This window comes from Chenopodium quinoa, unplaced genomic scaffold (assembly GCF_001683475.1).
Source record: "Chenopodium quinoa cultivar QQ74 unplaced genomic scaffold, ASM168347v1, whole genome shotgun sequence".
Classification (NCBI taxonomy): Eukaryota; Viridiplantae; Streptophyta; class Magnoliopsida; order Caryophyllales; family Amaranthaceae; genus Chenopodium; species Chenopodium quinoa.
The window spans coordinates 177,463-249,551 of record NW_018742292.1 but is presented as its reverse complement, the minus strand read 5'-3'; the positions used below and the strand labels follow the sequence as shown (position 1 = coordinate 249,551).

The window sequence follows — 72,089 nt, the reverse complement described above, 5'->3', positions numbered from 1 at the left end:
AGGGATAGAAAGTGAGGAAGCCTATATGAGTATTATTTGTTTGTATATATTAATTTAAATTAATTATAAGATAACAAATATTTGTAAAAATTATTTTTATAAATTAAATACATGATTACCATGTGTTATATGACAACTTGTATTTATTATTTTGGGTTCCATGAGTGGGTAAAATACAAATTTGTTATTTTGGGTGGGAAAATTGATGGATATTAAGGGAAAATATGGGTATTAGGTGTGGTATAAAAAGAATAATTTTAGATTTTTTTTTCTCCCCACGGGTGATAGAAAATGAGTAAGCCTATAAATTCGAGTATTATTTATTCATATTAATTTAAATTATAAGGTAACAAATACTTGTAAAAACTATTTTTATATATTAAAAAAACATGATTACTAACCACGATTAGCTTTTTATATTTCAAAATTGAAACTTTTGTTTCAGAACCTATACCTATCATTAAGGAAAACAATTTACTAGAATGGTTATAATATATTATTAACTAAATAATAAAAGGGGATAAAACAAAGAAATGTGAATGACATATAGTAACTTTTTGGTGCAGCAAGCCACATCGTGTGGCAGAGGCTACCTAACTTATTTTGTTAAGGGTTACCCGAGTTATTTTGTTAAGGGCTACCCGAGTTATTAAGTCAGGAGTTACTCAAGGGGTTACTTGAGGAGTTTGGATAGGGGTTACTCGAGGGGTTCACTCAATTAAGGGTTACTTGAGGGGTTACTCGGTTAGGGGTCCCTCGAGTTACTCGGTCAAGAATTACCCAAGTTACTCGGTTAGGGGTTACTCGATCATGAGTTACTCAATCAGGGGTTATTTAAGGAGTTCGTTCAGGGGTTACTCGAGTAATTCAGTAAGGGGTTATTTAATGAGTTCGGCCAGGGGTTACTCGGTCAAGGTGAGGGTTCAGTCAAGGGTTACTCAATCAGGGGTTACTCCATAGGAGCTCGGTCATGGATTACTTGAGGGGTTACTCGGTCAGTGGTTACTTGAGGGGTTACTCGGTCATGAGTAACATAAGTAACCCCTGCCCGAGTAACTAGAGTAACCCCGACAACTTGAGTAACCCCTGACCAAGTAACTCGAGTAATCTCGGCCTTGACTTGAGAAACTCGAGTAACCCCTGACCGAGAAACTCAAGTAACCCAGACAACTCGAGTAAATCTTAACCAAGTAACTCCTGTCACATGATACAATAGGCCGCATACCAAAAATTGTGAATGACATAAATTACTATACTACACGATCACATTCCTTAATTTTTTGTATTTGGCCATTATTGTGAGTACAACAATTTATGATTTATTTGTTACGGAGTAATATATAAATGAGTTTATTTTATTCATTGAACAAATTTATATTTTTCAATGGAATTAATATTATACTTATAAACCGTGTATTGCACGGGCAGTATACTAGTATAGATTTATTTTCTTATTTTTGAACTCTTTTTACTTTTTATACAATGTTATTTTAGGTTTACATTAATTTTGTTGTATTCATATTATATTATATCTTGTTCATTGTATTCCCTTTTACTATATACTATGGGGTATATTGTTTGTATCATCTTTATTAATTTTGTTAAACTAGATATCTTAATTTTAATTATGTCTAATAAGATAATTTAGACAACTAATTCAGATTTAATCATATTATTGTATAATTGTAGACACCTAAAAATGTCTCCCCAAAACTAAACCCGATGATGAACAACCTTTCACCGTCACTATTGGTCGGGTTCAGTATTTAATCCCGAGAGTGCTTAAAAAATCGTATTTAGTTAAATTCAATTTTTGAATAGTCCATGGATCAGTCTTGATGTTTAGTCAAAGCATAGTTCTTTTTTATAGTTTCAGCTGAAACCTTTTTATTTTATTATTTTATTATTTATTTTGGCCCAAACCTTTTATTTATTTATTTATTTTAGCCCAATTAATAATAATATATCATAAATGGCCCGAAATTATCAATCGGCACTAAAAAATGCTGAACGAAATTAGGGTTAAAAATGAATTTAGACGGAAAAATGGACTATAGGATCCCGCGTCACGGTATAGTCCACCGTGTCACGGGAATGTTCCCCGTCCAACGGTGGGATTCCCCGTGACACGGTGCCCCTGCTGTGACACGGGGCAATTCCTTGTCCTTTCCGCGTAAACCCTTCACGCGTTTTATTCCTCGTACCCTAAAAATTTCCCGCGTCACACAACTGTTCACCGTGTCACGGGGACTTGCCCCGTCTGACGGTGCCAGTCACAGTGTCACGGTGCCCTCTACCGTGTCGTGGTGCATTTTTTTTAGGGTTTTTATCTTTTTAGGGTTCCGTGTGCTCCCTCAATACATTTTTTCTATAAATACCCCCTCATTTCTGATGTACGGGGCATGAATTAATTCTCTATTTTTCTCTCCTCTATGCTCTAGCCTAAACACTAGCCTTACCCTTCTTCTTTCAAAATTCCTTCTTCAAGCACTCCAAAGAGTCCATACTTTACTCTTGGTTCTGTCCTTAAGCCAAGGCGTTAAAGGTAGAATTGTTTGAGGGTTTGGCCCCAAATCAACTCTATTTTATTTAAATTATTTGATTATCGTTTTATTATTATTTCCTTGAAGTTACTAACTCGTTTAATATTTTATAGTTGCAAGCAAACAGAATCAAAGTAAGAATTATGTTCCTTTTATTTCTATTATTTTTCTAACGATTTTATATTGTTGGATTTATTGTTAAATTGCTTCCAATATTAATGTTTATTCTATTGTTATTATGATCACTATATTACATGTTTAAAGGGAATATGTAATTGAAAAATCACGCCTAATAAGATAATTTGGAGAACCGGTTTAGGTTCCTTTTTAATCTTATTGTTTAATCAAGTGATCACAAATATTTTAGAATTATATGGTGCATTAATATTTAACCAATTTAGCCTAATAATAGTTAAGAGCAAATTGAATATTTTGTTTGTATGCCTTTGAGATCGCAGGAATCACTTTTTACTATAAGAATCGAGTAGAGGCCAATACAGGTGAATGTTACTCCATGACTCACTTCGTACCATCATCCCCGATCCTCCTTTCGTGGTTCCGAACCATATGGAGTTAGTAATCTCATGGATTATGAATTGGGTGTAACCTTCACGGGTCAATCATTGTTGCCTATCGTTGTCCCTTAATCGTGGTTGCCTTTTATGATCCATGAACGGGTTACAAGTTCCTTAAAAACTTGTTGGTGGCTCCCTACTTTCCTTGTCCCTAATCGTATTATGTCAATTCCCACTTCCTAAGAGTGCCAAGCATATTCACACATGCTTTAACGTAGGCGCACATCGAACGACGCCTACAATATTCAAGTGATCAATGATTTGTATATTTGCCTATGTGTCCTAATTTTGTAGCTCTTATGTTTTTTTTAAGTTTATTGAAACAGTATATGTTATATATGTACTGTTGTTGGAATGTAATTTTTTGTGACTTGCACGATCCCATAAGTCCAATTATGCTTGAAGCGGCCTGATTTATCCTAACTTCATAGTCAAAGACGAGCAAGGGCTAAGCCATGTAGGCCCACATGTCGTACCAAGGTCTCTTGTGCTCAAGCAGACCGAGTCTTGAATGTGCCAAAAAAACCCGTGTTGTGCTAGGCTCGCTCATGCATAGCCCAACTCATGCACCATGTCGTGCCATAATGCTATGCATATAGGCCTTTAAAGGGTTTTTATATATTTGGTAAATTGGTTTAAACAATAGGTCATCGCAAAGTGCTCGTGCTAGCCTTGTGCCAATCATTTGGAAATGATGTTCATGCACAACCCATGAATTGCCGACATGCTTCTTATCCCATATTCGATATGATAATTTTGAAGTTGTACTAATTGACCCTCATGCTAGGCCTAGTCCAATTTTATGGGGTTTGGGCAAGCATTTTCAACCCGATCCTTAGCTCGACCTGATATAATATGCATACTAGTATTTTTTTTATATAAAGCCTAACCAAACCCGACCCGACCAGCCACATGATCATCTTTACCTCATGCTAGCTCGGCCCGGCCCGGTCCATGCCCACCTGAATCACCCATGACCCCTGAGCTAACAATTGACATTTCCCAAGCAACAACCAGGAAAAGAGGAACGGAAAATTTCAGCGACTCTTCCCAACCATAACCACCCCCTGAATCCCCTTCAACCACCTTACCAAAAACCCCATTTCAAAATCAGAAATCAGAACTTTGAATCACTTTCATCTTCTTTCTCAGCTTTAGACCACAACAATGGAGACGGAGAAAACCTCATCAAATGGTAAACAAAAAATAGATGAGACCGAAGAAGAAGACGACCCAATTGAACTTGTCCTCTTTCATGTCCCCGAATGCTATGTCTACATCGTAATTTCCCTCTTTCTTCTATCTGATTTCAATTTTATTTGATTTGGGAGTTGGGTTTTATTATATTGTATTGAAAATATTGAATTTTTTGGAACTATGTTTGATAAACTGGTATGCAAATGTAGATGACGTGGAAGAAAATGGAACAGTTGATTAATGCATATTACTGCTTTTCTGATCACGGATTAGTGGGGTTTTTGATTAATTTTTTATTTTTGGGTTATGATCTTTGAGCTTTAGTTGTGTAATTTGATTTTGTAGGGTTAATTTCTTGATTATTGGGTTGTTTAATGTTTTCGAATTCTTTGATTAACTTGGTTTAAAGTGTTAGATGTGTATCTCACTGTGGATTGAGGTGGATTTTGTCGATCTTGGGTTTATGAAATTACAGATATATAATCCATCTGCATTAATTCATGTGCTATTTATCATGGTGATTCAGAGCTACATTTCGGTGGGAACTACACTATTGTTTGTAATCGTAATCGAGTTTAACCACCAAGTTCGGCATAGGTTGATGTGGTTTCTTACTTGGTGTATCTTGATCTGAAATTTAGTATTTTTATTTCCGAGAAAAGACTTTATTTTGTAATTTCAAAGATTCTGTTTTCGGTGAACTGCTTTGTGGTTTTGTGAACCTTATATTTCCCAATGAAAGTTTCGGGTTACTTGCCGATTGTCATGTAACATGTAGTTATGATCTTAGTCATGATTGATTTTTATGGCCAATTTTATCCTAAATTGCAATGAACACAATTTCCTTGAGGATCTTGTCTGTTATGTATATAGTTTAAGGCCTTATTGTGGTTTTGTGTTCTTCAGATACCCCCAAGGAAAACTGCTGCCTCATACAGGTATTTTATTCGTGCATTCAATTTTTGGATTCAATGTTAAATTATTGAGCTTTCTACCTGTATATATTTTCTTCTAGAACCATTTCATACTGACATAATGTCATGCACATTTTTTCTTAAAATTTCATTGTTATCCAGAATTTAATTTGCAGTTACCGTTACAATGCATAAGTGACAAAAGAAATACTATGAAAATATGAAATACAATTACTGCCTTTGTTGAACCTCAGCTGTTTAATAATGAATCATGAAAGCAATTAATTTGGATGGTCATGACTCATGTTCTTTAGTAGATTCTCATTGTAGAGTGGTTTTTGGGTTTGAATGAATGCCCATGAAGGTTTAAGGATAGCTGTATGGTGCTGAACCACAAGGAATAATGTCTATGACCATAAGTTTATGTACTTCCACTTTGCATTTTCCATATGTCAACCATTCCTGAGATTCACATCACTACTACTTACATTAATCTAGGATGTTTGTATGGAAGCATTAATTCCTTCTTCAATGCATGCCAATGAAACCTTTTGTTCCTTTTGGTTTATGTCAGTGTATAAAAAGTGTGCCTAGGCACAAGGAAAAATTGGCCATGTGCCTTTTTTGGTTTTGGTTTGGTGATTGTGATAAGGCACACTAGAGGTGAGCCTATTGTACCCACTAAGGCACACTGCGTCGCTGCTTGAGTCACACAATTTTTTTTTTCTTGTTTACTTTACTCAAGTGCAGGAAAACCTTATCGCCTTGGAGCATTTTGAGCCTATGTAATATTTGTTGATGTTCAAAGCCTCTGAAACTGTTTCTTTTGCCAGTCATACTTTATTTCTTTAGGTAAAGAACTAGGCAGTGGACAGTAGACAATAGACACACAGCTGAAGAATGCTAGTCTCTTGATCCACCTTTTGGCCCCATACCTTGAGGAACAGATTTTGTGGTAATAAGCTAGGCTGGTACAGGATCCCCCTTGATAATATGGAGGTTGCTTACATAGATTCTCATGGAACATAAGCATGTGGTAGACCAGAGTATCAGTGAAGAGTTAGATCTCTTTATTTAAGCATTTATGTTTTGAAGTCATACTCGGTAATTGCAATTGAGAGCCGGAAATTTTGCTAGTTTAGAACAGGGAGCATCATAGCTGTTTCTTGAATTTCTTAAATTTTGCTTTGCCATTCTTTTGCGATCTTGTCAAGTTATACCAAACTCACTCAGTAATCATTAGTCTGATATGTCCTATGGCCCCTATCCTCTGCTAAGGAACTTTTTGAGTTAGAGCATATCCACTAGGCAGTGTAAATTTTGTGTAGTTGTGTTAGTGAGTACACCTGCATGTCAATTCTACCTGTAAAAATTGGCAGTGAGCTCGGTTTTCCCAATTGAGCAACTATACGGTTATAATTATACCCATAGTGACATGGCACATGGATGGATACCTTGGATCTATTTGGAAGTTTAGAACCACTATATTTTTTTTCATTCCATATTTCCGTGTCATACTTCCTCTATTCTTTTTTAATTGACATGTTAGAGTTTTCACGCTTGGCATTGTTGCCAATGCACATGTTATACCGTTAATATCTTTATTAAATATACAGTAAATTAATATTAACTGTGTATCGAGATTAATGTAACTAGATGCGCCATGATTTTATTTTTTTCCTAACGTATAAAATCTTAAAAGATGGTCAAAGAAGTGTGTGAATAGTGTAAATCTTCCAACATTGCAATATAAAACGAACGGAGAAAGTACTATGACACTGACGTTGCAAATTTCTTGTTCTTCACTTTACTCTCTCTTATTGTATACAACAACTTAGTTGACTCTACTTTAGATGAACACTATCTTGTTCTTCATTGCTAATGCACCCTTTAACTTTGTTGCTGTGATAAAGACCAAGCTTCCTTTTTGATGTTCTGTAATAAACTTGAGAGGTTTCTTTTTCCTTCATCTAAAGACTGCCAAGCTGCAATCCTGTTATTGTTGGTTTCAAATAGGCTAGTCTTTCTTTCTGCCTGCTATCTTTCCTTCTAGCAATCTAGCATTCTGGCGAGTGGCGACTTACCATTTCACCTTGCTAGAGATCCACGGCTATCATTTGACAATGTCGATGATAAAGATTTAGATCTATGTTATAAAACTTTGGAAGAAATTATTACTTTTCCCAGTTTCACTTCAAGACTGTCAGGCTGTTATGCTATTATAGTCCAGATAGTCAACTTGTATCTCCCTTCCATCTCTCCTCTAAGCAATCTAGAATGAAAGCAACTTGCATTTACACCTTACTAGAGATCCATTTATCCAAAGCTACCTTTTTGTGATTGTTATACTCAAGCTTCTATATTGAACAAAATGTAAATCATTGTTGCACGTTGTATCAAATACTTATACTATGTATTTGTTTCTTCCAATCAATCATTGTAGTCTGTAATGTCCTACCACTTGGCCATATAGTTCCACAGAATCAAAGTAGATTTCATTATCATTTTCTTGGAAAATGTTTTCTGATTAGCTCATTAATGCACCAAGTATACCTTGTAAACTTATTGGTAGTATAAACCCGTGATTGTAAAATTTATATATCATCGAATAACTTGTGATTGTAAAAAAAAAAAAAAATTGAAAAAAAAAGAAAAAAAAAAACTGGTTAACAATGTTAAATAGATTGCACCAATACGTTGTTGTGGCTTTTTTTTTAATAATATTTTTATAACTTCATATACTTTTTGTATTTTTTAATCATTGCACCACTTGCCTTTTTAGTAAGTTTCACAAATATTGCAGCATATCCATTATAGGAAACAAAATACTATCTCCATTTCATATTATTTGCACTTTGTGAGATATAAAATATTCCAAAGTTGCAAATAATATAAAACCGAGGTAGTATATGTGTTCACACTGCAAGTACCCAATATACCCTTACTTTTAACACTTGATTCTTTAGTTTATGTTTACATCACATCGGTAATTTTGTACTTTTACCCCTCTCTCTCTTCCTTTTTCCCACTACCAAAAAGTTTGTCCAACCTATATGGAGCAATAATAAAAGAACGTAGGAAGTATTAATCTATTTTATGAATTATCTCTCTCTTTTTTTTTTTTTTTTTGGGGGGGGGGGTTGGGGGGGCAGCTTGGTCTGGGAAAACCAAACCACACATTTGTGATTTGGTTTGGTTTGGGTGCCAAACTGTACCACAATGGACCTTTAACACACCAAGATAACTTTGTTTGAGAAACAAGAGAATAACATATAGAATTTATTCTCTAGCCATAAATAGTAGGTCAAAGCCTCCGTGCAAGTTTTTAACTTTCTCTCGTGTTTAAAGTGACACTCAAATCTTATTGCTATTAGCCTCTTTGCAAAACTTGACTAATTAAGGTTAGATTTGTGTACGAATGTACACTTGAATTTCATAGGACCTTTTTTGCGGCAGGATCTATGCTAAGTGTTCCTGCTGTTAGTCTTGTTGCTAGCATTAGTAATAGCTACTTGCTGAGCTTGAAGGCCTTCAACTATTGATCCTACACAGATTTGAAAATTTCCAGCTCAAATAGTGGAGTTCTAAACAATATGGGAAGCATGAAAATCATTTGCTTTATACTCAACATATGGGCTGGTGGTAATTAGCAAAATCATGGGGGGGGGGGGGGGGGGTTGGGGGGGCAGCTTGGTCTGGGAAAACCAAACCACACATTTGTGATTTGGTTTGGTTTGGGTGCCAAACTGTACCACAATGGACCTTTAACACACCAAGATAACTTTGTTTGAGAAACAAGAGAATAACATATAGAATTTATTCTCTAGCCATAAATAGTAGGTCAAAGCCTCCGTGCAAGTTTTTAACTTTCTCTCGTGTTTAAAGTGACACTCAAATCTTATTGCTATTAGCCTCTTTGCAAAACTTGACTAATTAAGGTTAGATTTGTGTACGAATGTACACTTGAATTTCATAGGACCTTTTTTGCGGCAGGATCTATGCTAAGTGTTCCTGCTGTTAGTCTTGTTGCTAGCATTAGTAATAGCTACTTGCTGAGCTTGAAGGCCTTCAACTATTGATCCTACACAGATTTGAAAATTTCCAGCTCAAATAGTGGAGTTCTAAACAATATGGGAAGCATGAAAATCATTTGCTTTATACTCAACATATGGGCTGGTGGTAATTAGCAAAATCATGATTTCATGTGCTGTAGAATATGAAGTGCACAGTGAGTTATTATTGCTGCCTAATGCCATGGGCCGGGTCATGACATACCAGTTGTGTGCCCTATTGATGCGGGAGCAATAGACCAATATGGGTATTCTTGAAAATTCATGGAATTTTAAGAAAGCCTACACTATCTTTTAGTTATTATTTATTATTAGGATTTTGGCCTATGGGTTTTTACCTTTCACTTGAAAGTTTTTCCTATTTTTAGGCTTCAAGGGTTTTAGCCATTAGGGTATTTATTTATTTAATTTATTTATGTTAGGATAGATTTAGTAGTTGGTTAAAATATGATTAGTAGATATATTAGGATTAGAATTCTTAATATTTTATCTTATTTTAGGATATAACTATTAGTTTCCTATCTTATTTTTGTACGATTTGTCACCCTATCAATATGGGTGTATATCAATAATAGTTTAAGAATGAGAGAGTATTATTTTGGGAATTAATCCTTTGAGCGTTGCTCGTTTTATTATTAATCAAAGAATCACTTGTTGCGACTTGTGATCATCTTCTAGTTGCGACTAGAAAGAGACCCTCTATTTCTGCGAGAATTAGAGTGCTATCCTTTTAATTTTCGTGTAATTTCTTTAGTTCTTATTAAAATCCGAAGATCCAATTGCGAGCCTTGTGAGATTCTTGAGAGACCCAAATTTTGCTCAAGTTATCACTTTTACCAACCCTTCCTTCCGTTACCTCGCCATTTTTTTTATTATATTGTTTGTTTGAGGTTCTATTATAGTTCTTGAATAGATAGGGCCATCTGTTGGCAATTAAAGGCGAAATGACGAATATAAAGAGAATCTGAATCCAAATGAGAATTAGCTTTTCTATCTCTCTAGCCACTGCTACAATATGCTACCAAGTGAATGCCTTTAGTTTTTCTTTTGCCTTCTCTGCTTCCTGTTTTGCCAATCCATCTATACTAGCTTTTTTACTCTTCTTCTTTGACTAATTGTAGTATTTCACAAAGTGGAAGCTCTTGACAAGCACCTATACCTGGTTTCTGCAAATATAACATTCTTGGCCATTTTTTAAGATCCTTTTTAGTATTTACAGTATCTTGCATATTAACTCAGTAGGTGCTGTCAAGAGTCAAGACATTGCAAGTAGCTGCTCCAAACTATTCAAGCCTATATAAATCGTTGCAGCTGGAATTTATTACTGGATAACTCTAAATCAGTCAGAGAACATCCATTGGCTGAGTATCTGCATGTAAAAAGTTAAAGAAGTTGCTGTTCAAGCTTTATGGTCTTTTATTCCCTGATCACCTGGTGGTCATGGATCATGTGACTATCTTTATCCTTCTAATTTTATAATGCCCTCGTTGCTCTCTGGTCTAATACTTTGATAAGAGCCATCATCAGAGCATTTACTTTGAAGGATGCTAATGTGTAAATAGGAGCTTATTTTTCCAGTATTGCCTAATGTTCAAATATTCATGTAAGATGGCAGATAGTCTGGTTAGAATTTGAGGTTTGTGTGGCCACTGAGTCAACTCTGTGTTTCTCTCATACAAATTATATGAAGTTCAAGATTGTGCCATTAGTGATGATCAAATCCTTGCTGATGACGATTCCATTTGTTGCTTGTCAGTTCTGCCGAGAATATAGTTGATCAGTGATGATTTTAGCATTAATTTGTGTTTATTTGTAGAGCTGATGAATGGGATGTAAATAAATGGGCATGGGAAGGAGTCTTGAAAGTTATAAGCAAAGGAGAGGAGTGCATAATCAGACTTGAGGATAAGTCTACAGGTAAAAAATTTACTATTCTACAGTATATGTGGTGGATAAGTGTCTTCTATTGTAAATTGGATCTGTGTTGGTTGGGATATGTATTTGTTACCTTTTGTTCAGCATTTTCATTCTTCTTGAATCGGTTCAGGTGAACTATATGCTCGGGCTTTTTTGAGGAAAGGAGAGCAACATCCTGTGGAGCCTGTAATTGATAGTAGCAGGTTTGCTATATTTTGTTTTGCACATAGCATAACCTTATTTGCATATTCAGTTAAAAAAACTTGTCTGACTTAGTTTCTGTTTCCTTATGCAGGTACTTTGTGCTCCGAATAGAAGAGAACATAGGTGAGCGGCTAAATTCTCTTGTTTAGGATTAAATTATTTGAAAAAGCTATATTACACCCTACTGGACGCAGCTCGCTTTCAAAGAAATTATATGCAAAAAGCACAAAGAACCATTGATTTTTTCATCCTTTACTTTAAAATTGCAATTAAATTCTTAATTAGATTTGTTTATCCAGGTGGTCGCCTTCGACATGCTTTTGTTGGGATAGGGTTTCGAGAGAGAACTGAAGCTTATGACTTCCAAGCTGCTCTGCATGATCATATGAAGTAATTCCTTGCACTTTTCTGCATATTTACTTTCTTTAATCGACACAACTAAACATACGCACATTAATCCCCTGGTTGAATAACAACACTGAGATGCACGTTGTCTCAGCAAAAGATTTACCTGATTGAACTGAAGCTTATAAACCTATGAATTTAGGTATCTCGATAAGAAGAAAACTGCTGAAGAAATGGAGTATCAGTTCCAGAATTCTTCAACGGTTGATTACAGTTTGAAAGATGGAGAGACCCTTGTTCTTCAGTTGAAAAATGTAAGTTCGTCAGTTATTCTTTGTTTCTTCATTAAATTGTTTGGTACTCATGTCATTAATAAACTTATTATTGTCAGAAACCTGGTGGCAATACTAAGCTGAAATCCATCGATCAGAGTGTGAACAACCTTTCAATTACGGAAAAAAGTAAACCTATAGAGCCTGCCCTTGCTATTAAACCTCCTCCTCCTCCACCAGCGACTCTGTCACCAACTGCTTCTCCTAAAACACCTAGATCCAAGTCAAACCCTGATAAAAATTTCGAAGTAGAGAATGAAGATCATGGCAAAGAGCAGCCTCAACCTGATTTAAAATCGAAAGATTCTCAAAATTCAGAAGATGTAGCAGATGAGGACTTCGGGGATTTTCAGGCTGCTGACTGATTTTGTTATTATGTAAAAACTTCTGTTTATAATCAGTATAATTGTTTCGACCTAGTTTGGTGTATATGATGTGTTCCATAGACAAATCTTACAAACTCCTTATGAAGTTTTACATACATACTTCTCTGCCTGGCAGGGAAACCAAAGAGATGTGTCGGAGAGTCGCATATAGAGAGTTGTTGATAAGGCTTTTCTGCTTGGTGTTACATTGTGAATTTTTTGTTCATGCAGCTGTTTGTATAAATTAAATCCGTTCTTTGTCTTCGCTACCTATTTCTTAGATACTGATCTAGAAGATTGATGAACTGTCAAGAACTTAGGTTGATAAGGTTAGTGATTGTTAAATATGAAAGAGCCTCCCTATTCGGGATTGATGCATATAACATGGGATTTAGTTTTACAAGAATCAATATCTTTCGGGATTGATGCATATAAGCAATTGAGAAATGTTCCTTGTGCATTTGCAAAAGGATTCATCATGTTTGCCATGAACTGTACTCGTTTAGATGTTTCATATGCAAGTATGATTCAAGCATGTGTGTAGATTTCAATCAAAATCCAAATGAGTGATACTGCTGAATATAGTTAGAATATCCTGAAGGTAATATCTTAGTGCATGGAGAAAAAAAAAAAACAAGAGAAGCGATTTGGATTAAGAAATTCCTTAAGAGTTAGGACTTTTAGGAGTAGCATCTAACATATGAATGAAATTGACTTGTACTGTGATAACAATGGTGCCATTGAACCAAGATCACATCACAAATCCAAATATGTTGTTGAAGAAGTTTTATCTCATCCGCAAGATAGTTGACAAGAAAGATCTCAAGGTCTGCAAAGTTCATACAAATGAGAATATTGTCGATTTGTTTACTAAGCTCTTTTTTTTTTTTTTTTCTAGTCCAAACATGATAGGCACGCACCAATAAATCTTAGCTGCATGTGCATCTAAGATAGTTGTATCAGTGTATCACGCTTATAAAATGAACATTTAGTAAAAAAATCTAAACATGTAAAAAAAATGAACATTCAGTAAAAAAAATCTAAACATGTAAAAAATGATGAACATTTTTAACTAAATAGTAAATATGTTTAAAAAAGATCATTTAGTATATTAAAAATGAATAAAATTATCATATTTAATCATAAAATTGTTGGACCACGAACTCAATAGACTGATCTTAGTCCTTTGATTCACGGAATCACCACTATAAGGGAAGTGAGCCGAGGAAAGGCAGTGAAGGCTCGACTCCGCTCCACTGGGTGAAAGCCCCGGGATGCGTAGATAGCAGCCGTCGTTCGAAACAAGTTTCTCACTCACAAGTCGTAGCTTCGCTCCTTCGCTGTGTCTGTGCTCCCCCCGTGGGTTGGGGGTCGCGTCCTTCGAAAATCCGAAATCGAGGTTTGGGCGAATTCGATTTTCTCAGTTGCCTTGTTGCCCTGAAATGCTTTCGGAGTGCTCCCCCCCCCCCACATTGAGGAGGGGGGGAGGGGATAAAGAGCAACCCGGGGGCGCCGCCTCCTCCCTTTAATAGAAGATCGCGAGAGGGAAGCTGAACTCCGTGATCTTTTATATAGGAATTACACAATGGGGCCCTATTTTTTGGAGGATTCGAACCAGATTCTCAAGGCCCAAATTGGGGTTGAAAAAAGGCTGAAAGCTACTCTTGTAGAGGATGGTTCGAATCCTAATTCTTGGGTGGAGAACCGCTTGCGTATCCAAAAAGCGGTTTTCTATCCTAACAAGGCCCGCCTCTTAGAGAATACCTACCGAAAGCATTTGACTTCATTGGATAACGGTGACATACGCAACAGTTTTCCATATAAGAGGCTGCGGGCGGCGCTATCCAAGGTAGGGGAGAGGTGAGGGGGAGTCCTTTGATCAGAGAGGACACAGGCCATTTATGATTCCAGCCTAGAAGGCTAGTTAAGGGAAGGATCAAGAATGTCATATATTTCAGGAGCTAGATTAGTTGACGATAAACAAGTAAAAATTGCCTCAAAAAAAATTGATGGAATTGGGCCTAAAAAAGCCATTCAGGTTTGTTATTGAAGGTATCAGTGATAACATTAAAATAAAAGAGTTAACTAAATATCAGATCGACCAAATTGAACAAATGATAGGTCAAGATCATGTTGTTCATTGGGAATTGAAAAGGGGGGAATGAGCAGACATCGAACGATTAATTTCTATTTCTTGTTATCGTGGAATTCGTCATCAAGATGGATTGCCCTTATGCGGTCAACAAACTGATACTAATACTAGCACTTGTCGTAAGAAAATTCAGAAATGAAAGAAGTCTATCGGAAGCCCTTAGTACTTGTCTGATCAATCACACTGATAGCTTCAATAGTTCACTGAATTCTATTTTTCGGGTTTGGTCAGGAGGGACAAAGAGAGATGCTTTCCATCAGTAAAAAGAAAACCGTCCACCATGCTCTTAAAGTTCGCTTACCGAGGAATAGAAAGGACTTGGGGCCTCCGCAAGTTTTGTTGGGGTATAGACCGTAAGCGCGGTGGGGGGTGACAGAGGACGTGCTCGTACGGTTCATAGAAGGATATGATCAACTCGTTGATTTTTGGGAACTTTCACTCCTCTATATTCGAAGTATGCCTTTCTAGGAGCATTACGATCTGCAGCTCAAATGATCCCTTATGAAGTCTCTATTGGTCTTATTCTTATTGTGCGCCTTGTGAGTGCGTTTTGATCCGCGAAGGCAATTGCTCGGATGTTCCCCTAACCCAACCCAGGATCGGACCTGAGGGAACCGTAGCATGGAGAATGTCCGCGTCTCGTCGCAAGGCTCATTTTTTGTTTTGGATCATAGGACGGGCTTCGAGTGGCAGCTTTTTCTGATCAAAGGCCGAGGCACAAGGGTCCCGGTACTATCCAGGCGCGAAGAACCCCAGAGGTGACTACAATGAGCAGAAATCTCACTCACCAGCCTAAACGACGAGCAAACACTCGAACGTGAGAGCAAGGGATCACCCAACGAATGGACGAGCTCCAAGGAGGGAGGCAAGAACCATGCTTTCAGAAAAGTGGCGATTCTTATTAGAATTGCGAGAATAACTGATTAAGCCGTGCGTTCCATAAGAGGTCATTCTCCAAACGGGACAGGGCCAAGCCTTTAGGTTGTTCAAGTAAGTTAAGTGACAGATCGACCATAGGAGTACTCCGGGAAAACCAGGGCAACAAATGTCGAGCATACGACGATGCCGCCTGTTTTCATTTCGTGGAAGTCCCCGGCAGAGGAAAGGGTTGTAGGTGATAGCGCATTCTGCTTCTTATCCGAGAGAGGGGCGCTAAAATCATTCCTATTGGATCGTGCGTAGCAGCTGATATAGATGAAGAAAGGCGGGCCGCTTGAAGGGAACACCTATTCTCTTAATAGGCGGCAAAGCGGAATAGGAAAGGGGCCGAGCTGACTGATGAGTGATTAGCCTTTAGAAAAAGGCTAAAATCTCATGTGGAGCTAATATGGCTGGCTACATACAAGTATAGCCAAATCAAGATGAAACAGGACGGACGGTCAGAGGCCGAAGCGGGACTACCATAGGAAAGCCCGCCCCCGCGAGCTAACATATAAATTTATTCCCGGATAGCAGTAGTCTCTACGCGAATCTCTTTTTGACCAACCGAATCGGGCTGGGAATGGCTTCGCCCACATGCATCATTTGATGAAAGCACTCCTGTCGCCTCCGATGATTGCTTTGTCAACCCCGCCTTCCTTCCCCCAAAATAAGACCCTTCACGCGACGAGACGCGCCTTGGGTTGGGACAACACAACAATGAGTAGTTCGCTCTAGGACTCCAACCCTTCGAGAGCAGGATTATAGAAAAAAAATTATGAACACATTAAAAAAGAACATATATATATATATATATATATATATATATATATATATATATATTACAACTCAATGGGAAGACATGAGTTTGCCACGTGTCATCATGACTAGGCAGATAATGTGACGCCATGTCATTTCTTGAGTAATTCTTATAACCCACAATTCAAGAGGATGTTTAAGGTGATTAATCTCCATCATTATTCTCTTGATAAGTAACTCTCATAACCCTTCATTTAAGAGGATGTTTAAGGTGATTATTCACCTCCGCCCCCTTGATGCTTGGGATTCTTCTTCTATGTTCTTTTATATTTCTTTATTTTTATTTTTTTTTGGTGAAAGAGATGGGCAAGCCCCAAATGTTTCTCTATAAATAAATAGAAAAGGCTTTTTTTTTTTCTTCTTCTGATTTTTACACTTGAAAAATACATCAAGCACAATAGTCTAAACACATTCTCTATCGGGCATAAGTTACTTGACTCGAACCTTCCACCCAACAATGTCTTTGTGTAGAAATGGTGTGTTAATAACCTTAGGGTTCGTGCCAGCGATTACAATTAAACACCTTGGTTGCGCTGGAAATTCGTTTTTACGTCAGTGATTTGCATTTCGACGCACCATCACGACACACCAATATTGTTCCATTATTAGTGAGATTATCTTTTTAATCTTAAATTAACAATTCTGTATTATGCAATTTTTATTCTGTTTGTACTAGACTACTACTTTTTTTTACAAGACTACTCCTTTATTTACAACAAATGTAACTAATTTAATCTGCATTTGTATTTTATCACATAATTTGTACTACAAAACCTCATTTATAATATACATATAATGACCCGGGCGAAAACTAATTATATATTAAAAAGCATTCATAAAAATATCTATGTGCCACTTATATCCATTCTCACCATTATCATTTCACACTCCACATCATCATTTAGCATCTTCATTTCATATGTTAACTAAAAAATGGATATAATGAGGTTTGAACGCTAAATCTCAATGAATGAATACCACACTTATCACCATCTTAGATACAACCAAATCATGTTCTATACATCTATAAAAATATAAAAATACATATTAGAATCTTATTACTATAATTTATTGATAATTAATAAATCAATGAGTCTTTATTTTAAGTTTTTTAATAAAAAAAAATACTCAAAGTAATACCCGATCGGACCAACGCCTGGGCCACGCACTAGTTTAGTAATAACAATTGAACAGTTAAAAAAATAAACATTTAATAATTTATAATAAGTGAACATGTCAAAAATATAAATAAATATATATTAAAAGGCGTTCCTAAAGAAGTTTAGGTGCCACATGACGCTCTCCTCATTTAATCCGATTTTTACTCCATATCTAAAAATATGGTTGATACAAGATTTGAACCCACAACCTCAAGTTTAAACTCTAACGTGTTACACACTAAGCTATTATCATACTACGTGTCATTCAATAAAAAAGTAAATATTGATAAAGATTATTATCATGGAAATAATGCAGTACTCGGGGCATCGCCCGGACCTAACACTAGTTTAATATATTAAAAATGAACATATATCATACAATCATAAAATATCTAGATCATACCTAATAAAATTAACATTTCATAAAAATATATGAACACATTAAAAAAAGGGAACATTTAGGATTTAAAAATTAACAAGTAAAAAAAATGAACACGTAAAAAAAAATTATAAACATTTAGGGTTAAAAAACGAACATGATTTTCATATATTCATATAGGTTCAAATTCATTTTACATAATTATTAACGAAAAATAAAAATAAAATAAATTGTTAAAAATGTTCATTTTTATGTACTAAATGTTCGTTTTTAGTGTACAAAATGTTCATTTTTAAATTACTTTGTGTTCATTATTTTTGTTACAGAAATTATACACAAGTTCGATTGTAATTATTTTAACTCTAAAATTTTAAATATCTACATTATATCTAGTCTTTGTTCTTCACAAAAAAAATAATTATCGATATATAACATGATAGATTTGAAATCAAAAGATTACATATAAAAAAAGGGAGGAACGAGAAAATTACTACAATCAATTGATATTTACCACAAATTCATCACATTTTACAAATTAAAAAAATATACAAAATTATATATGCAATATCAATCACTAAATCATAACATATAATCTAATTAAACAATATTACAAATCAATAATTTAAACTAACCCGTATCAATAATGTCTATTAGACCTACCACGAATCAACAAAATACAGAAAACAGAGGAGAGAGAAAACATTAAGGAAGAAGACAATGTTAAAAACAGAGGATAGTGAAAATTTCAAACAAATTATGAATTAAGAAAAGATTTACAATAAGAGTGTATGTAGGAAGTAAGAAATAAGGAAAGATTTAAGGTAGGAAAACAATTGAAGAAGGAAGGAGAAGTAGTATACACTATGGAGTATTTAAGTTTTGTGTATAAATGGGGATGTTTAATGAGTGATGCAACCATCTTAGATGCACAAGAATTTGCAGCCACGCAAGGGGTATAGTCTCAAGCATTTGGAGAATGGCTTTAGATTTGCAGTTCAAATTGACACACAGTTTTAAAGACATGGACTATGCTTATTCTTATTTAATTGTGGTTTAGAATGATATAAAATATTACCTCTGGTTCTTGTTACTTACAACTTTCAAAGGCTATGCGGACTCCTAGACAAAAGATCCTAAACATGTTTATTGAATGATAAGAGTATATACTTAAGTATTAATCCAACTAAAAAAACAAAATTCAACCAAATTTAAAATAAATAACCCACCACCACCAGGACCGCCTAGTTGTACTTAAATCACCCACCAGGCCAACACCACCACCTACCACCGAACACAACAAACCCAACACCAACAACCCCCGAACCTAGCAAACCCAACACTGACGACCACCTACAACCAACACCAGCAACCACCAAACCACGACCCACCTAACCCATCGATCTTAGCCACGACCACACCAAACCCACCACAGCAACCCACCAAATCACCACTAGTAGAAAAAACGTTATGGGAAGCGGTTCAAACCCCCTAATGGGAAGCGGTTCTGAACCGCATGGGTTTAGGGGGCTTGCCAATTGCCATGTAAATGGCAAGCGGTTCAGAACCGCTTCCCATTTGGGGGGAATGGCAAGCGGTTTGGCGCCAAAACTACTTGCCATTTGCACTTCACATAACATTATGTCCAGTGCAAATGGCAAGCGGTTTTGGCGCCAAACCGCTTCCCATTTGTAATTTTATTTTTATTTTTTTAATTTTTTTTTTTTTTTATATATATATAATAATTAATAATAATAATATTATTAGTGACCTGTTTTGATATGCACATTAATCTGTAATTTTAAAAATTATTATTATTATTAATATTATTATTAATTAATATTAATAATTAATAATAATTAATTAAAAATATTACAAATTTTCGAATAATAATAATTCAATAACAATAAAATGCATAATAATAATAACATACATAAAACTCCTAAATAATATATAGTACTAATTACAAATAAGTAATATAATGTACATGTGGATTTAATAAAAATAAAAAAGATATAGTAACTAAATATTAATTGTTCATAAAAAAAAAAAACTCAATCTCATTCATTATCTAAATAACACATATATATTATATATTCTACCTAGATTCCATCAAATGTCACAAAAAAGCCCACATGTCGCGAATTTCATCAACTTCTTCCTTTGTCAAAGGGCCTTCCCTTTGAATCTTACAAACCTTTGGAAAGAAAAAAATATCAAACATTAAACATTATTCATATATTACATAAAATTCAATATAATAATTAAAAAATAATAATGTATATATGTTAAATATTTCAAACATCATTCTAACTTGCCCGATTTAGCATTCTATTATGTTTTAGGACGACTTTTACCCAAAATCGCCTATTTCACTACTACTTTACCCGATTTCTACATTTCTTATCTAATGAGCTATTTATTTATCATAACATGTCAATTATAACTATTCTTAGGTGTCTAATGTTTGAAATCATAGCAAGTTAGCATTCTACTAAGTTTTAGGACGACTTTTACCCAAAATCGCCTATTTCACTACTACTTTGCCCGATTTCTACATTTCTTATCTAATGAGCTATTTCTTTATCATAACATGTCAATTATAACTAGTCTTAGGTGTCTAATGTTTGAAATCATAGCAAGTTAGCATTCTACTAAGTTTTAGGACGACTTTTACCCAAAATCGCCTATTTCACTACTACTTTGCCCCATTTCTACATTTCTTATCTAATGAGCTATTTCTTTATCATAACTTATCATTATTAAATAGTCTTAGGTTTCTATTTTTTTAAATCATAGAAAAATATCATTTTACTCAGTTTTAGGACGGCTTTTACCCAAAATCGCCTATTCCACTTCTACTTGCCCATTTTTTACATTTTTTTTCCGTTTGGAATTTTTTTTCACAAACCATGCCCATAATACCTAGTCTTAGGCATGTAATTTATGATATCACATCAACCCAACTAAGTTTTAGTACGATTTTTAACAAAAATCGGCGTAAGTGACTTATTTAGCTTATACACTAACAAGTACGCAAAAATTACACAGAATAGCATGAGGTGCCATGAATAGCCCAATAAATTACTCCTCGGGCTGCTTCCCATGGCTTTTGGAGCGGCTCGGTTTGTTGAACGGCTGCTGCAGCTGCCTTGGGTGCTGCCTGGGCTGCTGCAGCAGCTGCCTTGATAGCTGCCTATGTAGCTCCCTGGTGGCTGCTGCAGCTGCTGCGCTGCACTGGCCTGTGCAGCGGCCTGGCTGCTGCTGCAGCTGCCAGGTGGCTGCTGCGGCTGCCTGGTAGCTGTTGCAGTTGCCTAGTGTCTGCTTGCAGCTGCTTGGCATAAGCTGAGGCTGTTGCCTCAGGTGCTGTAGTTGCCTCGGGTGCTCTCTTTCCCATTTTCTGCATTTTGTATCAAATGACCTAATTTGTCCTTAGAGCAGTCCCATATTAACTAGTCTTGGGTGTCTAAGGTCTGTAATCGCATCAGAAGAAGGTTTTACTACGTATTTGGACGGCTTATACCCAAAATCGCCTATTGGACTTCTACTTTGCCCGATTTCTACATTTATTATCTAATGAGCTATTTCTCTATCATAACATGTCAATTACAACTAGTCTTAGGTGTCTAATGTTTGAAATCATAGCAAATTAGCATTATACTAAGTTTTAGGACGGCTTTTACCCAAAATTGCCTATTTCACTATTACTTTGCCCGATTTCTACATTTCTTATCTAATGAGCTATTTCTTTATCATAACATGTCAATTATAACTAGTAATGTATGAAATCATAGCAAATTAGCATTCTACTAAGTTTTAGGACGGCTTTTACCCGAAATCGCCTATTTCACTACTACGTTGCCCGATTTCTACATTTATTATCTAATGAGCTATTTCTTTATCATAACATGTCAATTATAAATAATCTTAGGTGTCTAATGTTTGAAATCATAGCAAATTATCATTCTATTAAGTTTTAGGACGACTTTTACCCAAAATCACCTATTTCACTACTACTTTGCCCGATTTCTACATTTCTTATCTAATGAGTTATTTCTTTATCATAACATGTCAATTATAAATAGTCTTAGGTGTCTAATGTTTGAAATCATAACAAATTAGCATTCTACTAAGTTTTAGGACGGTTTTTGCCCAAAATCGCCTATTTCACTAATACTTTGCCCGATTTCTACATTTCTTATCTAATGAGCTATTTCGTTATCATAACATGTCGATTACAACTAGTTTTGGGTGTCTAATGTTTGGAATCATAGCAAATTAGCATTCTACTTAGTTTTAGGACGGCTTTTACCCGAAATCGAACCGAAAAAAGTAAAAACAAGTACCTCCTCAATGTGTTGTGCTTCAGTGCACCTGTTGACTATGTCATGCATAAACCTCATCACGTACAGGGCACAGTCAACGTCGTTGTCTTGTTGCGCACACTAACATGACACAAAGTTAAAATAGTCATGCATAGCCATAACTCAAGGCAATTTTATTAAATAAATCAATATATCAAGGCTTTACCTTCGAATATTTACACGTGGGACCCGTAACCGAACGACAATTCAACTTCTTCATAACACTTCAAAAAAAATAAAAAAACAAACAATTTAGGAACATAGCCACTCAATCACTTAGGTGATGATACAAAACAATATATATAGGAAGCGGTATGTACCTATTCAATAGGTTATTCACTAGCAACTTCCTTGGTGGCCATATACGAGCCGAGTCAAAGTAGTAGATTGTGTTATTGGAAACACAAATCACCATAAGGCTCCAATGTAGACTACATATATATTAAAGCAAATATCAATCCATCAATTGTTATGCGTCAACATCTATACTTAACAAACAAATTAAGAGTGACATATTTAAACTTACTCCTCAAAGTAAGGGGCTAATATGAACTTGTTTCCCGCATGCATTGATTCTCTAATACCCCGCTCAAGGTAATCTATCACATCACGAGGGTTATGCAAGCATTTGGTTACAGAGGTCTGCTCGGGGCATAACCACCCAACTGCTGCTTCACCATCGGGTTTACTAGCAAGGAGCTCCTGTAGTGACCTTCAAGAAAGTAATGTGTGCAAGTAATTACTAGTTGCATTGTTTTGGTACGAAAATATCAAAAATACAATATGTTTAGAAATAGTCTCGTTAATTTACCTCATGAAAGTTTGAATAATGGAAATGTTAAGCATGGAACCGGTTAGAAATTCCGTCACATCCTCTCTAGAAATGTATGCGATCGCATCCTCATCATAGTGGAACAATGCCTTAGGCAAGTTCACTAGAATATGTGTACCCGTAGGCAACTCACTAACACGGTTGTGAAGAAAAGTACATGCTTTCGAAAGCGACCTAAGGACATTGGCTTCTACTAGTGGAGTACATGAAGCTCTCGAACTCTTCTTCAACACTTGTTCTTGTTCCATCTTCGGAGGACTTTCTTCCTTGGATTTTGGCTTCTCCACCTTCTTCCTTTTAGCGGACTAAATTTCCATAGTAATCTAGTAGCATAAAAGAACATGGTCATTGCACAAAGCACATGTTAATCTAGTTACATACAAGTAGTTACATACAAGTAGTTACATACAAGTAGTGTTTACTTACCCCTCCTACCAACCTCAACCGATCACGTGGCCATTGCACAAAGCTCCCGGTCACCACCGGTAGTGGTAATTCCTCAAACCCAGCAACTATAAAATCGATCCCGACCGAGATGTAATGGCTGCTAGTATTAGACTTAAAATGGACCTTGTCAAAAGGTTGTGCACTACCATACCCAACCAACTGCAACTGTCCACCGGTGTTTTCCCCGGGGTGAAGAAGCTCACAAGGCGTCTCTTCCTACATATTTGATTAAGAGTTAGGACATAAGTTATGAAATAACAAACGAAAGCCTAACATAAGAAAAGCTGATTACGTAGTGAAATTCACCTTAACATCTAGGAAAGGTTCAAGCATCGGATTTGCTCTCTTCAGTGACTCTGCATTCATAGGACTAGGATCCTGCAAAAGTAAAATAATTAAACATGCAAACGACCTCATTAGACGAACTTCATATGACGTAATTCGTCCTTGTACTAAAATTACCTCTCTCTCAACTACTGGATCGTCCTCGGGGCCTCCTGGGTGACTACATGAGTCTATTGGGGTACTCGAGGGAAATGGCAAAGGCGGCAAGTTCATGTGCTTCAAAATGGCATTGAATTGACTTTGTATCTGTTCTTGCGGCCAAGACAGCTGCATCAGCCCAGGCTGCTGCCCAGGCAGCAGCCCAAGCTACTGCCCAGGCAGCTGCAGCACCCAAGCAGCAGCCCAGGCAGCTGTAGTAGCCCAGGCTACTGACCAGGCAGCTGTAGCACCCAGGCAGCTGCCGGCTGCAGCCCTCGGGTTAGGCCCGGGGGTTGTTTTTGCAATTTTTTTATTATTTTTTTGCCAACATATATATGAATTTAAAATAAAAGTGTGATTGAAAGAAATACTTACCATGGTATGGTATTGTCCCAAAATGTTTGAAGCACCATAGGAACGCCGGGTTTCTTGAAAGCTTTAGTTGCACCCCTACTCCTTCTGTTCACCGGTGGCTTTACCTTTCCTCCACCACCGGTTGTTTTCACTTGGCTTTGCATTTGAGTTTCACAATGTGAATCACCTACAACTTCGGTAACCACATTATCATCAATAAGTGGGGCAGTTTCAGCTATACGCTCAAATTCATCAAGCTTATGTTGGAACTCGTCATAAGCTTGGTCTTCCGGTTCCCCCATATCCGTCTCCTTATTAACATCATACAACTCCTCACCATCATCATCATCCATATCCTCATCAGAATGAAGGTTCTCATCCATGATATGTGCACACTACAGTAAACAAGCAAAGCATGTTGTTAGTCATCAGTAATGACAATCAAATCTGAGGCACGACGAAAGACAAACACTTACCCAACTTCTTTGGTTTCATAACAAATTCACAGATAATCCTCTAAACAATTCATATATTTAGTTCATATTACATGCTTATACGTTGAAAATGCAAAAAAATAAAACACTTCCCGAAATAAACAAGGTTGTTGGAGCATAAGATATTTAGTAAATAAAACATGCATTAATAAAAGTACCTCATTCGTGTATTCCCTCATTGTGGTCAGATCGAATATAAGTAGCATCATCATCTACATCAGTTGCTACATCAAGTGTAGGAGCAGTGAAAGGGGGAGAATCATCAAATGCATCATATTCTTCCTCGTCCTCAACCTCTCCAACCCCTAAAATTCTCCTTTTGCCAGCCAGGACGATGGACCATCTTGGATCGGACGGGTCAGTTACATAGAACACTTGCTTAGCTTGAGATGCAAGGATGAATGGTTCAAGACTATCCCGCAAGTGGCCAAGATCTACAAGAGTGAATTCATCATTTCTCACGTTACGCCTATTATTATCGACCCATTTACACTTGAATAGACCAACCTTGAAGTCACGGTAATCTAGTTCCCATATTTCCTGAATTCGTCCATAGTATGATAGTAGTGCGTCAACTGGTGAGGTATCCTTCGCACTTGCAAACTCTCTTGATGAAGCCACAAGAGTGACACCACTATTTTGAGTCGATGAGGATTTCGAATCCCGACTTTTAGTCCAAAATGTGTACCCATTTATATCATATCCATCAAATGAATGAACATCTTCCTTTGGACCATAAGCTAGCCACTTTATTATATCAGACACAGTCTCATCCAATTGACGCATCACACGATCATGGAACTACTTCACAAACATCTTATTATGCAACTGCATTAGTGCTCTTTCCCTTTTTGATGGATATTCAACGCGCAAACTATCCATGCGCTCTTCTAAATATGGGTGAACCTCCGCAATATGATGAAGCACAAATAGGTGAGCTTGCATGATTTGATCTCGAGCAGCCCAGATCCTTTTTGACCCGATTGTTCCATGACCATCAAGTCTCCTTTCATGTCGGGAAGTGGGAAGCCCAATAGGTTTGGCAACGGCAACATACTCTGCCACAAAATTCCCAATCTCCTCGAACACAATTCCTTGTATCATACTGCCTTCCGAATTGGATGGATTTCTTACTTTATCTTGCAGTGTACCCATGTGTCGTTCAAAAGGGTAGCACCACCTCATAAATACTGGACCGCACAACTTAATCTCACGAACCAAATGCAGAATCAAATGCACCATTATGTCAAAAAGTGAAGGTGGGAAAAACATCTCAAATTTGCACAAAGTTACCACAACAGTCGCCTGGAGAGCATCAAGTGTAAAGGGATCAAGAACTTTGCTGCAGATAGTATTGAAAAACCCACAGAGGCTTGTTATAACTTCTCTCACGTGCTTTGGTAAAATACCACGAAGTGCAATCGGTAGGAAAACTTGCATCATCATGTGACAATCATGGGATTTCATACTTGTCAACTTCAATTCTCCATTTAAGGAAACAAACCTTTTCATGTTTGACGAGAACCCATATGGAAGCTTAATGTCATACAAACAAGCACAAAACCTCCGTTTTTCTTCCTTTGATAATGTGTAGCAAGCTGGAGGTAAATACACCTTTTGGTTCTTTCCTTTTCCATCACCTTTCTTCTTTGCGATACCCGTGGCCTTTTCCTTGCGCTTCCCCTTGCGGTTTTGACCACCATCTTTGTTTCCCTTTTCCTTAACCTTCGCCATCCCTACCTTAGCTTGAACCCACAACTCCGGCCGAACACCCCACTCTTGCAAATCTAACCGCACACTCTTGCCATCCTTCATTTTTCCAGGAATGTTCATAATTGTCCCCAGAATTGCATCAAAAACATTCTTCTCTATATACATCACATCGAGACAATGTCTAACATCATGTTCTTTCCAGTACTCAAGCTTCCAAAAGATTGATTCCTTTTTAAAGAGAGCGTGTGGGTCAATTGGTTTCGTTGTTTTACCAAAAACACATGGAATACCCTTCACTATCTCATAAACCTCCTTTCCACTCAATGGCCTAGGCGCAACCCCCTACTCAACTTTCCCATCGAAGGCCTTTTTCTGCTTACGATACGGGTGATCGCGCCTAAGAAATCTTCGGGTCCTCACGTACACATTTTTGCCATAGTGGTTGACAGGGTAAAGTCGTATCCCCTAATAAAAAATAATACCTAAATCCTCTAACTAATGTAGATAGGGAAGTAGGGTCGAATCCACAGAGAAACGGATCTTTCTATTCCTAATTAACTAAAATAATCTAGATTATGAAGTAACCAATATTTATATTTGAGTATGAAACTAAACTACAAAGAATGAGAATAGGGGTGAAAACAATATATAAAAGGATTTAGGGCATAGGTTCACCAATAAATAATACTCCAGGGTAAAACATAATAATCAATCATTGACATTGCATAAATAACATGGTTAACAGGCTCTCGCAATTTATTAATCAACATAGATCTAACAGGCTCTCACAATTTACTAGATCTAAGTTCTTATTGAAAATAGCCTTTAATATCAAATTAACATCTGCTCGATTCATCAATTCAATATTGCTATACTTTTACAAGCCGCAATTGTAAAACGTTAAAACAATTTAATAAGAAATTATCATGCAATACCAATAATCAATATTAGTCAATCATCAATGCATCAATTAACCAGATTGTAAAGAGCTTTCGCTACGTATTACAATCACACAATTAATTTACCGGTATTAAATCTCATCTCTCGAATCTCGACTTAACCATTTATAAATTAATCTGCCTAATGAAACTAGACCTAAACATCAACTCTCATCTCTCGAATATCGAATCAATGTTGTCAAACTCATGCATAAAAGATAGGCCTAATCTAGTCACAGAGCATTAAATCAATCAATAGGAAATTAATCTAGCATTGATAATCAACAACAATAAATTACCCCTTCATATTATTTATGGATCCCCATAAACCCTAGAATTAAAACTACTCACACATATTAAAAACTAAACTAATCAAAGCAATAAAATAAGACATGATAAAAGTATTAAAGTAAATAACTAAGATTGAGAGAAGAGAAATCGTTACCAAAATAAATCTGGAATTAAGAGTAGAATTAAGAACAAAGGTTTAAGAGAAAGAAATCTAAGAGAACAATTAAGAGAGTAAATAAAGAGTAAAAAGGAGAAGAAGAGATCCTAAAATCATATTACGGAGGAGTATTTATACTCCGTACAAAATCCTAAATTAAAACAAATTAAAACGACATTAAACGTCTCCTAAGAAATACACGCGCCCGATCGGGCGAGGCACCGCCTGATCGGGCGCGCCTTTTTTGCTCATAATAATAATTTCGCGCCCGGCCGGGCGCGTCACCGGGCGCCAACCTAAACTTCTCCCGCACGGCCGGGCGCGCCTCCGGGCGCCAGCCTCTTTGGCCGGGCGGCTCATTTCGGCCACTATTTGGACTTCGATTGGGCTCCAATTCTTCGGGCCAATCTGAGTTTCCTCTTCCGGTCTTGAATACTCGGTCCAAATGCCCCGGTATCACCTATACCGAGCCCTTAATGACCAGTTCGATGGCTCTAACCGATCCTGGGCTATAGAATCTGGTCGTGCTTCTCCAATGTTCGTGATTGCTCCAAAATATCTCGGGAAAATACTCCAAAAGCATAAATCCCTGCAAAAGTCAACCAAATCTACGAAAACACTAGAAAACACCAATTAGTAATAAAAGTGGCTCTAAAGAGCCAAAAACACTACTAATTATGACCAAGGGACGGGGGTAAAATACTGTATAAAATAGACACATCAGTGGTCAAGGTACACGTTCGGTGTGTCATCAATACAAATGGGACATGCTTTATGCCCTTTGTTCTTGTACCCGGACAGATTACCATATGCAGGAAAATCATTGATGGTCCACATAAGGGCAGCACGCAAAAGAAACATCTCGTTCTTATGGGCATCATAAACGGTAACACCTTCGTCCCACATCTTTCTCAAATCATCAATAAGGGGCTCAAGGTAAACATCAATGTCGTTTCCAGGTTGCCTTGGCCCCGTTATCAAAAGTGAAAGCATTATATATTTTCGTTTCATACACAACCACGGAGGCAAGTTGTAAATCACTAAAAGTACCGGCCATGTGCTATGTTTAGTACTAAGAGTGCCAAATCGATTCATACTGTCCGTGCACAACCCAAGCCTTAAATTTCTGACTTCACCACCAAATGCCCTAAACTTCATATCGATGTTCTTCCATTGTGGAGAGTCATCAGGATGCTTCAACAAACCATTTTTCTTTCTTCCCTCAGCATGCCATCTCAGGTTCTTGGCGTCTTTTGGTATTGAAAATAGACGCTTTAACCTTGGAATAATAGGAAGATACCACAACACCTTGGCAGGAGGTCCTTTACTACCAGCATTGCAGCTTGATCGCTTGTAACGCGACTTACCGCAACGTGGACACTCCTCCAACTCTTCATATTTATTTCGATACAAAACACAATCATTAGGACATGCATGTATCTTTTTATACTCCAAACCAAATGGACACATTAGTTTCTTTGCATAATAATAGGAATTAGGAAGTTCATTTCCATCTGGCAACATATCACATAACGCAGTCAACAAAGAAGTGAAACTAGTGTCACTCCAGTTATGCTTAGACTTAATGTTAAATAGTGTAAGCACGGCTGAGAGTTTTGTGTATTTTTGGACCCGGGATACAAAGGCTTTTTGGAAGCCTCTGATAATGACTCAAATACATCAGGTCGGTCACCAAATTCACCTTCAACATCACGCATCATCTCATCCAAGTGATCATCACCACCACCATCCTCGGTGTCATCCCCTTCACCACCATCATCACTCCCATTTTCACTCCCATTTTCTTCTTCAACATGAATCTCGGCACTTTCAACATGCGTCTCATTGCCAACAACATTCTCCCTATACGATCCCTTCTCACCATGCCATACCCAAACATGATATTGAGGCCTAAACCCATGACATTGTACATGAGCCATGATGGTATCCACACTATTGACCCTTATGACATTATTATAATTGACACAAGGACAATAAACGTAACTGACACCCGTTCTAAGCTGACACTGTGAAGCACTCTTGCAAAACTCTTGCACCCCATTAAAAAATTCCAATGTATCACGTCTACCATACATCCAACCGCGATCCATTGACGCTTTAAATTGCCTTTAAACATACCAACACATTTCAAACAATGATAAATGAACATATATTATGTAATCAAAGTACATAGCATATATATCATCCATATATCGTAAAAATGAATGCTCCCAAAAGGTCCTTATCACTCCAACCTAACCCATCCTTGAACGTCTAATCTCACTAGTGAATGTATGTCAACTTTTTCAATTTTAAGGAAAATCCGGCAGCATTTCCCCCCAATTCTCCAAGTACACGACGTAGGTAATAACTTACCTACATATGTACCCAGAGAACATGGTGAGAAAATGAGAAGCCCGGATATTCCTTAAAATCGAAAAAGAGACATACATTCACTACCTAAGTGAGATTAAACGTCCCAAAAATAGTCCCCAGAACAGTCCCAACTGGGGACTATTCAAGACTTTATCCTATTGAGAAAGACTCAAACGGGTATCTAGGCAAATGATGATGTAAGCATTCAATTATTATTTGCATTTATTTAACATTCAACAATAAACAAGTTCATTCATTTAAATAGGGCTAATAATTAAATTAACGTACATACAATCAAACTAAGTTTACTTATATATATATATATATATATATATATATATATATATATATATATATATATATATATATATATATATATATATATAGTAATCCATTATATTCATATTGCAATTTACTAACCACATTTAACAAACTAAAATGTTAACTAATATATATTTTATTCATAAATTTCATTTTAAGCTACTCAAATTCAAACAATATATATACATATATATATATATATATATATATATATATATATATATATATATATATATATATATATATATATATATATATATATATATATATATATATATATATATATATATATATATATGAAACTTGGGTTAACTACTTGAAACCCTAACTTGAAATTTTAGAATAACAAACAATTAATACTAATTAATACATATGAAACTAAAATTTAGCAAGAACTCACCCTAATTTGAGAGTGAGAAAGACAAAGATTGAGGATGACAATTGGAGGGAGAGAGAGAGACAACACCCTCGAACACCACCACCAAGTGCACCCACGAACACCACCAGCAAACACCGGCATCCTCGAGCAACCACCAGCAACCTCGACCAACCACCAGCAACCTCGACCAACCACTAACAGCCTCGAGCAGCCTCCACCCACGACCCACAACGCAGCTTCAATTCGCAATTAAATAGCCAAATTGAAAAAAAAATAAAAAGGTATATGAATGGAGTGGTGGTGGTGGTGGCCGGAATCTAAAGAAGTGAGAAGAGAGGTGAGGACGAGGGAGACAGAGAGGAGGAGTGAAGGCGGGAGACAGAGAGGAGGAGTGAAGTGAGAAGAAGTGAAGTGATGAAATTTCAGGGAGGAGAAGAGTATCCCGCTTTTTTTTTTTTTTAAAATGGTAAGCGGTTCGGCCTTGAACCGCTTGACAATTTAACTAATGGTAAGCGGTTCAAGGCCAAACCGCTGGCCATTAGTTAAAAGGCAAGCGGTTCGTGCCAAAACCGCTTGCCAATTCACTTCTCTCTTTTTTCTTTTTTTTTTTTTTTTACTTAAATGGGAAGCGGATTTTGTAAACCGCTTGCCTATTATGGCTTCCCATCATATTTATTCTACTAGTGCATGTACCCACCAAACCCACCGATCTAAAATACGGCGAACCAAACCCACCGATCTAAAATACAGCAAACCAAACCCACCAATCTAAGCCACGAGCCCACGACCCACCAAACCCACCGATCTAAGCCACAACCTACTAAACCCTCTGAACCACCGACCTCAGCAACTCACCACCGACCTCAATAACCCACGAATCATCGAACTCAGCTAGCCCACGAACCATCGACTTTAGCAACCCACCGAACCATCGACCTCAGAAACCCACAAACCACCGACCTCAGCAACCCACCGACCACAGCAACCCATGTTTGGAACACCGACGATCCTACGCTTGGAACACCGACAAACCCACCATGAGAATGGGTTGGAGGAGGAGAGAGAAAAAAATTGGGAATGAGAATAATTTAATTAAGCTTGGAGTTTAATTTAATATAATCAGATTTGTAGTTTAATAAGGTTTATTAAAAAAAAATTAAGGGTAAAATGGTAAATTTAACCCTAAAAACTTACCAAAAAAGAAAAGAAAAAAAGTTGTAAGTAACGTGAACATCAAAAAATAGCAAAAGTTGTGAGTAACAAGAACCGGAGGTAGTAGAAAAAATTGACATGGATATTATGACCTTTGTCCGGTTCGCTAAAAATAAAACAATCTTTTGATAATTCCCAATAAAACGACCTTTACACATGATCTTCCATAAATGGAGAGAAATTGGTTGGTAAATTATTTAATGGGTAAATATGACATGTGTCATTTAGTAATTGGTTATTATTTTTTTTTACATTTTTCTTATTTAAAAAAAAATTGATTTTAATTTTCAAAAAAGAAAAAAAAAACAAAATCCCCCATTCATGTGAACCCCATTCCCGTGAATCCCCACACCGTCACCGCCGGATTTTTGAGAGTTCTTAGCTGCATTCGAAGGAAAGAAAGGTGGTTGGATTTTGGAGGGGAAGGGCGTGGGATGGAATGGGAAGAGGTGGCTAGAAATAAGGGGATTTTGGAGGGAGAGGTAATAGTTTTTTGGGCTGCGACTTACTCTGTCTCTAGGGCCTAAATTGCTATGAGCTGCTCCGTTGGTGTAGTTTGGTAGTGGCCGTAGTTTTCTCCGCGGCTGATTGTGTGCGATTGTTGTTGGTGATGGTGGAACAATTGCTAAGATTAGCTCGGTGATGGTGGGCACGAAAGAAAGCACGAATTGCGGGTTGCTTCCGATGCTGCTAGGCAGTTTTTCCCTGTTGTTCAGTTGCGGCATGGTGGTGGAAATGGGGGGTTAGAGTTGTGTGGTGTTGAGAAAAGGTGGGGATGTGACTCTTTGAGGTAGATGGTGGCTGGGTCGTGGTGTGTGTTGCTGCCAGATTTTGGAGGGGGAGGGGAAGGATTTTTTTTTAAAAAAATTAATTTTTTATAATTTAATCATTTTTATAAAGAAATATGTTGAAATTGAAATAAAAAAATCTTCCCAATCATAATGTGACAAGTGTCCGTCCTTAACCTATTAGACAAGTATTTAAGACACAGAGGGGGCACATCATCATTTAATATTTCTATGAGGTGAGGTGTTGATTTTATGTACTTGTTTTGACCTTAATTTGATTTATTTAGTTTGGTTGTTCTATAATTTAAGTTTGGAACCTTGAATTAGATTTTGTTAATGAGGCACTTGCAGTTACAAGAGAGGATAAAATGTTTAGAGATTATGCTAAAATTGGGAAAGAAGAAGAAAAAAGGAAGTTAGGGAAAAAAGGGAAAAGAAAGAAAGAGATGGTAGTGGAGATGGTTGTGTTCGTAGGTGTATTAGTGTAAAAGATGTCACCAAAAAGGAAAAGGATGTTGCTGGAAAATCTTTGAATTCGGAGGAGGGTAAAGTTAACCCTATCGATCAAGATCGAAGGCCCAACATTATTAATAACAATACTGATCTGAAGTCAACTTCAGCAACAAAAAACCCAAATCTTACAGGGTCAAGTTATCGGTTTTGTAACCGAAAACGTATTGATTCCTATTTGCAACTCACTCCAACAATGTATGGAGCGATTTCTAAAGGATGGACACTACACTATTATTGCTCTTCCAAGAAGGATTTTATTAGCATCCGAGTACTCGATCCTCCAAAGAAGATGGATTGTGTTGAAACTCAAGAAGTTTTTACACCAATGGAGATTAGTCACCCCCCTGTGAAAGGGCATGATAGGTGTGAAGCAACTCCAAATTTGGCACAAGATGATTCGACCAGAGGTATGGTTGATCAACTTTCATCGTGTGAAAGTACGTCGGTGCCCCTTCTAGTTGCTCCAGTCTACTCCCCTTTGAAGTCTGCTGCAAGCCCCAACAACTCCTCTTCTCAGAATTTGAAGTTATTGGTTTCTATTTGTCGCTCCAGAGCTAGAAGGAAAAGTCAATCTCTAAGAAGTTTAACTGCTTCTATCTTTACTCACCCTTTGTTTTGCAGGATGAGTGGCTCAAAAAGGAAATTTTTTTTTATCCCACCGAACTCCTATGGCTTCCGAATAGAAAGTTGTTATATGGTTCTACCCTTAATGTTCTAGTGTGTACTTTAGTTTATGATTAATTTAGGGTTTTGCTGTTGTAAAAAAAAAAAAAATTAAGTTTGCTATATTATATGTTGTTCTGAAGTTTAAGTATGTTGTATTATACATATTCATGCTCATTTACTTCTCTATATATGGCTATGCATGGTAAATCTTTCAATCATTAATGCCTTAGTGTTGATTGAAGGTTTAAAGAGTTGAAGTTGCTGCTAGGTTGAATTTATATACACAATTTAGGCCATCAAAATGGCCACAATAGGTCTAGATACTGGCCCAATTTTTTAGGCCCAAAATGGCAGTCTAAAAAAATTCAATTTGAATTGGAATCATTTTAAAAAAATAAATTATTCGATTTGGATTGGATTGAATCCAAATTCGGTTTGGTTTCGATTCCAAAAACCCAAAACTGAAATAATTCGATTTGGATTCGGTTTGGCCAATAATCCAAACCGAAATCCGAACTTTCATCCCTAATAACTTACCCAAAAAAAGAAACATGTCAACCAAAAATAGACTTCTTAAAAGAGAAACGTGTTAACTAATAAAAAAATGAGGTAAGTATGTTTTGAAAAACAAAAAAGGGCTTGTTCATGACTTTTTTGTTTACATATTTCTGATTTTGTGAATACAAAAACAAAAAATAAAAAAAAGGAAACTAGAAAAAGTTATTTTCACTTTTTAATTGTCAGTTTTCAAACTTATCCTGATTTTTATAAATTTTGTCAACTTTGATTCATTACTCCCTCTGTGTTTAAATGAATGAAACCTTTTGAATTTTATGTAGTTTTAGAAATGTTAGTTGAATTTATTAAAATAACAGGTAATGGTGGTATAAGTTTAGGAGATAGAAGAACTTAGTGAATGACGAAAAGAAAGAGAAAAGAAAGTGGTTTCCACACGTGCCACGTGGGACATTTACCTACGTCCCAAATTGAGGAAGTATATTAGGAGGGTTGTGAGACAAAGTAAAATGTCTCACAACATAAAATAATACTACTTCCAATTTTAATTGCAACTTTGGAATATTTTATATCTCTCAAAAAATACCCCAAAGTTGCTACTAAAAAAATCGGAGGTAGTATAACAAATGTACTAGGAAGAGGGAGAAAGGAAGAGGGAGATAGAGAGAGTGAAAAAAGGGTAGGGTGGGGCCCACCTTTTCATCGGAAATAGTTTCACGTGCAAAAAAAAAAATATAAAAAAATTGGGACTATAATTATTGATATTTTATACAACTGATGATTTTTATAAGTACCACAAAAATTGTATTGTGTACCATCAGTGAAGCTCAATGGTATTAATTGACAGCTTTATGAGACATTTGTACTTTTTTTGAAATACCACTGAAAATATGTCTTGTACTACTGAGAGTATGTTTTGTACCATTGAATCTACAATGACAAAATTTAAATCCCGTATGAAATGACCAACATGCCTCTGCAAGACACTTCTAAACATCTCTCAACCCTCCGTTTAGCACACCTCTCTCAAATTTATTTCATGACCTTTCTATCTCCTCATTCATTTGTTTCATTCTTTCTCAAAACTTTATCTATCTTTTTCAATTTTTTTCTCTCTTTACTGTCGTAGTTCTCTCTCTCTCTCTCTCTCTCTCTCTCTCTCTCTCTCTCTCTCTCTCTCTCTCTCTCTCTCTCTCTCTCTCTCTCTCTCTCTCTCTCTCTCTCTCTCTTCCTCTTGTTTCTTTGGTGATTCATTGCATATATGCTATGACAAAGACGAAGACTACGGAGTACCTTTTTTTTCCCTGGAAATTTGTTGCTAGAAATTGTTGATATTCCTTAATTTGTATATGGTTTTGATTATTTGATATAGTGATGTTTTGATTTCTAATTTAAGGGTAACTTTTTGTATGTTTAAGGGTAACTTTTTATGAAATTAAGGGTAATTTTAAGAGATTAAGGTTAACTTAATTGAGTTTGAGAGTAACTTTTATGGATAAAAGGGTAACTTTTCTATTAGTTATGTAAATTTGTTTCGTTATTCAGTTAAGTAGAATAATGCGCTGGATTTTGATATAGTTGTTTGTTCTAATTTTCATTCAATATATGAGGAACAACTTGATTTCTAGATTTTTAGTTACTAAATAATGATTTTAAACAAATTATTCAAAATTTAAACAAACAAATATCTAAAAAAACTAAATAAAAACTTCCTAATATTTATTTTCCCCAAATTGAGAGTTTAAAATGCCTATTTTCATCATCAATTGAATTTAATTCATATCCAACATAACTGCAAAATTTAGGTTGATTTCAATAATTGGCACACGTGTAGGAGACTTGGACTCGAGAAAACTAAGGTAATGTTGCAAACTCTTACCTCTAAACTCTTCTCCTACTCAACATCAAATAACTTGCCTTCTCCTTCCTCCTTTCCTTTTCCTTGACTTCCCCCTTAATTTTTAGTATTTTCCCTCACTATTTATTTCCTCTTTTTTATTCCTTAAAGCTAAATTTTATATCTTTCTAATCTTTAAATCCTCCTCTTTCTGGGTGTTGTTCCTGTATATTTGTACTGAATTGGGTTTATCACAATTTGATTTTTCTCGACGCTTTTTGTGGTTTTTGTGCGCTTTGTTTTCAAGCAGGTATAAACCCCTTAAGCTTTAATTTTTGTGTTCAATTATTATTTTTTGTTGAATTATATTATGGGTTTTGCATAATTAGAAAGAATTTAAGGGTTTTGGTTGTTGATTAATTTTATATTTTGCATAATTGGAAATTTGTCATGTGCTATTTTTTTTAATTAACAGGAATTTTATGATGATTAATGTGGTTGTTGTAGTGGATAATACTTTTTAGTATATACTTTTTTTTTTTTGAAAAATTCGCAATTGTTTGCTTTGTTGATAATGATTGTTGGTGATTGGCATGTTTATGGATGTTTCTAATATTTTTTTCTTATTATGGATAATTGGTTAATACCTTTATGGATAATGTATGAGTTTTTATTGGTTGGGTATAATACCGTATAAGTGATGTTGATTATTGTGATTGTATGATTTCCTGTTCTTTCGTCGAAGCCGTGGGGTCGAGGTTTATTGACTTGATGACTATTGAAACATGTTAAACCTCTTGGACTATAGAGCCTATACATAGTTTTTTGGGCGTAGAGAGAACTATGAATGTCTATGATTTGTATGAAACATGGTCATGTAATTAAATTGCTTTGATCAGTTTAATTATTATTTTCTGCAATTTGTATCTTGGATCTTTTCCTTTGCTCAAAATATGTTTGATTGGGTAGTTAATGTGTTTGGTTTGATGACTTTAAGATATGACATGGTGGTCCTATTTGCTTCGTAGTTAATGTGCTCATAGGAAGTTTTTAGTAAATGATGGGATATCAAAGTGCTGTTAATGTCTTGGTCATAATGTTTTTGACCTGGCTCAAAGGAAGTTTTGGTTGATGATGGGGATGATTTATAAAGGGTTGTTAATGTGCTGGTCATAATGTTTTTGACGTTGCTGTGAAGTAGGGAGAGAGAGAGTTATGAGCGAGCTATATATTTCCATAAATTTATCATAACATAGTGCCACCGGTCTGTAATATAAGTAATCTATGTGTAACTGTGTGATAACTGTGAACCTAAGAATTTGGAAGGGAAATATATCTGCTGCCGCTGCTGCTGCTGCTTTAGTATTAAAAATTGCAATCTGGTTTCTAAATCCAAATTGATAGATTTTAGAAGCTTTAATAAATTCTAGGATCTCACCATATCTCTGGTAATTCACCACTTAAAATAGAAGCTAAGTAAACAATTCTAAATTGTAAAAGTAGAAACATATAATTATGGCCTACATGCTTTGATTACCACTGACAAATTTGATAGATCCGATTAGATTTTATCCGGCTCAATTTCTTGACTGAAACAAATCGGGCACGGCCGAAGTGTAAATTATCCATATGTATCTGTTTTATACTTATACATCCCGTCTCTTATGGTCATTGTCATTGAATATGAGTGAATGTGAGCAACATTACTTAATGATTAAAGTTTCATCTTTTTTTTGTTATTTCTCTGCAGATAAAGGTATTGCACAATCCTGACACTGATAAGGGTAACCTTTTAATAACCATTATAAGGTATTTGCTGACCACTTATGATAAAAAATGGATCCAAAAGGTGGATCTTGGGTTGGTGAAATGTATCAAAAGTTTGAGGCCATGTGTGCTGAAGTGGAGGAAGTTATGTCTGAGGTACTTTCAAGACCTAAATTTTGTTTTGTGTTCTTAAATTAAGTTTCTATTGTTGGAAACACTCATCAATATGTAATATGTTACTCCTTCCGTATTTAAATAAGTGAAATTTTTTGACTCAAATTCACTTTGACTAATGTTTGTATTATAATCATAAGAATAAATAGTCTTTTGGGTACTTCTTGAAATGTATCTCAATGAATAGTTTATTCATACTCAATTGTTATAATTTTTACTTATTGATAATTAAAGATTTTATCGGTCAAAGTTTTGCATTGGCATACATGTATAAGATAAACGTTTTACTTATTAGAATACGGAGGGAGTACTCGTATGAGGAAGAGATCCATAAATTAGAATATGATTTCTTTCACCTGTTCATCAATGGTAAAAAAAATATTAGATATATTATTTTACAAGGTCTCTTTGTTGGTCTCTTCCCTACCTTCCTCCCTTTGCCATTCATCTGTCTTAATATTTTCTATTTGAGAAGCTGAAATTTCCTTTTGCTGGATAGGATACTCTCAAATATGTTGAGAATCAGGTGCGGACTGTTGGAAAAACTGTTAAGAAATTCTACTCAGATGTCATTCAAGATTTCCACCAGCCATCATCATTAGATACAGTAAAATCTGGGGACCCCCTTATGACTTTTATCCATCAAGGTGATGGTGATGGTGTAATCTGTAGGAATCCAAAAAGAGATGATAAAACTAAATCTGTTGATGCTATACCTGAGAAAATGGTAAACAATGTTAATGGCGCTGCTGCTTGTGATGACAGTATGTATAATGGGTATTGTGATTCTGCAATCTGCAGCGTGATTAAGCCATGTGAACCAACATCCAATAAATCTCCTATAGATAATAAGTGTACTAAAGTAAGCTCTCTGATCTGTGGCACTAAATCGGCTTTATCAAATCAATCTACACATGTGGTAAAAATTCTGGATTGTAGAAAAGATTTTCAGAACAAGTGTCTCTCTAGTTCTCCAAGCATAAATCCCACTGTGACAAACAATACTGATGAAGAAATCACATTTATTGCACCCCATGATGAAAGTGATAAACCTTCATCTGTACATAAGGATGACTGTTCAGACAAAGCTTCCGAAGTGAGTGACAATGAAAATGATGTAGGAGTTTCCAGGGAGATGATAGAAGGCTATGAAGGACGGGATGTTATTAATGAAAAGGAGACAAGAGTGCATTCTGGTAAACACTTTTCAGCTGACTTAGACAGTAAGTCTTTTCCCATGTTACTTGGACTAAATCTTGTACATTATAGTATTCACCTATTACTTTAGGTGTGAGTCATGACCTCTAGACACAAGCTTATGGTGTATGCTTGAGGCCTTGAGTAGGGTGGAAACCACAATTCGAGTCGTTGTGTTATGGCTTCCTTGGGGCTTAATGGCCTATACACTAGTCACCTTTTTGTTTTTGTTTTTTGTTTTGTTTTTTGTTTTTTGTTTTTGTTTTTGTTTTTGTTTTTTTGTTTTGTTTTGGTTTTTTTTTTTTAATCTATTTATTTTTATAATCCCAGTTGCTTGAATGTATTCACCTATGACTTTAGGTGTGAGGCATGACCTCTAGACACAAGCTTATGGTGTATGCTTGAGGCATTGAGTAGGGTGGAAACCACAATTCGAGTTGTGTTATGGCTTCCTTGGGGCCTATACACTGGATACCTTTTTGTTTTTTTTTTTATTTATTTATTTTTGTAATCCCAGTTGCTTGAATGTATACCCTAATTCAATTTTTTGTATTATGTTTTCAGTATCACCAAAGAAGGCTGATGCTGCTGATTTGAGTGCCATAATCACCAGTACTAAAGAGAGGTCTGTTAAATATGACGAGGAGGTCTCTATATCTCATAGAGGTAATGGATGTTGAGTGCTTAGTTTTTATACATGAAATGTGCTATGACTGTTACACTCTGTGCACTTGACATTGTTATCTCCTGTACTTACGTTTTAATTCGGCTAAGTACTTTATATATCACAAAGGATAAAAAATATTTATTTTAATTGGAAGAGGTGAATTTTGTTTTATCAAGAGGTTTAAATTTTTATTTTTATTTTATTTTATTGGTCTTATTTTTTTTATTTTATTTTATTTTTATTTCTAGGAATCTTTTAAACTTATTTTTTTTAAAGGAGCCATATAATTTTTTTACTTATTTTATTTTATTTTGGGCAATTATTAAAAATAATTTATTTGTATTAATTTAATTACAGGCGTAATTAATCCTTGGCGAATCATGTTTTTGCTTTCTTAGCATGTGTAAGTTGGGTTATTTTCTTCTGTGAGCATATTATATATTGTGGTGTTCAAGTATGTATTTGTGATGGAGAGAATTAATTGAAAACATGTGTGTGTGTGATTAATTATGTGATGACAAAGATTTTATGATTGAATACCGATTAAAATTTTGTTGAAGAACTGTACTTATTGCTGTGGGAAGGGGTTCTTGAGTGAGCTTAACTTGATTCTTGTAGGATGCCTATCAATCTACCTTGTAAGGATACTTTAGAAAAGATGGGAATCATGGGACGTTCAGAAAAGAAAGACTATGAGTGCTTATCACTTCCTGGGGAAGATTCGTTTTCATTGTTCCTATGAGGCATATGTATTTGGAGAGAAAGAATGGTTGTTACCTGATTGTATATTTGTTTTGGATATCATAAAAATCATGCATTATGTACTTTGCATCATATAAATTATGCATTCTTTACCAGAGGAAGTCATGAACTGAGGCTACACCAGCTACTTTCCTCCTCTATGTGGTCTTATTACTAGTGTTCTATATATTTTGGATTAGGCTCACTTCAGGTTGAGGTTGATGAGGAAAATAAAAAATGTACTCCTTATACGTAATATGATGGCCGAAATAGCTCTGATCATAGTTCTGCTACTCAAAATCTCTTCATATTTACCGTAGTTGGGTATTTCATTACACAAATGAAACTCAGATTATTATCTTAATGGCTATGTAGGGTTCCCTATTAGGTAAACATTGAACAGTCATAGCAGCTATGCAATCAGGTAAAAAACATTCTTACCCTCCAAATACACCCGACTGATACAAACAATGAAAACAAATCTTGCTCACATAGTCATAAGCACTCTCATAGTCATTTTTTCTTCTAAAGTTCCCATCTCAGTATTTTTACTAGGTAACTTGATAGGCATCTTACAAGATATTGGGTTAAGCACTTAAGCTCACTATAGAACAACCCTTCTTATAATAATAAGTACAACTCTTTAACAAAAGTGTTATATCATATAATCTTTGCTATCATGTAATTAATCACATAAATATGATTCCAATTAAACTACTTTATTACACATATATACTTCAACACCAACAATCTATAATATGTACATAAGATAAAATAAATTTTAACGTGTATGCCCCTTTCTTTCCTACCAAACTCACAACATGCTAAAGATAGTAATAGTACTTGCATTGATTAGCTAATGAATAATTAGACCTTTAAATAAAATAATTACCAAAAAAAAAAAAGGATTCTCTAAAAAATATTGTTTAAAATCTCCCAAAAGAGGAGAAAAATTTCAGCTCTTTTTATAAAAATAAATATGGACCAATTAACTAAAACGAAAAATATGATTTCAAACCTATTAAACAAAATTCAGACCTCTTCCAATTAGAATAAATAACTCTGATTCTTTGATTTACATAAAGTATTTGGCCAAATTAAAACATAGGTATGGAGACTTGATTCTATTTCATTCAAGAAAGTTATTTGTCCTTGAACCTTTAAAAGTATAATGGTTAGAAGAAGGTGTTCACCATTGGCAGTTAAAATGAAAAAGGAAAGGTGGGTCAGTACCATAATCTTTGGTTTTTGGTTTGGTGGTCTGTATTTGTTATCACCCCTGTTACTCTCCTTCACATTGGCAAGTGACATAGTAGACTTTTATTTTTATTTGATTTCCCAATTAAGGAAAGCTAAGGAAAGCAACTCATTAGTTGGATCTATCCAATTGTGTACTAGCAGCTTAGCTTTGGCATTGTGTGAATATGATTTGGTAAATATGCTTACATTAGAGTAGGACAACAAAATGGGACAAACCCAAATATAGGTTCTTCGAACTTTCAGCAGGATAGACAGAGTTACCCACGCTGTTTGTTCCTTTAATCCCCCGTTCCATTTTGCAGTAGTGCAAAAATTGCGTTCCCTTCTCTCTGTCATGCTCATTTGTGATATGAATTCAATCTAATGGATTGCCTGGTGCAAAGAGTTATAGGATTTTGGACTAGATGCATCACATGCATGCTGTAACTCTTCAACTATAATTTCCTATCTCTGCTTTAGTGCTTTTGGTTCTTTTGACTTTTATAAGTAGTCTTCTGGTAGCTGAGGTAAATGATATTATTGGCTACCTTGATAACCTCCTCTTCTGTTTTCAATTTTGGCTATGTTTCTGATTAGTGACTCCACTGTATCTAGTTTTTGGTAATTTTGTATTTCTGCATCAGTTGCGTACATTTTTGTGCCCGAAGCTTACAGCTTTCTGTAAAAGCTATATTACTGTGTTGTAAAAGTTCTAGATCATGAATGCATGTGCATGGTTAATCTAAACAGAATACCATCATCTTGTTCATTACTCAGAATACATTAATTTGGCCGTAACTAAATTAGATAGAGGAAAGGTCTCAATCTCCATGAGTATCTGCAGATTTTATTGTAATTATTCTATGATATTTCATATGTTAATATTTGAATTCCAAACCTTTGAACTCAACTTGCTTCATTGTGGTGAATTCCTTGTATGGTAATATACATGTCTGAGCACCAATTGATCCACATAGGATAAAGTGAGAAAAGAACAAAATTACACTAGTATTTTACTGTGCAATATATCTATTCATTACACTGTCGAATAGGAGAGGACATTAGCCCATGAACATGGAGGATGAGACATAATTTTTGCTAGTATGCAAATAAGCCATTGTTGCATAGTACTCCGTACTTTGCAGCCATCATATTGTGAAAGAGTGAATTGGAAACTTGTCCTTCTGCCATTGTTATTCATGAGGGTTCAAACATATTTGTGACCTTATATTGGATATATGGTACTTTTTAGCTACTCTTTACATTTTTGTGAACAAGTCATAGGTCTTAAACCTTTTTAGGGACTAAAATAAGAGTTTCAAATTTTATTATATTTGCATTTTAATAGTATCAATGTACAGACATAGTTACAGATATAATACTTGATGCAGCAACATGATGCCCAAAAACAAGTGATGCAGTTTCATTTGGAAACATAATTTGCTACATGCTGAATGGCAAATACAAAACTGTTCACTGAATGACCTTTATGTAGCCGAACAATCTTTACTTAGGTGCATTTAAATGGTGTAAATCTCCTCTGTGAATCAGATCATACTATATTTGTTTGCATTACTCTATTTGTTGTGGATCCTTCACTGCTATGTACCATAAAAGTCATGCATTCTTTACTTTGCTTCTTTCCTCTGGAAGATCTGTGATTTGAATAGTTTATTTATAAACTTGTGTTGATTGATTCGATTTTGCAGAAACATTGTGTTCCTTCAATACCTGTGAATTCAAAGGATATGATGCTGATAAACAAAATGTTCGAATTGGGGAATACCTTAATCTGGTCAGACTTGAGGACTCCTGTGTTCTGGTGGAGATGAATGATGATTCTGCTAAATATGCTCCTGATCACATACAGAAATCTTACAAGGTACCGGAATAAGTTCCCCCCCACCCCCCACCCCACCCCACCCCACCCTCTTATCAAGTTGTCATTGTGAAAAAGAAAAGAGAACATTCATTCTGTTGATACATAGTTGCCACATTGTCTCAAATCTCTCTATCCCTCATAAGTCATGACATGATACAAAGTTGCCCCTTAATTTGTGACTCGTTAGGAAATCTTAGTCACTGTCATTACTATCTCTGTCCCAAAAGAATATATTGCATATCTAGTTGAGGCTTCATTGGCCAGTCCCTGAATTTAGAATCTTAAATTTTCCACCTTATCTTTCGTGATAACCATTACTGTGTTTTTTTTTTTACTGGCTGCAATTTAGTGTTGTGGAGGTGTAAAATACTTACCCAGTGAAGGATAATTTTGGTCCTTTGGAGAAAATCTTGAATATAACTCCATTCAATAGTGGTTCATTATTTAGGGGTAACATCTTAAGTTCTTAAAATGGTGTCAATTAATTAAGCTCAGCATTTTTCCAGAAGAAAATCCAAGACGTGTTTTCACCAAGAAGATGGTCAAAAGGCAAGCGAGATCAGGAGCAATTTGCTGTATGGTATGAAGATCAAAGTGGAAGGAATTTCTCTTCTACAAAGCGGGCAGAAATTCAGAAATCACAAGTTTCTGAATCCTTTGAATCAGACTGGGAACTTCTCTAGGACTGTCAAACCTAGTAAGATCACCGTAGACAACTTAAGTAGTCTTGCAGTGATGGCGCCCCCTTTCTCAAGAATTGCGGTGGTGTTCTTGTGAGTGTTAATAATCACGTATTTAAGTAACGTCCATATATACTGCTATTACAAGTTCAAGTTGAGATTCGGAAACTGAATTAATAGCTGCGGCAATTGAATAAGATTCAATTATCTCTTCCCCGAGATGCCCTTTTCTTGAAGTGATTTGTTGTAAATAAGTTCCCACACACTCAATCATACTGCTATCTACATACCAAATATAAATTCGTGGTTTTTTGGATTTCATTCTGTTTGTGGTTTCTGAGCTATAAATGTAGTATCTCATAATATATTTACTGCCAAATGCAAAAATCAGCAAGAGACAGTTAAAACCGAGAGAAGTACGAGTATTATTTAGTTTGTATGCAGTACACTAACAGGGGAACCCATTGAATCAATCAAATTCAATAAAACAAATCAATTTCTAAGAACAAATTCAAACATTGCCAAAATCACTGCTTTGGAGATATTTGGCTTTGGCAGTGCTAATAGTTTTCAACTGAACAACTTTTTACTCAATATAAAGCTATTTTCTTAAGAACTAGATATTTCCCCTGAATCATCAAAGAAAAGGGAAGCATAAAACAATCTATTCCAAGTATCGGGTACTCCAGGAAGGCACCAATGCCCACAATCAGCAGTACGCGTAAGATTATACATATTCTTTTGAGCTCGAATCTGCCAGTCCTTGTACCTGTAGATTGACGGATGTGCATCTATTCTATACTGCGACAATTTAGTAATGTCCAAGTACTTAACCTGTGATTTGCTCGACATTTCTTTGATCACGCTCTTGGTAACACGAATCAAGGATTTAGGAAACGACGACTTATAGGACTCATCCATGATGGGGTAGGTTTTAGTATAGCACCATTGATTGTACTGTGGAGATTTGTGCTCAGCCGAAATACTCCTAAAGAAAACGGTTGTTTTTGTTTGATCAACAATATTTTCGACCCATTTTGCCCATGTCTTCATTGCTCGTTTGTATGCTATGTGTAGTGGCATATCTTTTACCAGCTTTCCTCTGTATTCGAACAATTCCCAGCTGAAAATTGGAAAAAAATTGTGGGTTTAGTGCTTACTAAAAATACTGCTGACAGTTTAGAGTTCAAGTATATAAAGTATTTGGTTAGAAAAACAATGCTGTAATAATCATGATGATCATATTTTGTTTTCAGTTTTCTAGTTTTATTAGAAATTAATTAAACATAAAATGATAAAACCACAAAACATTATGTCTTATTGATGTCGTGAACCTTTTTTCATTAAGGAAATATTGACGTTCAAAACTTGATTTTATAGCTTAGACTAATTTTATTGTCCGTATTCTTTCTAAAATATATATCATAAATTAAAAACTAAAAATTGACAGTACTTACAATATTTTATTTGTGATGTTTGTCAACAAACTTACAAATCTAATAACCATTAATACTAGTATATATTGGATGATTTATAAGGAAATGAGAGTTGTTTATTTAGTTTGAAAATGTCCACTAGAATTAAACCAACAACTATGTTATTGAGTGTGACATTTATTTGTACAATACAAATAATAAAGTAGAGTCAAATTTGGTAGTTAAACTATAAAAAAGAGTCAAAATAATTTATGAATGGGTAAGATTTAAAACGGGATGAAGTAGGTTGTTAATTATTGCTTGGTAGGTCTTAACATAACATAAATTCCTTTCGTAGTTGAACATGGAGAATTTGAATTATAAACTAATAAATTTTTAATGAATGTGACTATTATTTCAATAGACTAAAATAGTATTGAACAAAAAGAGTCAAAACTTTGTAATAATAATATACATTGATTCATAAATAAGCTACTTTTTTTGTTGAGGAAGTATTAGAAGAAATTAAGTAAGCATCACCCTATAGTCCTATACAAATATGTATAAATGCCTTGCTATTCTTAAAGCCCTTCTTTATTATTTTTACAGTAGTAGTTGGTGTGAGTTGGTAAAAAAGGGGCATCATAATTCATTTATGGATTTTATGCTCAACTAAACAAAAAAATGTATACTTTATTACTTTTTCAATTCATAATAATGTGAAGTTACATGTCAACTACAAATTATATAAAATGTTAAAGGGGTTAGAAGACTTGGAACCTAGAAAGGAAAAAGAGAGTAATATAATATAGACTAGTGATGACTATACTTTATTTTTAAATGTAAATCATTGAAATTTTTTCAATTAAAAAATAATAATACTTCTTCCGTCCCTTAATACAAAGCCTCTCTCTCTTTATTATGTGAGTAATCTAATCTAATATATATATATATATATATATATATATATATATATATATATATATATATATATATATATATATATATATATTTATTTATTTAAAGGGGAGTTTTTCCCCAAGTTTTTAGAGAGCCACGTAAGATTTAATTTTCTTAGCGCGCCATGTAGGATTATAAATTTAAGTAGTAGCCAATTAAATATGAGATTATTAATGTCTTTTACAATTAAATAATTCAAATGCCATGTAAGCAAAATTAGCGAATGAGATTTTAAAGTTTAAATTAATTAAATACAAAACATTATCTTTTGAAATTAGGAATTTTATCTAATATTCTAAAACTAATATAATAACAATTTTAATCACATAAATATGAATTTTTTTTTTTTAAAAAAATACTAACAAACCGTGCATTGCACGGGCTTCATCTAGTAAATGCTAAAAAGAGGCTTTGTATTAAGGGACGGAGAGAGTAGGAAATATGATACAGATTAGATGAATGAAGTGTTTATTCCTATATATATATACCCCCTTCATTTTTTATAGATATTTTCATTTGGACTTAATGCGGGCTACATTTCATATACTGTATAGGGAGTAATTTTTTCTGTTATTATTTTAAATTTTAGGGTAAAAAAAGTATGAATAATTTTAACTATAAAAAAAATGCTTTAAAATTAACATTAAAACATCCACATAAAATGCCTTTTAAAAAAAAAAATCTATAAACAAACAAATTCGATCAAATATTCATACATCATTACCAATAATTAGAAATATTTAATAGTTTACTTTTAGTATGAGATAGTTTAAAAATTAATTACATACACACACAAAAAAATAAAAATAAATAAATAAAAAAAAAAAAAACCTAGTATTCCAAATATGTAATAAGCATATTTGTTTGAAATAGAATGACTTACGCTTTCTTTTTACCAATTTGAGCCCACCAATGTCCAGAGTTGAATACCATAATATCAGCTTTAGGCCACAACTCAGAGTTAGGTGACAATTTATCAAGCACAAGAACATTTTTGCCACTTTCATGGTGTTTGTTGAGTTCTACTAGAAATGGGCTCCAAAAAAATTCAACTGTGAAATTATAGTCCTCCTGCAAGTATACAATAAGTATAATTTATACTCGATCTATCATCTTATTTGAAATTTCGTCGTAGGACTAGGAGTTTAGTGTATGTACCGACCTTTACTTTCAAGAACGTTTTCAATACTTTCTTTTGAGAATGAACCTCGGCCTTAGATGAAGCATTTGGTATGGAGGAATAGAGAATGCACGCTAGCGACTCCCACATGTTTCGGTTTAGTGAGTCTCCTACTAAGATCACCCTCTTGTTTCTAAATCGTTCCACCATGTCTGTTCCGTTTAGCCTAGGACAAATTATGTACAATTTGTTATAAACCTTCAATTCAGTATATACGTTATAACAGAAGTTTATGTTACAATTAATATGATAAATTTTGAAAGAAAAAAGAAATTAATGTTTAATTTTCCAATAAATTATATATCATGGATGTTATGTAAAACGAAATAGATGTGCTTAGTACTAAAAATTAAGTTATACTTCCCGTAAAAAAAAAAAAAAAAAAAAAAGTTATACTTACAATGGTATGTCACAACCACTAGGCTTCCATACCCATTTTTCGTACTCGAAATCAGGCCTTCCATTTCTCTGGCAGCTCATCTTCTCTTCAAGAAACGGACAATTCATCACGTTGTAGCTCGGATCTTGATCCGGTTTGTAAACCCATCTCCCATCAAACATATTACACTTCTTCTCACTTTTCTTCATTGGCCGTTTTACAATGTTATTAACGTACATAACATTTGATTTCTCAATTCTATAAACTTCCTTTGGCTTCTCTATGGCATTAGAAGTAACATTCTTAGACCACGGGATCAATTCGGCAAAGACGCTAGCTATAGGTTGCGGAGGCTCCGAAGGCTTAACAATTATGCTCATTGCCTCAGTCGGTCCAATTTCTAGTACCGTGCTTTCAACTTCAAAAAGACGCATGTTTTGGTCATTTTCGCGAAGAAGAAAGACGAGCATCAAACAGCCTATTAAGCTACATATTGTACATATTTTCCATGTAGCCGTTACATTGGAGCTTAACTCCATAACTTGGACTTTTGAGTATTATCTGTCAAAAAAAAAGATTTTTGAGTATTAATTTTTTGTCTTGTAATTTTTAGTGTTTTAATACTATAAATATGCATATATACTACACGCATGGCAAAAATAGATACGTGTGTGACACTGCTAACTATATTAGTTATATACTTCGTATTGTAGTTGTTTATAAAGTATCCAATGGAATTAATATATATCTTTAGGGTAGGGTCAAGTCAAGTGATAATGTGATATTATTAGACGTAAGAAAATGTTATTAGTTCCTATAAAAGAAAAAAAAAAAGTTATTAGTGTATGATTGAGTTACATATGGTCAAGTAATGTTATTGGTACGTAAGTCATTTGTCGAGTGGTTATACTTTGTTCCTATATCTTAACTACTCTTATTATTATTGGATTCAGAATCTCCTTACAGTTTGCACCCACACAAATTGGATTATACAGCAAAATTTTGAACACCTAATTTTTTGTAAATAAATGAGGAAGTAGAAGATATTTGATTACAGGTCTAGGATATCCATTAAACTTTAACTAATACATAAAATGATAAAATATAGGAAAATTACTCTTAACCGTAGCTGTTTTAGGTTAAATGTCCCTTGGAAAGTAGGCTCAAATGCTGCAGTCATCTGACATGCCCACCTGCAAAACAACGAATATTACGGTTATCGAAACGTTCACCTCTGACAATCTAGTTAGTAACCGAACACGAAACTCTATTGAGAGAAAGATAAGAGAATGGAGAACAAATTTGGCTAGAGCCTTGATAAAATAACAAATGAACTTGTCCCATCAAGCCATCAATGATTGGCGTATTTATATTTCTCTAAAATTATGTTCGCTAGGGTTTTGTGCTCTAGTTTGATCACCATTGTAACATTCCAATTTATTACTATAATTGAGTTTTTCTTCTATTAAATTACCCAATTGACCCCATATTAAAATAAGTTAAATGTTTATTTTAGATGCACCTCTGTTTTTATTTATGTAATTTAATTATTTATTTACACTAATAAATATATATATATATATATATATATATATATATATATATATATATATATATATATATATATATATATATGTGTGTGTGTTGAGAAACATGATTGAATTGAACTTCACATGTGGTAATTAAAGTCAATGAAGACTTTACTAAGTACAATAATTTGTATAAAGTACAATAATGTATATTATTGTATTCAATTATTTTGGCTATATAAATGAAAGTTCACGTATTGTGAACTTAAGTTGAAAAACAAGAAAAGAGTTTTCCTACCATTCTACTACTTACTTCCTATCTTCATCCCTTCACTGATAAATATCTTACCATCAGTAAAATATTTTTAACACGTTATCAGCACCAGTTTTCAGTCAGGTATATTTATACCTACTTCTAAAAATTTATAACAAATAATACTATCTACTTCTAAATATTTCGAGGAGTATGCTCCATAGTTGCCCATATTTGGGATCCTCTATACCAGAAACTCAAACATTTACTGTATTATATATACCTCAAAAACAACGGTGAAAGTTCTCTTTTGTTTATTCATGTTGATATTTCTTTGTTTGATCCATGTTGATATTACATACTCATTTTACGTAAATTTTTATCTTAGTTATTATAATTGCTAAGTAGTAGCTTTGCATGCATATTATTATTAACTAGATTAACAAAAAGATGCAGCCTTTTTATACTTATTATTTTTCTTACTTTTACATACTTTTTGTGTTTCTTTCCGTTTTCGAACCCATGATCTTTTATAGATATTAGGGCTCTCGGACCACTATGGCTTGCATTCCCAGTGTGATAACCTTTTACAATTATAAATATATATATTTAGACCATAATTTTTGTCAGTATATTAGATTGTTATATGATATTTTTACAGTTGTACAGAACAGTAACAGATAAACCTACCTCTATAAAAGACGGATTTTTCCCCCAATTTCACCACAAATCCTTTATCTCTTCCCACTTTTTATCCAAAAATCACCTAAATTTTTTTTTTTTCACCCCCTTCTTCTCCGATATGTTCCCCGACGACGGCAACCAAAACACCCAAAACACCCACAACTTCACTTTTGAGGAAGATTTAATGAAGATAAAACAATATTTCCTTCTAATTACGACGCTTGTAATTTTATTAGTAGCAATATTAATTTTTGTCATTATGTATAAGTAAAACTCACTTATTTTGTCGTTTTAGTATATTAAAAGCTTGTTTTTGTTTTATTATGTATGTTTGTTGTTATTAATCATCATTGTATAATATTACCGTTATCATTATAATTATTGTTACTACTGTCATTGTTGTCGTTTTGCTGTTTTTTTTGCAACTAACATGATTAATTTTTGTCTAATCATATAATTACTCACAATAATAAACCAAGGGGGAGAAAAGACTATATTACTTATGGTTTATTATTATTAAATTTAATTATCACGTGTCTTATTAACTTAAATATAAATATGGAAGAACTAAACATGTGAGTTGTACATATAATTTGTTATTATAATCTAATTATCACGAAATTTGTTGTAGCTAAAATGGGAGACCTTATGAAAAGACAGTTCAGCATCTTAGATTTATCTGGAAATAAATTTCTGGAATGGAAAGTGGACGCAATGATGAATTTGAAAGCTCAAGGCTTGGAGCACACTGTTAAAGAAAATAAAAGTCCCCCTGGTCAAACAACTGATACTACCACTTCTGCAATGACGGTTGAAAAACCCATTACCGAACAAGAAAAGGCAAAAGCCTTAGTGTTACTAAGGCATCATTTACATGAAGGCCTTAAAACTGAGTACATGATGGTTGAAGATCCCAAAGAATTATGGGACTGCCTTAATGAAAGATTTGGACACCACAAAAGGGTGCTCCTTCCTAAGGCATTATTTGACTGGACAAATTTACGGTTCCAGGATTTCAAATCTGTAATAGATTACAATTCAACCATACATGAGATAGTATCTATATTGAGATACTGTGATCATCCAGTCACCGATGAACAAATGATTGAAAAAACACTCACTACCTTTCATGCAAGCAACATACTGTTGCAAGAACAATATCGTGAAAGAGGTTTTAAGAAGTTTAATGAATTAATGAGTGTATTGCTTGTTGCGGAACAAAATAGCGATCTTTTGTTGAAAAATCATAATCTCAGACCAACTGGGTCTTTGGCCACTCATCATGAGGCAAATGCAACAAATTCCTATCCACCCGAGTCAAATGCTACAAGAAGAGGTGGACGTGGAAATTACAATGGCCGTGGAAGAGGCCGTGGGAATTATCGCGGACGCGACCGTGGTCGTGGTAGAAATAATTTTCAAAGAAACAGTAATTTCAAAATTTTTTTGAAAAACAGAAGGGACAGTTATCTGGAAGCCACAAACAAACTCCTTCGAAAGGAAAAGACACATGTTACAGATGTGGCATGACAGGACATTGGGGACGTACTTGTCGAACGACCAAACATTTGGTAGACCTTTACCAGGCTTCTGTAAAAGGCAAAGAGAAAAATGCAGAAGCAAATTATGTTAATGAGGAAAATGCTCCTTGTCCCAGCCTTGATGTGTCTGATTATTTCATGGATAATGCTGAAATTGGAAATGATTTCATTCTTGGAGAAAACAACAATACTTAGGTTTCTCATCTACTAATGTAACATATGCTATGTTTTAATGTATTTTCTTAGTTCCTTGTATTTTAATGTACTTTTAATCTCTATCATCAATAAAAGTTTGTATGATATTATTCTAAACTAATCTCAAATTTATTTTATGAAGATATGGATCTACCTGAAGTTAGTTCCGAATATCAATGCCTTTTGGACAGTGGAATAACGCACACTATCTTAAAAGATAGAAATTATTTTTCACAACTAAAGTTGTTTCAAGCAAATGTAAACACCATTTTCGGGTCAGCTAAATTAATTGAAGGATCTGGAAAGACTTGTATAATGCTTCCAAATGGAACAAAATTAATAATCAATAATGCTTTATATTCGAGTAAATCTTGAAGAAATCTCATAAGCTTTAAAGATTTACGCCAAAATGGCTATCATCTAGAAACAATGACAACAGATCAAAAAGAGTATATATGCCTCACGGTAGAAAAACATGGCAAGAAACATATATATGAGAAATTGCCAGCATACTCTTCGGGGTTATATCGTATAAACATACGACCCGTGGAAATCAATATGGTATCTAACCAGAAGTTAGATGACAAACATTTGACTATTTTATGGCATGATCGTTTGGGACATCCAGCAACTGGGATGATGCAAAGAATAATAGCACATTCAGTTGGACATTCAATAAGAAATGTCAAAATTCCCCGATCAGATGAATTAACATGCTCTGCATGCTCACTTGGCAAATTAATAATAAGGCCATCTATGAATAAAATTGCTACTGAATCTCTAAAATTCTTGGAAAGAATTCAGGGAGACATATGTGGGCCAATTAATCCAGCATGTGGACCATTTCGATATTTCATGGTTTTAATTGATGCCTCTACACGATGGTCACATGTTAGTCTACTTTCAAGTAGAAATGTTGCCTTTGCAAAATTACTTGCCCAAATCATAAAATTAAGAGCACAATTTCCAGATCATACAATAAAGAAAATAAGACTTGACAATGCTGGGGAATTTACATCCCAAACATTTAATGATTATTGTATGTCAATTGGAATTGATGTTGAACATCCAGTAGCTCATGTCCATACACAAAATGGTCTAGCTGAATCACTAATTAAGAGATTACGATTGATTGCAAGACCATTATTAATGAGGTCAAGATTTCCATCATCTGCTTTGGGACATGCTATAATACATGCAACAACGCTAATTAGATTGAGACCTACAGCTTATCATAAATTCTCACCACTGCAACTTGTTTGTGGTCGAGAACCAAGTATCTCACATCTAAAAATCTTTGGTTGTGCTGTATATGTTCCCATTGCTCCACCCCAACGAACAAAAATGGGTCCATAAAGAAGGCTAGGAATTTATGTCGGGTTTGAATCCCCCTCTATAATTAAATATCTTGAACCATTGACTGGTGACTTATTTACAGCTAGATTTGCGGACTGTCACTTTAATGAAACAGTATTCCCAGCCTTAGGGGGAGAGAAAGTGGACCCACGTAAGAAAGAAATTGAACTCATTTGGAATGCAACACAACTGTTGATGTTAGACCCACGAACAAATATGTGTGAACAAGAAGTTAAGAAAATTGTTCATTTACAAAGTGTTGCAAATCAATTGCCTGATGCATTTGTAGACACAAAGAAGGTGACAAAATCACATATACCAGCAGAAAATGCCCCTGCACGTATTGAAATCCCAACTGGTAATAAGGCCATAGAAAATGAATCTCAGGCACGCAGAAAGCGTGGAAGACCACTTGGTTCAAAAGATTCTAAGCCAAGAAAATTGAAAAGATTGGATGGAATAGAAAATGAGACTAATGATGTTCCCCCGTCAGAAGGTCAAGAAAAACCAAATGTGGATGAAAGTAAAGAAAATGATGATAATCCAAAAGGGGACGAACAAGAAGACAACCCTACGGGGAATGAACAAGATGTTCAAAACATCGATAACAATGAAATTTCAATGAATTACGTCTCTACAAAGACTCAGTGGAATAGGAAAGATGTTATCGTTAATGAAATATTTGCAAATTCCATCGCAATCGACATCGTATCTGATGAAAATGATGTTGAACCAAGAACTGTAGAAGAATGTCGACGTAGGAGTGATTGGCCAAAGTGGAAGGAGGCAATGCTGACTGAGTTAAAGTCACTTGAAAAACGAGAAGTTTTTGGGAAAATAACCCTTACACCAGCAGGTGTAAAACCCGTTGGATACAAATAGGTATTTGTGAGAAAACGTAATGAGAAAAATGAAATAGTTAGATACAAAGAAAGACTTGTAGCCCAAGTATTTTCTCAAATTCCAGGGATTGATTATGAAGAAACATATTCTCCAGTGGTTGATGCAACTACATTAAGAATTCTGGTAAGTTTGACAGTCACAAAAGGACTGCAAATGCGATTAATGGATGTAGTGACTGCGTATTTGTATGGGTCACTCGATACGGAAATTTACATGAAAGTCCCCGAAGGACTAAAACTACCAGAAAACCACAAGCCTAGACAACTGCTTTCCATAAAACTAAAAAGGTCACTTTATGGATTGAAACAATCTGGAAGGATGTGGTACAACCGTCTGAGTGAATACCTTATGAGAGAAGGATTCAAAAACAACCAAGTTAGTCCCTGTGTTTTCATAAAGCGATCACAATCAGGATTCGCTATCATTGCAGTTTATGTTGATGATTTAAATATCATCGGAACCCCAAATGAACTCGAGAAAACTGCAAAATACTTGATGAAAGAATTTGAGATGAAAGACCTTGGGAAAACTAAATTTTGCCTTGGACTACAAATTGAGCACTTGAGTCATGGCATTTTTGTCCATTAATCAAACTATACAGAAAGAGTTTTGAAACGTTTCTTCATGGACAAAGCAACCCCAACCAACTTCCCAATGGTTGTTCGTTCTTTGAATATGAAAAATGATCCATTTAGACCCCGAGAAGAAAATGAAGAGATTTTGGGTCCAGAAGTACCATACTTAAGTGCAATTGGAGCCTTAATGTACTTAGCTAACAATACTAGACCCGACATAGCTTTCTCTGTGAATTTGTTAGCCAGGCACAACAATGCACCAACATATAGGCATTGGAAGGGAGTTCGACACTTACTCCGGTACCTACGAGGGACACAAGACCTTGGTTTATATTACCAACCAAAACAAGATGCTGCTCTCATTGGGTATGCAGACACTGGATACTTATCAGATCCTCAAAATGAAAAGTCACAAAATGGATATGTGTTCACTTATGGCGGCACTGCAATATCATGGAAATCAACAAAGCAGACATTGACCGCGACATCATCAAATCATGCAGAGTTGATAGCCCTCTATGAAGCAGGACGGGAATGTGTGTGGCTGAGGTCGATGACCAGTAATATCCAAAAGGAGTGTGGAATGAACACAATAACAGAAGACCCAACCATCATCTTTGAAGACAATACAACATGTATCGCTCAAGTAACTGAAGGATATATTAAGGGAGATAAAACGAAACATATTGCCCCAAAACTGTTCTTCACACATGATCTGCAAAAGGACAAGGAAATAAATATCCAGCAAATTCAGTCTTGTGAAAATCTTGCCGACCTTTTCACCAAATCACTTCCTTCGAAGAGATTTGAACAGTTAGTTCACAAAATCGGAATGCGACATCTTCGTGAACTATGCTGAGATCAGGGGGAGTATTATATGTACTGCACTTTTTTTCCCTTCGATCAGGTTTTTATCCCACCGGATTTTTCCTGACAAGGTTTTTAACGAGGCAGTATACCAAAGCATATAATACTATATCGTTGTACTCTTTTTCCCTAGCTATGGTATTTACCCCATAAGGGTTTTACCTAGCAAGGTTTTTAATGAGGAAACTTGTACCCCATTCCATGTGAACGTTCAAAGGGGGAGTGTTGAGAAACATGATTGAATTGAACTTCACTTGTGGTAATTAAAGTCAATGAAGACTTTACTAAGTACAATAATTTGTATAAAGTACAATAATGTATATTATTGTATTCAATTATTTTGGCTATATAAATGAAAGTTCACGTATTGTGAACTTAAGTTGAAAAACAAGAAAAGAATTTTCCTACCATTCTACTACTTACTTCCTATCTTCATCCCTTCACTGATAAATATCTTACCATCAGTAAAATATTTTTAACAATATATATATATATATATATATATATATATATATATATAAAGTTATCAAAATATTACTTCATTTTAATCATATACGAAATTTTGGTCTGCCTTGTTTAGAATTATCTAAGAAATCGAAATATTTATTCTCCACAAACTCCTATTGTGGACGAGAAGTCGAGAGCCATAGGCTTAAAATCATCAATCAAGGAAACATGTTTTTGTTTGATAAAATAAGTAGAAAATCACATTCTCTTTGTCGTAAGTGCAACATGGTCCCCTTTCGTTTTCGTGTTATAGACGTGAGATGTAGTAGTCATCTTCCAAAATTAATCGCTATAATGTAGTGGGCAATACTTTCTCATGTTTAATTGGGGAGCATGATGTGCCACAATTTACATTATAGGAGAAAGTATTGCCCACTACAGGTAGGGACTATGAAGGTCCATACCACCGTTGAAAAAAAAATTTCGCTAAGTGTTGGAAAAAATGTTATTTCCTATTTTAATAATGTTATTTAAGTTCTAGCCTGTTAAAATAAAATTAAATACTGTTATATGTTTCTTCAATATTGTTTTCGAGGTGTTATTTTGATCTTTTCAGTAGTTCTTATAGGATAAGTATTTGTGTTAAAAATTAAGTATTATGCTTGACTACAGTTATTATACAAGTGAAATCTGTTATTAAGGAAGACAATACAGTTATTATAAATTAGAAACTGTTAAGCTACGTGATTTGGCATCAGAGCCATACGGTTAAAAGATTAAATAAGTTGATTTAATAATTAGGTAAAACTGGAGAATACTAGACCTTCTACTGAGTGTAAGAAACCTGATTTTAAGCATTATTATCATATTCCTGAAAATACTAGTAATTTTGGCCCAGTCCTTAATTATATAGTAGATCAAATTGGTGAGTTAAGATCGGAAATTGATAACATACATGCACGTTGTATTAATATCTAGAATAAAATATCAATAACCACAACTGATATTAATAAAAAAAGTAAGCGATCTAAACGAACAGGTTAAACAAGTTCAACTTGCTTTAACAAACGAAGTTAGGCATCAAATTGGAAAAAAAGTATCGCCTAATAAAGAGAAATTAAAATTGTCCCATACAAATATAAATATCCTTCTCAAAATCTAGATAAAAATAAAAAGTTTACTGTAACACTCCCTAAAAGACCAACTAGTAACCAAGAAAAGAAAAAAGAGACTAAAGATGAACCCTCATCTTCAGGAGAAAACACTTAACGAATTACAAGTCCTATTTGTTGAAGAAGAAGACCCTAATAAGTTTAATGAAATCTTGGACTTAATTTCTAACAAAGGGATTGCTTCTGATAATAAAATAAAGGAAAATAATTATGCTACTTTAGAGGAAGATTTATATAAAAAAATGGGATTAATGAAGTTAAATGATCTAGACTTTCCGCCCGTAGAAGTTGCTCAACAAAAGATTGAAAACAAACTAGGAAAAAGAGTAATGGATAATAGTGATGTTTAAATTATTAATGAAAACATTAATGTAAACAATGTCATCCAAAGACCTAGGTATCAAGGAGAAGGAAGTTGCACAAGACCAAGTTACATACCAGGGAAGACTACCCGATTTAGTGTCAAGGTTATGCCTAATCATATACCTAAACAAGAAGAAGTGACTCTTGAACCTATAAGTCAAACTGGTTATAAACTTAAGCTAGACGGTGTAAGAGATAAACAAGATGTTTTAGATCAATGGAAGAAGAGTATGAGTAGTGTACTTAATTTAAACACTGACTGGACTTCAGAAAATTTCTTAAACTATATCGAACATAGTCTTTATGGCTGTGTAGAAGACTGGTACGAAGGAATAGAGGAAGAAGTCAAAATTGCATTAAGAGCTAGTGAATCACCTACTAGAATGTTCAGACAATTATGTCAATACATTGAGGTAGAATTCATTGGTCCTAGAGCAGATCCTAATGAAAAACGAATGGAATATCAAAGGAAGTTAAGTAATTTGTCCATCTGTAATATGAAATATGTTGATGATTACATTATGGAATTTGAAACATACTATTATAAAATTGGTGAAAATGAAACAAATCTTGGAATGTTCTATGAAAAATTACCTAGTCCTCTTTAGTGCATTCCTTTAACCGCATTTAGTGCCCCTCAAGGGCATTATGAATGGCTAGTAATGCCTTTTGGATTAAAAAATGCTCCACAAATATTTCAGAGAAGAATGGATAATATTTTTAGAGAGCTTAATCATCGTTGTTTGGTCTATATAGATGATATCCTAATATTCTCAAAAGATTTAGAACAACATAAGAATGATCTTAAAGCAGTAACTCAAAAATGTGCAGAGCATGGTATAATCCTTGGAAAAGATAAATGTATTTATGCTAAACAAGAAATTGAGTTTCTTGGATTAGAAATTAAAGTAGGGCAAATAATATTGCAAAAACATATTTTAGAATAGATTGAAAAGTTTCCTGATAAAATTGAAGATAGAAAGCAACTAGAAAGATTTCTAGGATGTTTAACCTATGCTTCTGATTTCATAGAAAATCTTTCTCTATTAAGAAAACCATTACAGAAAAAACTCAAGAAAGAAATAACTTGGAACTGGAAGGAAAATGATTCCAAAATTGTTAAAAATTTAAAATCTATGTGTATAGATCTTCCTGTACTAACACTACCTACTAGTGAAGATGATTTAATCCTTGAAACAGATGCTAGTAATGAGCACTGGAGTGCTGTGTTAAAAATAAAAGAAGGAGAAAGACTTTGTAGACATAGCAATGGAAGTTTTAACAAAGTTGAGTTAAACTATCCTACAATGCAAAAGGAAATCCTTGCAGTTATTAGAGGGATCGAGAAGTTTTTAATCTTCTTAGCCCCTAAACAGTTCTTAATAAGAACAGATTGCAAAGGCATACTCGGTTAAGTTAAAAAGAATTTGTCTAATATGCAAGCGCAAGGGAGACTCATGCGTTGGCAATTATGGCTTAACCAATTCTCTTTTACTGTTGAACATATACAGGGAACAAAGAATTCTTTTGCAGACAGCTTGACCAGAGAATTAGCTAATGTCGTCCAAGAAGCTCAAGACTACACAAAAACCTCCTGCATACCAACTTCAAAAGATGGATGTAGAGAGGAAAACTCTCATTGATGAGACCGAAAAAGCAATGGAGCGGGTTTCACCCTCCAGTTTGGCCTTAATGCAAGGCTTGGTCATATCGGAAAAACAACGTTCGCGAGACGGTTTAATTAAGGGTTGCCATCGGGCAGTCCAAAAGGTTATTGATGTTCAAAATAACAATTATGTTATTTCAGCTCATTCCTGATGTACGAGATACAATATTAAACAAAATAAGAGATAACGATTTTAGGACATGGTACGAGTTGGTGGTTACAAGGTCCAATAAATTCTTTGATCTTCGAGATCTATGGGGAGAAAGAGTAGAATTTCCCAAAAACTCTAAAGTTGCATCATTACTAATCTACCCATATCCTCTTGATAAAGATGCTCCATTCATTAGTATACATTACAAGGCTTGGGATTATGGAATGGTACATGATTTCTATGAAATCCCTATTCCTAATGACTCTTTCTTTCCAAAACTTACAAAGTTCCAGCAGTACGCATTCAATAAGGTTTAAAGATATTGTGATGACAAAAAAGACAAATTTCAGTTAAGAGTAAAGGTACAATGTGCTAATATCGAAGTTAAAGAAGGAAAAGTTAGTCCCCCGCATTACTTGATAATATTTGGGGAAGTGAGGTATTGCAAAGACCTCATACTAATTCGTCAGAAGACTGTTAGAAATCCGACTGAAGCAAGAGCACTGGGATTTTTCTACATTTCACAATATCTTAACGATTTTATAAAAAGGAAAGAAATTCCTCTTGTCATGTTTCATGTTGGTAACACAACAATTGTGGCGCCTTACAAGATGAAAGAATATTTAGTAGATGGCATAAACAACACCGAGTCAATCTACAAATATTTGGAAGATATAGAAAGAGGAAAGTTTTTGTCATTTGAAGGCTATGAGTATCTGTTTGAAGCATTCATGAGTTGGGATGAAGAGTATGCAGCCAAATGTGTTGCAGACCTTTGCAGAGAGAATCCTATGTACGAAGACAGTAAAGATAGTGAGGGAGGTCTACAAGAGATGATGATGTATGAAATTATGAATGCTTGAGCCCACGCCAGCAATAATTCAAGGCATCTTTACTGTAGCCACGTTTAATTAATTGTTTCTATCTTAAAATATCTTTGTAAAAAGCAATGGTGTAGAATTGCTTGCTGAGTCAGGATAAGGATCCTATGTAAGTTTGCTTCCCTATATAAAGGGACTTAGGCTAAGAAGTGAAGGCAGAGTTGGAAGAGTTAGCTAGAGAATTGCTCTGGAAGCATTAGAAAGTCCTCTAGAGAAAAATACTCACCTTAAGAGACAGATTGGTTCTCCATCTCTCTTAAAGTAGAGAAAACTCTAGTTCAGCTTATGTCTGTTTAAGCTTTCAGTTTGTGTGAGTGTTGTAATCTTTTCAAATTAAATAAAAGTTTCGTTCAAGAAGGGAACGTTATCCCCTTGAACCTTATATATCAAATGAGTTATCTTTCTGTTTAAAAAGTTCCATCATAAACACAGTAATGATTGTCTAATTAGAGATTACGGTCTGAGGTAAGAAACGAATTAGATCTGTGCTGAGACTAATCTAAGGAAGACAGGGTTGGGGTTAGCTACCTTGGTAAAGCCGGAAGCTCAGAACGCCGAAGGTTCCATTGTTGACTAAGTTCAGGTATTGGTCAAAACTCTCTAGTTAAAGAACTATTATTGTGAAGCATGGTGGGCTTTTAAACTGTTAAAATAATTTATTTTGATGTATAAGTAGTAGAGTTGTGATAACTAGTACCGTTAAAAGTCATTTAAGTAATTATCAGAGCGAATTATAGTAAAAATCAGTGTATTATTAAAAACTGTTATTTTAAATTAAGGTACTGTTATTAATTTATCAATTACTGTTATTAAGTCATTAAGTACTGTTATTTATCCTAAAAAAAAAATCTAACGTCACTTGGTATTGGGCGGGGTAGCCCATACCGGGTAGCGGTCCATCATTCCCCATTAAACATGCAGCGAAGTTGAGAAGTGAAACTAGTCACTAGTGAGCAGTTTTATTTTATTTAATTAGAGAAAGTTTTTTTTTTGTTTTTTTTTGGAAACATTTAACGCAAGTATTAAATGCAGTACAAAATAACCTAAATGCAGAAATTAATTAATGATATGACAATAATAAAATGACTGAAATAACCTTTTCCAAAATGAAAAAACTAATTTGCCATTTCACCAAGATTTTTTTTTTTACATTTTTTATTTTGCAATTCATTATACTTGCCAATTTTTTTCATTTCATTCACAATTTCAGTCACTATTTTTTTTTTGCAATTCATTTTATTTCACCATTTCCCTTAAAATTCTTCAATATGAGCCCTAGAGACGAAGAAGTCGTTCACCGCTCATAAACCATTCGGTCTTAGGTTTTTTTCGTTTAATTTTTTTGTTGAATTGTTATAATTTTTCATTATAAGTACCCCGACTTAGTTTTTCGGGGGTATTTGAGACCCCCGAAAATCTTAGCCGGAGGGTACTGAAGACCCCCGGAAATCATAGCCGGGGGTATTGGAGACCCCTGGAAATCCTAGTCGGGGGTACTTGAGACCCCCGGAAATTGTATAAGGGGGATGCTAGAGACCTTCAAAAATCTTAGCCGTATTAGATGGTAATTTTATGTTGTTTGATTGTTCATCTATTACAACACATAATTTTCATACCTCAAAAAAATGTCGTAGTGCACTTCATTATTGTCTAGGAATTGTATAGTATTGAATACTCCGTATTAAATAGGATACAAGATTGAATACGTTAGAATATGGTTGTAAATTAAACAGTTGGGATGATTATATAGTTAGGAGTTTACAGGATTTAATTTTAATCATTTAAAAAAGTGTAAAGGATTAAGTTAAAACAAGGACAAAATTGGAATATAATTTTTTTTAAAAATAACTTATTCTGCATTTAGGTAAAATTGTCCTGCATTTAGTACTCCCCATTTAACGCAAGTAGTTATAAACGGATCACATCGATCAATTTTGATCGTACCTGGAAAAAAAAAACCGCCTTTGGTACAGACACAAATTTGTATAACTCAATTTTGATATAACCTATCTAATCCAATCTCACTGCATGCAACCCAAATATTAGATTGAAACCTCTAATTTTATTATTCACTTGTTTTCCTAATTATTTTTGGAAAAATTGCTCTCATTAATCTGAACTTTGCCTCGTCCGCCCAAATTAATCTGTACTTTCGATTATTATCTATCACTCCCAACTTTAGGGGGTATTAATTTTTATTGCACCCAACACGTCATCCAACCTGATGTAGCAGGTTACCTAGACATGTGTCAGCGTATAATTGTCTAAATTTTTTTTAAAATAAAAACAAAAAACAAAAACCCACAAACCACCCATGCCCAGCCCGGAAAACACAACACCCCCACCTCCAAGCCGCCGGAAAATTGGCTCCATCCTCGAAAACCCCTCCCCCGCTGCTGGAAAACGCCGCCCAGCCAGCCCTTCCCTTCCCCACCCCTGATAACCCTTCCCCCTCCTGCGAAAACCCCTCCCCACCCTCAAAAACCCCTCCCCAGCAACCTAACCAACTGCGAAAACCCCTCCCCTCCCTCGAAAACCCCTCCCTAGCAGCCCAACCACCTGCGAAAACCACTCCCTACCCTCGAAAACCCCTCCCCAGCATCCCAAACACCTTCCCCTTTGAATTCCTCCCCTTTTCCCTGTCGAAATCGGCATGAAATCAGCTCCATTCAGCCACAAATTCGGCCACATGCACAAACGGCCGAAATCGGCCGGTTAGGTATTCAGCCCCAACATTGGCCATTTTCGTCCATCGATGGTGGTGGTATGGTGTGCGTCGGTGGTGTTCGTGTTGTGGTGGATGTGGGGTAGCTGCTAGGTTGGTTTAAAGATATTTTTTTTAACATTTTTTTTATTTTCTCTATTTTTCTCAACCAATTACATATTGACACGTGTGCAAAAAAAATAATTCACAAATGTTTACCTGATTAACCGGTTGCAAGCCATTTGGGTGCAATAAAGATTAATACTCCCTAAAGTTGGGAATGATAGATAATAATCGAAAGTACGGATTAATTTAGGCGGATGAGGCAAAGTTCAGATTAATGGGAGCAAATTTTTCATTATTTTTCATAAAATGAGAGTTTTTTTTTTTGTTTTTTTTAGTGCATTACTTTTATATACATGTGTTAATACACGATCCATTGCTAATGATGCAGGTGATTGTGGGATCGATTCTCATTAATCGCGTTTATGGCTATCTAAAAACACAAAAAAAAAAAAAGATTTGTAGAAAAATCAAAGGGAATATAATTAGTACATGAAAATTGTTAAAAATAAAATAAAATAAATTGAAAGGTTAAAATGTTGCGGAAATTTCAAAATTCATTGGTTCCGTTTTATGTCATTAATTTTATTGTATTGCACAATTATACTTGTAAATTACTGATTACTAAGGGTCTATTCGGCAAAACTAGCTGTAGCTATTGGCTATTAGCTTTTGAGTAGCTGTGAACTGTAGAGGTAGCTGTGAGCTGTCAAGTAGTAGCCATTAGAGGTCAGCTGTCAGTGTTCGGTAAAAGTAGTGATTGAAACTATAAAATACAATTATTATTATTATTGTTGATGTTATTATTATTACTACTACTATTATTATTTATTTATTTATTATTATTATTATTAATGTGGCGTCTTATGTATCATATGTTTGATAATTTTAAATATTATATAGTATAATATACGTAGCTAATAAATAATCAATTTAAAAAATAAGATAGGAAAAATGGTTGAAATACTCACTGTTGCACAAGTCGCCGAAAGGATCCTTTGGCGAAAGTTGTCGGCTGAAGTAGCTCGTCTCTTCTTAATCGTGACCAGTCGATGGCCAATAGGAAAACGAGAAGCCACGAGCATTCTGGGGGCTAAGAAAGGCAGGTACGAATATCCCCAAGCCTATAAGAAGAAAAAAAACAATAAATAATAAGAAAAAGAAAACAAAAATGGCCATTAAAAGAAAAAAGAAAAAAAAGGGACAAGTATACACCTTAAGGATACAACCATGCCATGAAAGGGAGATCCAAGGCACCTCAGTAGCTGCCGCGAAATCCATCACTCGTGTCACCTTTCCCCATAGCCGTATAGGCGCATGCTAGGCTCACTCTAAAAAAGAAAGGCACAAAAGAGGGTAAAAAAAACTTGTTTTGAAGAAAAATGAAAAAAAAAACGGAGGCGCAAAAGACTCACGATGCCGCGCCAACCCCTGATCGAGACGTGATGGTCTGGGTCCCACTTAAGGACCCTAGGGTCCCAATTGAGAGGAGCCTCCCAAACCACATCCTCCTAGCGACGACGATCAGCTCCGACGCGTCGCTCCCGAACCTCCTCTCGAGGACGGGTTGCCCTCTTTCGAGGGCAAATTGCCTCGTCAGGCACGGGATCTTCTAGAACCCCCTCAGCATCGACAAATGGAGGCGAGTCCATGCTATGAATGGACGAAGTTTCTTTATTAGTTTATTCTAAACTAAGCTAATATACATGTTTTGTACCCATTTTGGCAGCATAACGCCTACCGAAATGGAAAAACACTAAAATCGAATGCCACCCATGATAGGAGGCTACGATACCTGCAGTTAAACTCCGTAAATGGGGGCTTCTAACACCTATAAAAAGCCATCCTATACCAATTTCAACTAAGCATTCAAGGGATTATATTTCAAAATATCAAAGAATTAACTAGACCTAGGCAAATAATAGTAACAATAATGCAATTATCGTCTACAAGACAATCTTGAAGTTCGAACATGGCAAAAATAAGCTAAGTATACACTTCGTGCCAATTTTCGGATTCAGAATTTTCGAAATATTGTTTATGAAGATATAACTAGTTCTAATACTATAATGACTTCATAATAAATAAGTATAGCAAAAATGAGATAGCAAAATAACAAGAAACAAACCAAATTTGAAGGAAAGTGCAAAAAACGTACTCAAACAAAGAAATGCTCATACTAGGTTCAATACTTAGTCATTTTTCATGTCATTTATTGCAAAATACTCCATAACATAGCATAATAACATGGAAAAAAATATTTCAAGAATAATGGCCCGAATAAAAAAACCCCAAATTCGAAAATTGGGGTTTAATGATTCGAAAAACGCCCAAATTTCGCCAAAAATGAACGATTTTAAACAAAAAACTTACATTGGATTGTGGCAAATATGAATTAAGGGTGATATCTACTTCCTTTTGCCTTGAAAATAGCAAATAACCGAGCTTTTTAAAGAGAGAAAGGGACAAAAATGGCGAAGGAAGAAGAAGAAGAAGAAAGTGAAATGAAAATGGCGCTCTGCGATTTCTTTTTGCTGACTTAAATGTCGCGTGCAACTGAAACAATTGCGCGTGACAGACCAGCGCAACTCAAAACAATGCGTGCGCCTGGCCAGCGAGACCCACTGATTTGCGCGCGGATTCTGGTCACTAAAATGACCGGAATCCTGATTTTGATCCGTTTGATTATTTTCCAATGGCTTTTGCTCGTTATTTGACGTAATGGCGCGCAAATTATCAAAATCTATTTAAATTGCTCTGCATTTTGTTGTTTATTTTCTTATTTTTGCATCATTTTGCATGCACACCGTGCTACATGCTTTCTTAAGCATACGTTTTGAACGTTTTTCATTAAATTGTCTTAAGACGTTCCGTAGTGGTGCTTTACATAAAAGCTCCCATAGACAGGTTTGTCATTTTACTGTACTGGCGTTATAAATGTCCGGATTTTCTTCTTTTTTCACGTCCACAGCAAAAAGGAAGGCGTCATCATGCATAAAAATGCAAGGCGTATCATACAGTGTAAATTTGTATGTCATAGGTGTTGCGTAAAATTTCACTTCTTCCCAAAGCTTTTCCAGATCTACCTCTCGGAACTAAAAGGTATAGAATTACTTTACTTTAGGCGTTAGCTCACGAGTCGACAGGCACGCCGAACCATTCAGGAACAAACACTTCTTGATTGGAAGAAAATACGGTAGTTAGTGCGCTTACTAGCTTATCGGACAGTTAGGGTGTCGTCCACCCCCTGTATAAAGAGTGACGAGACAATGTCGCACCTATGTAGTCACGTGCCCCCAGTCCTGAGACACGTGTACTCATCTTGTGGATAAAACTGCTGAGAGAGTTGCCAATCTTCTTCTCTCTCACTAGCTTTGAATATATGCCTCCAGTCTTGAGACATGTATTTTTATCTTGTGGACATCGAGTATTGCATTTGACAAGCGAATTGTCAAGAACTCTTTTCCGGCTGCGAAAGCCGAAACATTCTTTTTATCATCTTTTTTAAACTGTTAAAATCAGGCTAAAGTTTCAATGACATATCGAGGGACTTTAGACCAACAATGACATGGTTGGGAGGACATCATCCCATTTTTAATCCTTTTTAAACCGATCTCTTCTCAAGACATGACGTCACCCAAAACGCCTTTACTTGTAAAATTGTTCTACAATTGCAAAGGATCAATCTAGATTCTTTAGCGCGTTAAGACATAGAAAATACTTTTTCTAGCCTTAATAGCTACTTGTTTCAAACACTTAGCGAATCAAGGATCGTTTCGACATCCTTAACACTTATGAAAAGATTCTCCATTCTTTGAGAACTTCGCAGAATAAGTCTCGGATTTATTTCCTTGGCTACTTTAATCCTCGTCTATCCTAGACTCGATCAAAGTAGGGGATAACTGTAAACATCTACTTTTGGCCTCCTGACCCGACATGAAGTGCAATGACGATAAATAAAACCATCTTCGTGTTGGATCGAAGTGAAGAATGCTTATGGATGACTGGATAAACCGCAAAAACACAAAAAGACTAGCCTAACCAAAATCAAATACAAAACAAAGTCCAATTAACGAAACCCGATCATAATTAGGCTTAGGCCCGTGCTTAAGACCTAATAATGACGGATTTGGAGGCGCTTAGGTTAAAATTGAAGCTGCCGCAGAAAAATCCGCGCGCATCTCAATGAGTCGCGCTGGTTTGGCGCGCGCAACTAATGTAGTTGCGCGCAACACCCAGTGCAACTTCTAAAGATGCGCTCGCGGGAGATTCAGAATTTTATAAAATATAAAATCGAATCTTACCAAAAAAACCGCGCGCAAGACATTCAGTTGCACTACCCACAGTAGCGTAGGGAAATCACTTGCGCTGGGATGCCGCGTGCAACTCATCCAGATGCGCGCGATACCTGCGGCGGCAGAATGTGTAAAACCCTAATTGCACCCATTCCCTATAAATAGGGTCTTAATATAAGGCTTAAACACACAGAAATTAACTTAAAATCCTGGATGAAACTCTTGTGAACTTGTGCTTCCAAACCCTCTTGTCCTAAACACTCACCCCTCTTAATCTTTGTTACTACGGTGGAGGTCCCGAATAAGAAGGAGTCCATAAGTGTTCTAAACGGAGATCTAGCAAAGAGAAGTGGTAAATTTTGAGCACATAGATAAATCACATTTACTTTTCTTGTTTAAAAGAACTTTAATCAATAAAATAGTGTTGTTTGACCACTTTTAAAAGGACATTTGATTAATCGATTCCACATAGTATCTTGTGTTAAATAAGATTAGAATTGAATAATTAATTGATTGATTGATCACCTAAGCTAAGGCGAATCTTATTTATTTTTGCTCTTTTCACGAATTTGAATTAAATAAAGAATAACGACATTGCAATGTAATTCCTACGTGATTAATGCTTATAAATAAAATGAACTAACATAGTTTTTAGGTATCGCGTTGCATATATTGTTTGGTGATGAAATTGTTAAAAAGGAAGATCTAGTAGAGGCCGCACTAGGGCTAGAATAGCGATCCCCCTTTAAAGGGGACATTATTTTAGTACCTTCGCTCCCGAACTCATTTCTGGTTTATGTAGACCAATTGGGCATGGGTAAACTTATGATTTGTGCTAAATATCCCATGAACTCCACATGGGAGAAAGGCATGAACGAGGTTTATGGGTTTTCTCAAAACTCATTGGCGACTCCTACTTGCTTCTTACAAAAAAGCGTGATGATAGAATCAATTCTAATTCAAGGTCCCCAAAACAGTCAGGAATTCAAATCCTAATACAACTTAACAAGTGTAAATTGCTAGGCTTTTAAATGGCCATAGGCATCTAAGGAAGGACCCCCTTACGATGGGATCACCCTCCTTACAATATTAAACGCTAAAAATAAAAATGGATCAAAATAAGTACTACGTATTAAATTTGTATTAAAATTTAATAATTATGTACATTTGTGGGTTACCTGAACTTGGTACCCGGCGGTTCCAATTCCAATTCCTAAAGTTTAGGACCCGTTTGAAGTGGTTCCAATTCCAACTCCTAATTTTAGGACCCGGTACCAACCAATTCCGGGTCCGATTCCTAAAAATTTGACCGGGTACCCAGTTTGCTCACCCCTACATACATCCTTCACGATATTCGAATGCACCTAGTCAAGCTCGAAATTGCCTTAGACCTCCACGTGAAAGGTTGATAGTTCTGAGGTTTGATCTCAAAATCTATATGTCAATTATTATTATTTTAATTGTTTGATTTAATCTTCCTTAAAGTGTCTAACGTTTGTATTTTTTTTTAATAGAAAGAGCTTGAGGCTTTAAAGTATGTAATTTAATTGCTTAATTATTCCTTTGATATATATATAGAAATCATGCTTAAAATATTATTTGAATTACTAATACCCTGGTAGGATGCTTTTATCGTTTCCTAGTATCATATTAGGATATATTATTGATTTCTAGTATCATGTTAGAGATTAAGCTTTGATTTTTATTATTAAATGACATGCTAGAATTTTTTATTAATCATGTTAGCATCATGCCAAGGGTCTTGCTAATATTATGCTTTGAGTATATTCTTATAATGATGATGATTATTCATTGTGTCATATTATATGTAAAATTTCATGTTATTTGTTAATTTATGAATAATTTATATATTATTTGTTAATAATTATTGTTGCTTGATATATTATTGTTATTGTTTGATCACGCCTTTTTATGCATGTTTACAGGAAATTTGTACTTGAAATCACGCTTAATAAAATAATTAATAATTTGGATTAGGCTAATATTATTTTAATTCAAGTGATCGCCAATAATGATTTATTTTAGCATTAATAATAAAAAACATAGATTAAACAAGTCATGGATTATATGTTAATTAGAAAGCACACATGAATATGAGAAGTATATAGTAAAGGCCTATTTAAGGCGAGTTCAATCTCTTTTAGGTTGGATTCGTACCATAATGCTTGAACATCTAGTCATGGATCAAGATCTCTATGGAGTTAGCGATCTTTGTGATCGTGAATGAGGTGTAATTAGGAATGGCAATGGGTCGGCTCTGGGTCGGGTCCACCCAGACCCAGACCCGAATTTTTGGACGTGGATCTAGATCCGACCCAGACCCGCCGAGTCTAAAAAATTAGACCCAGACCCAGATCTGTCAGGTCTAACGGGTCTCGGGTCTAAAACGGGTCCAAAATGGGTTTGGGTATGATTTAATTGATTTTTATTTATTTTTAATTATCTTTATTATTTGATAGTGTAAACCGAAATTCCCAAGCAATTCATTTCTTAAACTATAATCATGTCAACCTAATAGTGCTAACTTATCAAATTTATTATAACATATATAAATGTATAATTGAACATCTTAATAAAAATTAAGCAAAATATAAAAATAATTAAACAAAGGATGACCAAATTATTGTTGAATAAATAGAATATCTATGAATGCTTCTGGAGAAATTGAACAGTTGCAGACCTTGAGGTGAGTCGGCGAAGGGATAAGGGTATAAGGCGCAGTCGCGATAAGTCGGTGACGGGATTAGGGGTGAAAGTAATCTGGATAAAAACCGAAAAATCGAACCAAACAGAACCGAATTAGCAATTCGGTTTGTTTTTTTTCGGTTTTCGGTTTTGATCGGTTCTAAAATATCAAAATAAAATTTTTTCGGTTTGGATTTGGTTTGGGGCTTTCAAAAACCGAAAACAGAAAATCCAAACCAAAGTTTAGTAAGCCCACTAATCCTAGCCCATTTCCCTTACATATATATACCAAAACATTAGATTTCTCTCTCTCTTTTCCCATTTTCCCTTTCACTTTCTGCGGCACCTTCCTCACTAAAACTCCAAGGTTCCAAATTTTCCCCCTTTTCTCCCTCATACCCTCACCACCTCACTCCGTTTGGACACCAAATTCTTTAGGTCGGTCACCACTAGTTTGGTCAACGTGTCTCACCACCACTCCACCAGTTCGTGTTCGTGGTCCCTCAAGTCACGGTTTCTCAAAGTTGCTCGTGTTCCGGTGTTCATACTATTCTTCTCCAATGCTCTTACTCTTAGTCTTCTCCAACAGTCCACTACTCTCGACTTCGATTTAGTTTTTGTTTGATTTAAAATTTATCCCTTCTCTAACAATCCACTTGGACAAATGATCCCTTCTCTAACAATCCACTTGGACAAATGTATCCCTTCTCTAACAAGTCTTGCAATTGATTCTTCAATTCACTCATCTCAGCAGGTGCCATCTTGTATGGTGCTTAGAGATAGGTGTTGTTCTGGTTACTAAGTCTATGGTAAAGTCTATATTTCTCTTGGGTGACATCTTTATAATGTCATTGGAAACATATCTAAAAACTCCTTCACCACCTCAATA

At 35.1% G+C, this 72,089-nt stretch overlaps 5 protein-coding genes across 7 annotated transcripts; 4 read left to right on the top strand and 1 right to left on the bottom strand.

Annotated features, from left to right (window-relative positions):
* Nucleotides 1-4,098: 4,098 nt before the first annotated feature.
* On the top strand, nt 4,099-12,731 carry LOC110686000 (uncharacterized protein At1g03900-like). Its single transcript, XM_021862579.1, has 8 exons — nt 4,099-4,399; nt 5,222-5,253; nt 11,116-11,216; nt 11,347-11,419; nt 11,512-11,543; nt 11,720-11,810; nt 11,968-12,079; nt 12,157-12,731. The coding sequence occupies exons 1-8, from the start codon at nt 4,286-4,288 to the stop codon at nt 12,460-12,462; spliced, it is 861 nt and encodes a 286-aa protein (XP_021718271.1). The 5' UTR covers nt 4,099-4,285; the 3' UTR covers nt 12,463-12,731.
* Nucleotides 12,732-36,373: 23,642 nt separating this feature from the next.
* LOC110685967 lies at nt 36,374-45,236 on the top strand. 3 transcript variants are annotated; one of them, XM_021862531.1, is made up of 6 exons: nt 36,374-36,590; nt 38,319-38,491; nt 39,009-39,732; nt 40,271-40,372; nt 44,063-44,235; nt 44,742-45,236. In XM_021862531.1, exons 2-6 carry the CDS (start codon nt 38,405-38,407, stop codon nt 44,916-44,918), a joined length of 1,263 nt encoding a protein of 420 aa, XP_021718223.1. In that variant the 5' UTR covers nt 36,374-36,590; nt 38,319-38,404; the 3' UTR covers nt 44,919-45,236. The 3 variants fall into 3 exon arrangements, with proteins under 3 accessions (XP_021718223.1, XP_021718231.1, XP_021718216.1); XM_021862539.1 differs by lacking the exon at nt 36,374-36,590 and adding an exon at nt 36,598-36,878 and having other exon boundaries at nt 39,009-39,705; XM_021862524.1 differs by lacking the exon at nt 36,374-36,590 and adding an exon at nt 36,598-36,878.
* Nucleotides 45,237-45,379: 143 nt separating this feature from the next.
* On the bottom strand, nt 45,380-49,519 carry LOC110685958 (protein trichome birefringence-like 43). Its single transcript, XM_021862513.1, has 4 exons — nt 48,871-49,519; nt 48,453-48,636; nt 48,174-48,361; nt 45,380-46,038 (listed from the first exon to the last, which is right to left on the bottom strand). Exons 1-4 carry the CDS (start codon nt 49,386-49,388, stop codon nt 45,525-45,527), a joined length of 1,404 nt encoding a protein of 467 aa, XP_021718205.1. The 5' UTR covers nt 49,389-49,519; the 3' UTR covers nt 45,380-45,524.
* Nucleotides 49,520-51,951: 2,432 nt separating this feature from the next.
* On the top strand, nt 51,952-53,051 carry LOC110686516. The gene is made up of 2 exons (XM_021863138.1): nt 51,952-52,744; nt 52,849-53,051. The coding sequence occupies exons 1-2, from the start codon at nt 51,952-51,954 to the stop codon at nt 53,049-53,051; spliced, it is 996 nt and encodes a 331-aa protein (XP_021718830.1).
* A 5,790-nt stretch (nt 53,052-58,841) lies between these two features.
* On the top strand, nt 58,842-59,342 carry LOC110686507. The gene has a single exon (XM_021863131.1). The coding sequence runs from the start codon at nt 58,842-58,844 to the stop codon at nt 59,340-59,342; it is 501 nt and encodes a 166-aa protein (XP_021718823.1).
* Nucleotides 59,343-72,089: the final 12,747 nt, after the last annotated feature.

Bases quoted from the DNA above. Each gene is read 5' to 3' on its own strand.
- LOC110685958 (XM_021862513.1), bottom strand. From the start codon at position 49,388: ATGGAGTTAAGCTCCAATGTAACGGCTACATGGAAAATATGTACAATA. The intron at 48,637-48,870 runs GTAAGTATAACT...AATTTGTCCTAG, and splicing joins AGTGGTTGTGACATACCATT to GCTAAACGGAACAGACATGG. The intron at 48,362-48,452 runs GTCGGTACATAC...GTATACTTGCAG, and splicing joins AAACGTTCTTGAAAGTAAAG to GAGGACTATAATTTCACAGT.
- LOC110686516 (XM_021863138.1), top strand. From the start codon at position 51,952: ATGGGAGACCTTATGAAAAGACAGTTCAGCATCTTAGATTTATCTGGA. The intron at 52,745-52,848 runs GTAATTTCAAAA...GTGGCATGACAG, and splicing joins AAATAATTTTCAAAGAAACA to GACATTGGGGACGTACTTGT.
- LOC110686000 (XM_021862579.1), top strand. From the start codon at position 4,286: ATGGAGACGGAGAAAACCTCATCAAATGGTAAACAAAAAATAGATGAG. The intron at 11,420-11,511 runs GTTTGCTATATT...TTCCTTATGCAG, and splicing joins CCTGTAATTGATAGTAGCAG to GTACTTTGTGCTCCGAATAG. The intron at 11,811-11,967 runs GTAATTCCTTGC...CTATGAATTTAG, and splicing joins GCTCTGCATGATCATATGAA to GTATCTCGATAAGAAGAAAA.
- LOC110685967 (XM_021862531.1), top strand. From the start codon at position 38,405: ATGGATCCAAAAGGTGGATCTTGGGTTGGTGAAATGTATCAAAAGTTT. The intron at 39,733-40,270 runs GTAAGTCTTTTC...TTATGTTTTCAG, and splicing joins CTTTTCAGCTGACTTAGACA to TATCACCAAAGAAGGCTGAT. The intron at 40,373-44,062 runs GTAATGGATGTT...TCGATTTTGCAG, and splicing joins GGTCTCTATATCTCATAGAG to AAACATTGTGTTCCTTCAAT.
- LOC110686507 (XM_021863131.1), top strand. From the start codon at position 58,842: ATGCCTAATCATATACCTAAACAAGAAGAAGTGACTCTTGAACCTATA.